A 54,514-nucleotide genomic window follows, 5' to 3' on the forward strand; every position below is an offset into this window, starting at 1 on the left:
CTATGTTATCAAATGTGGGGGTGTTGTCGCTTGAAAACTAGCTTTCAAGTAGACCTGATTTATAAATCTAATCATAGATTTAATTTTCCCCTTTTGTGGAGATGTTGTCGCTTAGAATTTATCTAAGCAGACCTGATGAATTATATTATAAATGTCGATTCGACAATATGTGTTATATTATTTATAGTGGATGAGTCATTGTATTAAAATAATACAATGATGTTAATCAGATATAAGAGCCGATGAAAATAAAATCAATAAGTGAATTTATTGTGAGGAACAAGTTTATTGTTATAGACTTGAATAAATATTATATTAGATTAATTGACTTCGAGACGTCTTAGTCAATATTACTTGATGAAAGAAAATTATCTTCATCATTTGTGTATAAAGTAGCTACTAAACAAAGCCCCTAGGAAGAAATAATTTTGTGACACATCGAGGGGAATTGGACTTTAGCACTACAACATTTTCATTCTACAAGAACGCCAAAAAACCGTTTTGTAATGTAAAAAAACCGTTGCCATAGGCTACGAGAACGGTTTTTTGGGGTTCTATACCGAGGGGTTCTCTTAGCCTTTCGAAACGGTTTTTTCTTTCAACGGCAACCCCTTCAAGGAAACCGTTTTCTTAGAGTCCCTAACAGAACGGTTCTTAAAGTTCCCAACCACAACGGTTTCTCTCTGTTCTCAACTAAAACCGTTGCCAATGGTCTAATAAGAGAACGGTTTTCTTTTATCTACCGCAACGGTTTTCGACCGTTGTTCATCATAAAACCGTTCTTGTTTTTCTGATACAGCAACGTTTTCGCGACGTTGCCAAATCGTTAACCGTTCTGGTTGTTTGGATACAGCAACGCTTTCTCGCAGTTGCCAATTTGAAAACCGTTCTGGTTGTTTGGATACAGCAACGCTTTCTCGCAGTTGCCAATTTGAAAACCGTTCTGGTTTGTATTTACAGCAACGCTTTCTCGCAGTTGCCAAATCAAAAAGCGTTCTTGTTTTTCTAACACAGCAACGCTTTCTCACAGTTGCCAAATCAAAAATCTAACACACAAGAACGCTTTCGCACATTGCACAAAAACTAACATTTTATTACTAACATTTTATTTTAATGAAGTAATATTTTCAATTTAATTTTATCACTCTTATAATAATAATAATAATTATTATTATTATATTAGTAGACCTAAAGAACAATAATTTCAATATAATCCAATAATAAAAGACATACAAATTAAACTAAAATGATTATCATTCATATATATCAAAATAATAACATCGATCAACATAACGTTGTCCTAATATTGTCAATCATTCACAATCAAACTAACATCTTCAAAATGAAATAGACCATGCATCTTCAAAATGAAACTAACATCTTAAATGTATATCCAAATGTGCATTCACCATATATCAAACTAACATGAATTGTATATCACAATTATGTGCATTCACCATCAAACTAACATCATCAAAATGTATATCCTATTAAAAAAACATAAACATCTAGCTCTCTTCTTCTTCTTCTTCATGATCTTTCATTTCTTCTTCGATATCATCATTATTTATCTTCTGCAAAATAAAAGTAATATAATTAAAATTCTATGTAAAAAGAAAAGAAACAATGAGCAGATCAACTATCTAGAAGTCAATACATTTTTTTTTTTTTGTAAAATATCCAATGAATTAGACATTCAAACGTGTGACTAACAGAGTCGGTCCTAAACAAGCAACTTTTCAATACAAAAATATTCTGAATATTATCATTACAGTCCTAAATTATCAGTTCAGTTCAAGGTTTTGAATGAACAGTCCTAAGCATCACAGTCTCACAACTCACATAATTATATTAACCGGAGCTTCCTTGACTATTGCCTAATCACCCCATACAAGCTAATGGATTTTTTAGTCACAGTTAAAGAGGATAACTAAATCCTTTATATCGATTTTTCAAAATTCTCGAAGACAAAGACACTTCAAACACTAACCAATGTCTATGAAGACAACTATAATATATTGTATATCAAGCACAAAGTATAGTTCAATCTTACTTCATTATCATTAGGAGCATCAGTTGTAGGAGCTGATATCAAAGCTTGCAGAGCCTCCACATCCAAGTTTGCGGTGTTTTGGTTCACAATGGCTTTAAGAAGAATCTGAAGTTTTCTTTCCGTTGCTTCCTTTTCCTGTTGAATTTTTGTTTCCATTGCTTCCTTATCCTGACGACGTTTCTCCTCCATCTCTTGTTTTAACTGTTCAACCTCATCAGCATGCTCTCTTTTAAGTTTTTCAATTTCTTCATTTCTTTTCAAGAGCGTGAGGGTTGTGGTTCTTCCGTGGCAACGCATTCTCCCAGGTTTTTCTTTGCCAACTATACTTTGAAAGGCTTCTGAAGAAGGCTGCCCATTGTTTTCAATCATGTCTTGAAGCTTTATCTAGCATACATAATATAGTAGTAGTTAGGACTGTTTATGGTTCAAAATGCAATCATAAAAGGCTAAGCAATTATAGCAAAATGAACATCATCACTTCAAGCTAAGGAATTCTGCTAATATTTATAACTAAAAGCATTGTACTCGATCACATGTGTGTGTGTAAAGTTAAGTCAACTTTTTCTTCTTACTAAACTAGGTAATATGATCTGTTAAGTATTGTTTATATATAATTACTTAGTTGCATCCTAGCTATAATTATGTAGTGTAACTTAAGTACTTGCACAATAACAGAACACACAACATTTACTTACAATTGCACTGTTTGTTTCTTTATCCAACTCCTTTCCTTTCCTACTTTGTCGAGTAGCAATGAAAACTTGAGCTTGAGTTGGAGGCTCTTTATCTTCACTACTTACACGCTAAATCGAGTAAAACAAGAGTAACAGAAAATATTAATGAAGTGGCAGAATATTTAACGTTCATTTAGAATAATTTAAAAAAGAATACCATTTTTTCTCTTATAACAGCAAAGGCTTTATTCCCCGTACGATGTCTATATTTCAGTTGAGCTATATTTTGGGCATTTTGATGACTTACTTCCTATATTCAATGAAACAATTTTTTTTTGTTACATTCCAAATTTGTGACAAAAAGTATGTAAGCAATAGTAACTATAGCTTACTTGAGTTTTTTCATCTTCCCAAAACTCCAATAAATTCCTAAACTGTCCTTCTGGTATGTCTTGTGGACGATTTTTTAGCCGCTCACACTTGGTTTTGTACGAACTAAAATGCATCCTTTTAATCCAGCATTTGTATCGTTTCCAAGCATCATTTACAATAGCAAGCACAGCCTTCCTTCCTTCCTTTGGGATAATGTATTTTTCCTACAATAAAAAAAGAAAAATTTAGAAAGTTATATTCATTGAAATATGCTAACAAACACACAAAATCAACTAAAAAAGTAAGTACATTGACATAATCCCACACGGGATCTATCACTTGTTCCTCCCAAGACTTGACCAAACCAATCCAACTAGTGAAGGTGAGCGGACATATATCTGAACTTCTTGCAATTGTCCCCAAAAAGCTACTGAATTCAGACACCGTCTTTTCATCTGGCCCAATTGGCTGTCCTTCTCCATTCAAGGTGATCTCGTCTCTATCTTTAAATTGTCGTGTATGAATTTTCCGACATATAGTCTTTCCTCGTTTTCTTATTAAACCTAAGGATAAAGCACATATTATTAATTAAAAAAGTTAAACAAATATGCAAATATGTATATACAATTTGAACTCTACAAAAGCAAACAACCAATCAAAACTATTAAGAGATTACCTTTAGTTGTATTTACATCCGCTCCCTCAAATTCCTCACCTCCGTAGTTCATATCAGTCTCCATATATTCTTCCATTTCACTTTCTTCGATATCTTCGTCGTCTGATTCATCTACTCCATCTTGTTCCTTATTCTTATTGAGATATTCGGCAATTGGCATGGCTGGACAATTTGGAATAGTTTTTTTCTTCTTTGAGGGTTGTTGATCTACCGTTGATCCTTGAACTTGATTTTCCATGGTAGATCTTACTTGCCTCTTAAGATTATTGTTCTGCCTTACCTCTTTGTTTTGCTCACCTTTGTTCTTTGAGACTTGTGATTCAATCAAACCTTTAACTTGATGATCCACCGTAGACTTTAAATTCTTCTTAGTATTATTGTTCTGGACAAACACTTTGCTCGGAGCAGCAATCTCCTTAGAGGCTGCTACTTCCAATTGCCTCTTAATGTTATTATTCTTAACAAACCCTTTGTTTTGCTCAACATTTTTTTTACATGCTTCAACATCCAATTGCTTCTCAATTATTTTTTTAGAGGCTTCTACTTCTGGTTGCCTCCTAAAGTTAGTGTTCTGAACACCTTTGTTTGCCTCGCCCTTTTTCATTTGTTGGGATGCAATTATATTATTCAATGATCCCTTCTGACGGCCCAACCTTTGAATATTTCCAACATTAGTGTTATCTTGATTTGTTGGATTGCCTCTTAAATATTTTTGATTTTCAAGCTTGACATTACGCATCTGCTGCAACGAATCTGCGTTGGACTTAGCATGGATATCAAACCCAAAACCATTCTTGTTTTTCATTTTCCTGAAATTACCATACAAAATAAGAATGGTTGTCCTATCTCAACAAGCTACATTAAACAAACAAACAAACAGATGCAGCAGCAGAACAACAACAAAACAGATGCATCAGACCAACAAAGTAGACTTGACAACAAAAATACAATCACAACAGTGGACAGACAAACTAATGAATAAAAAATGTAGAAAGCAGAATTTTACAAACCACATTTCATAAAAAGAAATACATTAGTAGACTCTGCAGTAAAAATACAATCACAACAGTGGACAGACAAACTAGTCAATCATAAATGTATAAAGCAGAATTTTACAAAACACATTTCATAAACAAGAAATGCATTAGAATCGATCATCATCAGTAATTAGAATCGTCATCAGATTCTATTACATTTGGCTCAGGTACTAAATTATCTACAATTGATGGTGGAATGTCATTCCTAACAAATTCATCATCACAAAATTCATCGCTTGAAGCTAGATTTATTGCATGATCTGACATATCACAATTATATGGTTGATGGTGATTTGAGTCAGATTGTTCATTCATGTTAAAAAAATCTCTCGGAACAGACTTCATAACATAGTGTTTATTTGCATCAGAAGGATCTTGAATGTAGAAGCATTGGTGCACTTGAGAAGCCAATACAAAAGGATCGTCCACGTAACATCTCTTGTTGAAGTAAACACAAATCATCCCATATTTTTCCTCTTCGGCTTGAAACCAATCACATCTAAATAATACAAACTTCAACTTACCATAATAGTCTACCTCAACTATTTGTGTAATCAATCCATAGTAAGTTATTGACTGTGTTATTGGATTTGCATCTTTGGTACTTGAAAAACTTTCGGTTACTGCCGCTAGTGTCACACCACTATTTTGTGTTGTACGTCTAGCATCACGTTGTTTTGTATGAAACCTATATCCATTAATTACATAGCCAGAAAAACCTCGTGCAATTTTATTTGGTCCTCTAGATAGCGTCCTAAGGTTGGCAGACACGTCGCTTAACAAAGCACGCTTTTTAAACCATTCGACAAAATCTGACCCTTGACTCTTCGCTTTGCTCCACGCCTTTCTCTTTTTAGGAATTTCATTTTCATGTTCACTGGAAATAAAATTAAACTGTTCACGTAATTGTATAACAATTCTTTTATGCAATTGAAACATTCAAACATATTCATTACCTTAAAAATTTTTGGACATCGTCGTGATTGAATAAGATGTAACGATGGGCTAGACTCCTTGACTTGCAATCCATAAGAATTGCTTCACCCTTTCTCTTTCCTCCGATAGGATGACCAATGCTAGAACAAGAACTTGGACTTTCATGTTCATTAGGATCAGATATATCGCTATTCCTTGTCATTCTAGTAAACCTTGTATCAACACCACTATGCAAATACCGCGAGCAAAATGTCAAGCATTCTTCAACCAAATAACCCTCAGCAATAGAACCCTCAGGACGACTTTTATTACGAACATAACTCTTCAATTTTCCTAGATACCTTTCTGGAAAGTACATCCACCGAAACTGAACAGGCCCTCCTAATCTTACCTCATTCGCTAGATGTATTGGCAAATGAACCATTATATCAAAGAAACACGGGGGGAAAATCATCTCGAATTGGCAAAGTGTTTCTGCAATCTCAGATTGCAAGATATCCAAATCTGCCACCTCAATCACCTTTTGACATAAACAACGAAAAAATGAACAAAGACGGATTAATGGGTGTGCAACCTGGTTTGACAATGTACTTCTCACAGCTACTTGAAGCAAGTAATGCAAAATGAAATGTGCATCGTGGCTCTTGTATCCGCTAACTTTTCTGTCAGCAAGTTGAACACATCTTGAGATGTTTGAAGCACAACCATCTGGTATTTTAGCATTTTTCAATACAGAGCAAAAAGTAGTTTTCTCCTTTGCAGTCATGGAAAAACATGCTTTTGGAAGCAATGACTTTTTTCCTTGATCTACATCTTCGGGGTGAAGTTTCTTTCTAATACCCATATCCTTCAAGTCTAAACGTGCGTTTTTATGATCTCTTGTCTTTCCCGGGATATCCAACAAAGTCCCAATTATATTATCAAAAATGTTTTTCTCTATGTGCATCACATCAAGGTTGTGGCGTAAAAGATTATGCTTCCAATATGGTAAGTCAAAAAATATAGATATTTTCTTCCATGGACCATTCTTACATTTCTTTTGCATCCTACCAAAGTCATTGTTGACGTCCTTTAGTTTCTCCGAGATTTGTTCCCATTTTAACAACTCTGGCGGTGGCCTATCTTCTATGCTCCCATTGAAATTCGTAACATTTGATCTATATTTATGATCCTTAGGCAAGAAAGCACGATGACCCATAAAACACACCTTTTTACTTTTATCCAACCACATCGAATCAGTGTCATAATTACAGCAAGGACATGCTAGGTACCCTTTTGTACTCCACCCACTCAACATAGCATACCCGGGAAAGTCACTAATAGTCCACAAGAGAGCTGCACGCATTTGGAAAGTTTGATTTAGTGATGCATCATATGTTTCTACACCCGAATCCCATAACACTTTCAACTCTTCAATCAATGGTTGAAGGTACACATCAATGTTATTCCCTGGTGAAAGTGGTCCAGGAATTAATAAAGTCAACATGGAATACTCAGCCTTCATGCACCACCACGGTGGAAAGTTATATGGTATTAATACCACAGGCCAAGTACTATGAGACAAATTCATGGTTCTAAAGGGATTAAATCCATCGCTGGCCAATCCAAGTCTTATATTACGCGTCTCATCAGCAAAGTCAGAGTGACGTTTATCAAATTCTTTCCATGCTTCTCCATCTGCAGGATGCCTTAACTTTCCATCATTTGTACGCTCTTCATCGTGCCACCTTAATGAGCTAGCCGTCTTTGAACACATAAACAGCCGTTGAAGTCTAGGAATCAAGGGAAAGTGTCTCAAAACTTTCAATGGAACTTTATGAGATTTGTGATTTTTTTCAACTTGATCATCTCTTTCTACATCTTCCTTCCACCGTAGAGCACCGCAAACATGGCAAGAAGTATCGTTCTCGTGATCTTTCCAATAGATCATGCAATCATTAGGGCATGCATCAATCTTCTTATAATCCAACCCTAAGTCCTTTATCATGCATTTAGTTTTGTTGAACGTATCCGGGATGTTCAATAAAGGCAGAGCTTCTCTCAACAACTCTAAGAGACCATTGAATGACACATTGCTCCAACCATGAAGGCACTTCAATAAATATAGACAAATGGTGAACGACAATTTAGAGAAGTTTTTACAACCCGGAAACAGATCTTGTTTAGCTTCTTCAACTAGATTATAGAAATTTTTTGCATCTTCGTTGAGTCCTACATTAACTTCGTTTACTTCATGTACAACATCTCTAAAGGTTTCATGCAATAGTCCATCAATATCATCAATTTGATCCTCTTCATGACTCATTTGATTATCATTAAGATCGCCGGGTTTTGGTCTCTTCTCACCGTGTCGAACCCAAGTATCATATCCTTTTTGAAATCCAAATGCTATTAAATGATTTCGTACTACATTCCTTGTAAACCATTGTCTATTGAAACAATGAGCACAAGGACAGGGAATCTCTTTCCCGCAGGGTTTTCCTTTGGTGTATGCATAATCTAGAAAAAAATCAATACCATTTTGGTACTCATCAGTCTCTCTACCCAATTTGGTCCATTCCTTGTCCATCGGGCTTACAAGGAGACTACCATATATGGAAAATGATTTCAAAGGGAAGTTAATACCTATATATACATAGTACTCCTAATTACACGGTTAGTTTCAGTTTCAGATTGGGAGGTTAGGCAAACACATTTAGTTTCAAATAAAAATATTGGGTGTTTAGGCTAACATATGACAATCATATACTTAAATAGATCAATTAGTTTTCTGAAGTACTATTTAAAATTCCTAAAACTAATGAGAGCTTTCGCCTGCTTTATGACACTAAAGGCCGTTTCCGTCTCCACTCACTTAGGGATGATGAGGCAAAGTTCTAGCTCTGCAAGGTTCGATCAGTTCAATTTGGGCAGAAAGGTATCCCATACCTGAACACCTATGATGGTCGCACTATCCGCTACCCAGACCCTGTCATCAGGGCCAATGACACCATCAAGCTGGATCTTGAGGAAAACAAGATTGTTGATTTCATCAAATTTGATGTTGGTAATGTTGTGATGGTTACTGGTGGAAGGAACAGAGGGCGTGTCGGAGTGATCAAGAACAGGGAAAAACATAAGGGAACTTTCGAGACAATCCACGTTCAGGATTCTACTGGTCATGAATTTGCAACTCGTTTGGCCAATGTGTTCACTATTGGTAAGGGAACAAAGCCATAGGTATCTCTTCCTAAGGGTAAGGGTATTAAGCTAACCGTCATCGAGGAAGCTAGAAAGAGGGCTGCTGCAGCCCAACAAGAAATTGCTGCTTAAATCTATTTCGAATAATTTATCAGACTCGAGTGCTTTGTAGTTTATTGACGATTTTGGTTTCTTATGTTTTTAATCAACTGAATTTTGACTTTTGCAATTTGCACTATACAACTTTTATTGTTCCTACTATACTTAAAAAAAAAAAAAATGCATGTCTATGACTATTGAACAATGAAACATACCTTCTTGAAGAATACTCTCTCTTATATATGCAACAACAAATGTCTTGATTAGAAGAAAAGCAGAGTTGGAGTATGGAATAGAAACAGCAGCTGTTAATGCATCAAGAGACTAACGCTAATTATTAAAAATAGAAGTGATTAAGTATAATAAAACGTGTCATGGAATATTTCTATCCAATTCACGTGGTGACAATGTTTAACGTGTGAACATATATATATTAGGCATGTATAGTACTCATCAATATTCACAAGTGTTTGAGAATTTACAGATCAATATTCACTCTCACCTACTAGTTATAGACAAATAAATTAAAAGGAGCAGCGAAGCTCCTGGTTGCTAAAGTGATTCGACTATGCTTATCACCTACTATGAGGCACATAATTATTATCTCTACTTATGATTATCACCGTAACAACCCACTTTAAAATAGTTAAGAGTAATAGTAAGGAGAAGTTTATGAAAAGAAACTAGTGTTAAAATTATGCACACACATCAGTGACTTAAAACAAAAAAGCCTAAAACAGAAATTAAAAGTGACTTAAAACTCAAAATCTAAATAGTTCAAAACAACAAATAACCGGTAGTTCCAATTAGTGATAAAAGATAAAAAGATCTAATTATTCTCCTCGTCCCCAACATAATCACTATCCTTATTTTCAGACAGTGAGGCATATCCTTCAACTTCTTCAATTGAATTTTTATAATTGATGTATTGAAATAGATGAAGTATGAAGTGAAGAGAAAAGATGGAGGGGCAAAGACAGTTTAGTGATGAGAGGTTACCTTGGCCATGGGGTTTAGGGGTTATATAAGACCCCATCTCATCACTGACTCATCACTATTTTATTTTACTATTTTTGAAAATGCAGCTCATATGATATTTGTAATGTTATGATTAGAGTAAAAAGCATAAAAAACAGAAACTTCTGCTATCTGCCATAACCGATATCGCCGATATGCAAAAAGCCACTGATATTACCGTGGTAGCGGAATCGCAATAGCATATCGGCTTTCGTTGTGGGTGCTCTAAATCCCGATATGTAACAGCGGTATAGCGGCGATATACCGATTATTTAACAACACTGAGACAAGTTGAAACTCTCTTGATAATCTTACCATCTTAAGTTACTAAAACAAAGGCCTGATAATAAGCTGAAATCTCTTACTAAACTATGAAGGTAAATGCCCAATGATGCCAATTTATATAACATCACAAACAAACATCAACAAGGCTTTTTAAAACCAAAGTCCTAATCAAACTATAGTTAAAAGAACAAACATAGTATAATAAAATCAAGTACCACAAACACAGTATAATAAAAGTGTTGGTTCTGAACTCAGAATTACATGTTTAGCCACAAACCCATGAATAGCCAAATTATGAACTCAAAATTACAATGCGTAATAAAATCAAAACTGAAATCCGCAAAACCATTCTCATCGTAATTTGGAAAAAAAAAGGAGAGGAAAAAGTGAGTACCTTGCGAGAATAGAATCGGAAAAAGGAAGGAAGAGCGTTTTGTCAAGATGAAGACTAGAATCACGTTTCCTTCAATGAGGCTGAGAAGTAGAATCAATTGGGATTTTGGGGATGAAATCAATTTTGGTGATGAAATTGAAACAGAAACTTTTGCGACAAAAAGAAACGAGATGAGAAGTAGAATCAATTGGGATTTTGGGGATGAAATCAACAAGAACCAATAGTATATATTCATCTTGGGGAAGTTAAAGATGCTGTGTTTGTTTTTTTTTTTTTAACAAGAATACACGTTCTTGTGTGGTGATTTTGGGAAGATAAGATTTTTTTTTTAAATCTTTTCTTTTTTTTGGTAAAATTAAATCTTTTTAAAATTAAAAAACTGTTTTCTTCAAATAATTTATACAGTGATATATTTATTAAAATAATTTAAAATTATGAGCACAGATTTTAACCGTTGTTATAGATTACAAATAGAAAACCGTTTTTGTTGCAATAGGCTATGAAAACGTTTTTCTACAAAATTTCACAAAATAAAAAAAAAATGAAAAACGTATTTTATTAAAATAATTTAAAATTATATGAGTACTGTTCTTAACCGTTGTTGTAGATTATAGAGAGAAAACCGTTCTTGTTGGTATCTATGAGAACGGTTTTTTACTGTTGCATACAATTGACAAAAATCTATATACTATCGCAACGGTTTACAAAAAGTGTTGTCTTTGATATTCTACGAGAACGGTTTTTTTACATCCAAAAATTTAGGCGTTGCGGTAGCCATAAAATGTTGTAGTGTAGCCATTTGAAATCAACAAGTGATAGGAACCCAACCTTTGTGATTGGAGATCCCATGAATAAGGTTCATATGGGTAAGAACAAGTTACTTGTTAGATCTGCTAGCACCAAAAATTAATTAATTAATTTTTGTTTAGTCCTTTTCCTATGGTATGAGTGAGAAAGTGCTAGATACTGCATTACTGAGAGGATAAGCTAACAAAGCTTTTAATGATTTTCATAGCCCTTATGGGTGGTGTATGATTTGCAGCATACACTTGATGAAATCACCTATGTGAGTGTCAAGTGGGGCCGCTTGTATGAGATTTTGGCGAAATCTCTAGAGCACTCATGAAAGAATCCAGGCACGCGCACGGCCTATTCGCGCAACACAGCGGCAACAACAAGAATTGTGGGGTGTAATGCGATTGGTAGACCGCTAACATACGCTAAGTTTCATTGGTTCATATAGCTTGCTACACCAATGTTACTGTGTGTTAAGTACTATTAGTCTAGCACTGGTTCATATAGCTTGCTACACCAGTTTGATGCATTACATCAATGATGTTAATCCATGAAATGATTTTTTGAGTACTCTTTTAAACTTTAAAATAAATTGTGGGGGATTGTTGTCTATTTTGTCAAAATAATTTATTTTAAAGTTATTTTAATATTATTGTATTTATAGTTTTAAAAGAATTAATTAATCCTATTACTATTATGATTAATGATATGTTAAATGTGCTTAGAGGAGTGCTAGCAACACACTCCAATAACAAACACACTTTAACACACTCTTTTTTATTGGTTAAAATTTATATGGGTCCCATAAAAGTTATATGGGTCCACATTTTTTTATGGGACCCATGTAAATTTCAACCAATAAAAGAGAGTGTGTTGGAGTGTGTCTGTTAAAGAGTGTGTTGCTAGCATTATTCATGTGCTTATTACTTGGTCAAGTACGGTTATATTTTGGCATCTATACCCCTTTATTCCTAATTAATAGCTTGAACCGTTTTAATTGGAAGGAGATGAAAATATATGACAATATATATAGACGTGAGATGAAGAAAGGAAAAGGAGACTGCTTATATTTTGAGCACATAGAGTTTTAAAATATAAATCAATATTACCTTCCCTCACAAATTGAGTTATCTTCTTGGATTAAATCACCGGTGTCTAATAATTCTTGTTAGTTCTGATACCTCGGATATAATTTATATCTGAGAAGGACCTGTTGAATCCTGGAGGATTTGCGCTTATGAGGCGGATAAATCCTTAAGGACAGTGCGATCAGCATGCCTCAGGTATTGTACCACGGTTTGATATTTTGTAGGTTGTTCATCATTTGTGATATCGTGGTTGCATACTTCACGGTTGCCGACATCAATTACCGCAATTAGAAGATAAGTTCTTATGAACTCTATTTTAATTTATTCTCGTTAATGTTTATTGGATTATTTAAATTTATATGTGATTTATTATTGTGATTAGGTCCAATTTATACAACACTATCAACCGCAAAAGCAAGTTCATCAACGCCGCAATAACTCAAAAGAGGATCAAACATTACAGTAGCAGCTAACGGTCCAAGTTCCACAGAATTTCTGCATCCAATCCCATAATACTTCTCCAGCTTAGCCAAATTTGTTTTTATGCCAACTCCCACAAAAGTATAATCTGGCATACTAAGGAAGTTAAGCAGTGGTTTGATGAAAGACAAATCACGAGACCAATTATGAAATAAATTTAGCTGAATAATAAGACACGAATGTCCATCACATAGCTGTATGCTTGCACATTGGGACAGGGAAAATTTTCCTTTTTCACGAGTATGACTCAGAAACCACTCGGCATCAAAGCCGATAACTTTAGTTTGATGATTAATAGAAGGGCGAAGGAAAGACGAGATATGGTTATCAATCTTTGCGTCATTACTATATGTTACTGTGGTTTTGATTAGCTCTCCATTCAGTTCAAATGTCTCCTCATAACCCAAGCCAGACATATTTGTTGTAGAAACAAGACGGCAATACTACGATGAGACTCTGTAAATAAATAAAATAACTGTAATTGAGATAAAGAAAAGGATAACTAATATACGTATATATATACAAAGTTGCACTAAATTCAAAAGACACATCTTCGTTGAATTTAATTTAATTCTATGAGTAGAATATAGAAAGGCAGGCATCTTGGAGTATAGTAATTAGTTAGCTCGAGAATCATAGGAAATAGGAGTACAACTTTCGGGAATACGTTAAGTTAAACTCACTGTGGTCAATATTTACTCCAACGGCTACGAAAAGAACTTATGACGTGGGCCCTTTTCTAGGCAATCTCGCACTGTCACCTCATGATATTTTCTACTCTTCTCTTTAGTAGAGTTTTTGTCTTCCATCAGTTAGTAGAGTTTTTGTCTTCCGTCAGTTCCGTGTGAATCATCGAACCATGTATTTCGGGTTCAATGACATGTTCAATTCATTCACACTAATTGAGCTACAAAATTATAATCAAATATTGAAATCTATTATTGTATTGCCTCCAACTTTTTTTTTGTCAAGCAGCATAGTAGGTAGAATTTCACTCTTAAGGTAAATAAGTGAGATGACTGGGGTTCGAACTTTGAACCTCAGCCCTATGCATAAGTAATGCAATGTCTTGCAAAAACAATATGATAGTTAAATAATATATTTAAATTTTTTGCCTTTTAACAAGGCCAATCTTGAGATTTTGGAGGCCGGAGGCAAAAAATAAATATGGACGCCCTATAAAAATACATTTTTTTTTTAAAAAGAACATAATCTATTTAAATTTGTAAATAACATCAAAACAAACATAAATAAATAGAGTAATCTTTTTTTAAAATGTAAATAATACCACTAATATAAAAAACATCTTCTACGGTAATTTAATAAAATACACTTTTAAGTTAATAACATTAAATATTGATAGTATTTTTAATAAAAATTGCAACTTAATTTTAAAAATTAATTCTTTATTTTCAAATAAATAATAAAATGTAATTTTTTTTTTTAAAAAAATAAATAGAGCAGCTTAAATAAAAGATAACAAAATAAAACTAAAGCTGTCCCAAGGGGGAGTAGAACTCACGACCCCAAGGATCTTTAATTTTTGGCAAATGCTAAATAGTGCCCCGGGGGCACTCTTTAAGCCCATAAATAGTAAACTTTTTATAGAATTTTTATCGGAATGCGTAAAGTCAACGCATTGGAAATTGTAGTGTTTAACTTTTTGAATAAAAAGTTTCTTTAAATAGAATGCTTAAAGAGTGCCCCGGGGGCACTCGTTAGCAAGACCCTTAATTTTTTTACTTTTCAAATAAAATTAATGAGAAAGCCACGTGGTCAATTATTTAGCACTAGATTAATCACACGGATTTGTTTCCTCCAAAGATAGCAGTTGGAGCGCAAAAAGAAAGACCTTAGAATAAGAATATCACAATCAGCTGTGCTATTTAGTACGAACCGTGATGTAAACGAAGTGCAAGAATTACACATTAAAGAAAAAATAAAAAAGAACATGCATATAATATTTGGTTGGAGCGGAAATCATGGTGCAGTTGGTATACAAATTCAATGGCCATGATCATTCTCATGTTTCGTTTCGTACTAAGAAGCATTTTTCTATCACAATATGAATTTGACAAGATTTAAACCATACTTCACTTGAAACTTTCGATCAACCTACATCAACCCATTGTTTTAGAAAATTAAAAATCATACTTCAAATACAAAAACCATCAAAATAAAGTACATCACATAAACCTAAATATAGAAACATCGACCAAAATAACTAAAGTACTAAACGAAATACTAATGCATCTTAACATGTTCATAATTTTCTCAATTTTTTGGTTCAATCTTCACATGCTTGGTTTGTTTAGTTTCTGATACAAGAGTCTTCCCAAGGCTTTGCGATGCACATTTTCTTCATCGGTAGAAACATTTGCAGTTTCTGGTTGACACTTACTCTGCAAATGAAAAATTTAAGTAAGATTGAGGAAAGTAAACATATGAACATGGTTAAGAATTAAGAACCAACACAAAAAAATTAGTATCTTGGAATTTATGCAGTCAACATCTTAAAGGTCTAAATTTTGCATTTTTCAATGCATAGTTTTTCTTATCCTTCCATTTTTAGTTATTGGTTGTGGATTGTATTTAAGTTTGTTGTTTGTTATTTTTTATATTATGTTGGAAGTTATTAGGAAGTTATTTGGCCAGAAGAAGTTTTCTTCTGAGAGAGCAAACTGCTCTGATACATTGTTGATTGAATTTTTCTCTGTAAATTAATGAAAATCGCAAATTTACTTGCAAAAGCCTTCTCTCTGGTTGTTATCAATATATATCTCCTCACTACCCTCCATATTTAAACATGGATTCCATTTGAAATATATAATACCTAAAAGAGCCTCTTCACGAGCCTAGGAGTACTTTGGATTATTAATACATAAGAGTAGCTCTAGCGCTTGGTATTTCAACTTGTCCCCCAAGCTGGAGTACATTACTTTCAACAAACTAAGCAAGTTTACTATTGGAGTACTACAAGGCAGTCTCATTCTTTCATGTGGCATGCCTGATGCTTGGTATCGTAAGGGTACTTTGTGGGACCCAAAATGGATTTTTTAAAGTTGTATCATTGAAGTAAAAAATGAATAAATTATTTTAAGATGATGCGATTTTATTGAGACCCATAAATTTCTATGTTCTGGACTGGGCCTAAAAGTTGACCCAAATCCTTTCTACTAGGACGTCGAGGACAGTCCAACATGACTTGGCCTTGCCCATCCACGTCAGCACGCACATTTCCCACATGCTCCTTGACACGAGGATGCGTGTCATCCAAGATTATCCCTTATCCCTAATAAGCGGAGCAGCTTGACCAAGGAGAAGTCTTGACAATCATCCTTAATGGGTTGCTCAACATGACCCATTAAGAAGACCTTTGTTTCAGCGTTGGGTGCTCTATAAAAACCCTCCTCTGCAGGAGGGTTATGTATTCAATTCTCACTCTAAACAAGTTAGGATCCTCTCCATTTTTACTCTCCATTACTATATATTAAATCATTGGGTCCACCAAATGTCACGTCATTGCATTTATATATTCTCAAAACTTTAGTAATGGCAAAAATGGAGAAAGCAAAAAATGGAGAGGATTCTAACTCCATTTTAAACTAACACTTAAACTTGTGCCTCATTCTTTGAAATGACTTAAGCATCAGAGTGTCTGCAGGTAAAACCTCCGTTGGACGATCAACTACGGACGTTTTCCGGCAACAACTTTTCTAATCATCAAGTAAGATCATTCTATTTGTTGAGTTCACCATTAAAGGTGCTCTACTAATTTGTGTCAAAGTGTTGTAACCAAAATTTCTTAGGGTGTAACTAGAAAAACTAATAATTGATGAAAAGTTGGGCTCCTTTACACCTATGACCCAATTGTTAAAGGGAAATGTCTCATAGACACACTTTTGAAACACTTGATAGTGATGGATAGTGGATAAGGATACAACGAGGAAATAACCGTTGTCGTCTTCTTGTGGAATTGAGAGGATAGAGTGATTTTGTTGACTCTTTCCCAAATAAAAACACCTTTCAAGTTTCAAACCATTAATAACGTTAGGCTGCTTTTAAAAACATTAATTAAAATACAATAAAATACATTAAATAAAAGACTGAAAAACCATTGATCATTAATAAAACTTAAAAACCTTAAATTCTTGTCTTTTTAAATTATTTTTATTTTGTTTTTAAAAATGTTTGTCTTTGTCTGAGTGTGCCTGCGTGCATCAATATATTCCTATTTAGGAATGTTTCAACATTACCATCGTTCCCAGGGTTCTACCCTTTGACTTAAGGTACATCTATCACCCTCTATTTTTTCATCTTCTTTTCAATTTTTATTTGCTATCTTGTTTTCAATTCATTGCTTTTGAGTAATTTGTTAAGCTTTTTATTATTGAAAAATGGTATCTTTGTGATGGTTCTGAGATGGGTTTTTTTAAAATTATTGATTTAGATTAGATGGGTCGTGCTATTCTAAGAGAGAAAGATGTTGAATTTGATATTGAAAGTGGTGAGAACACAAGTGAAGAAGATACAAGCAATGATGAGAGAGATTCAATGAATGGTTTTCCTTGGTCATTGAATGGTGTTTTGAATTTAGATGGATCAGAAAAGGGTAAAAATGGAATTGAATCATGTAGTAGTTCTTCAAATTCTTGTGATGTTTTGGTTGTTGGTGATTGTAGTTTAGAATTGTTGGTGGATAAAGGTTTAGAACATGTTAATGGAAAACAGAAGATTAAGTTTACTAACCCAAGAAAGCCTCAAAAACCACCTTTGCCTCCTAAAGGTCCATCTTTGGATGCTGGTGATCACAAGTATATGAAGGAATTAGCGGAACTTGCGTTGAGGAAGCGTGCGAGGATTAAGAAAATGAAAGAAGTTCAAAAGATGAAAGCAAGCAAATCATCGTCGTCTTCAATATATACAAATCTTTCTGCTATGGTCATCACTATTTTTTTCTTACTTGTCATCATACTCCACGGTAAATTAGCTGTTTATTCCTTTGTTGGTTTTATCTTCCATGTGCGCATTTGATTTTGATTACATTTTAGGATATTTACCTTCACGTATATTTGTTAAGAGTCCCATGTTATGTTGGATTAGATATGACATGAAAATGTGTTTATAAGTAACGAGAAGCCACCACATTACAAACTCGTTTTGTAAGGGTTAAGTTAGTCTAAACCAATTTCTAACTGATCTCAGTCTTAAGAGAAAGATACATTCTTTTTTTTTTGGGTCAGGTAACCTAGTGACTAGAAATTCCACCCTTAAGGTGGATAAGTGGGGTGTCCGGGGTTCGAACCCCAGCTCCTGCATATAAAATGCAATGTCCCTTACCAACTGAGCTAAGGTGATGAGTACGAGAAAGATACATTCTTCGGAGACAAGACAAAAGACAATTTTGAAAAAAAATAAGCCTATGCTTGGTAAAGGTTAAGTTTGGAAATAAGATGAGTAATTTCTTCTATCATGTATTCCCAATAAGGAACTAAACAACATTACAAAACTGGCTCTAATGCGAGGACTTCCCAGTTCCCACTACTCATTTGAGGTCATATTTTATAGAATGTGGGACTCTTAACAATCTCTCTTTAGTACTAACTGTGTTCACATCTCAAACTGGTGTTGTGCCATGTATGTAATCTTTCCTATTTGAACAAAATAATAGTTAAATAGTTTCTCTACAAATAGTATATTATTGATATTTTTAAAAATGAGTCATGGATCCTAACCCTTAGTCTTTTTCTTTTGTGCAAAATTGGAGCATAAAGCAGCGTGTATTGGTAAATTGACTTTGGTTTATTTACATGTCACCTGTGTCTCTTCTAACATTTATATTAAATGCCCAAATGTGTTTTTGTTTAATGCATGTATTTGCCACCCGTGTCTTGTGTTCTTTATCATATTTATTTCTTGTGTTTAATTAAAAGGTGTCTAAAGATTCTATTGTATTTGTAATTATTTGCTATAGGTCTATTACATCTGAAAAAAAAAATGATCATTTTTTCTGACTCCTACAGCTAACAGCTAACAATTAAGGTCGAAAAAACAGGAGCTTCAAATGGTTGATTCAAGTGGGTAATGAACTCCAGTTAAGGTCGAAGTGGTCGGGAGCTCCCGAGTTCGATCTCTAGCTGGAACAATCATTGCCGGATTACTAGGACCGCTTTCCCTAAGAATCGGAGTGTTAAGAAAAAAAATCTTTTTTGAGATAACTTTTTTAAATTGAGTGTACCGTGGAACCTAGTTATCACTTATATATAGGGGATATTTTTAGGGTTTGATTTGCTTTTGCTGTTGCCTCACCAGGCTCTATTTTGAAATTAAATTTGTATACTAAATTGACAAAACTTATGATTACTAATTTATTTAACACATGTATTTGCCACCAAAGTCTCATATCTGATTCAATATATGCATTTGATGCTCTCATTCTTCTTCAATCTGCAAAGGATTTTATATATTGTTTTACAGCTATGAGGGTAGTCCTGATACTAAATTATCATTTCATATTATACATGGTGGATTTTTTGGTAACAAATATACATTAATGTCATAAGTAAAATACTACATCCATACATAAAATACATAATTTCCACATCTATAATTGGGAATTAGACTGATATACCTTCCTGAAACTTGAGTGAAGTATGTAACCGACACTTTAGATAGAAGATGTGTCTGATGTCTGACATGTGTCAATGTCTAATACCGACAAGTTACACTCAATAATTTTTCGTTTTTTCTAATTATTATCGGTGTCGTGTGTCAGGTGTCCATGTCTGTTATTCATAGAGGATAATTGGATGTCTAAGATCGGCATATAGTTGCTTATCAAATTAAACTGAGTTTGCTCTTATGATGACATCTTACTTTGAGCATGAAATTTTTGGTTCATGTTCAAACTCTAAGCGGTATCTGTCTTCTAATAAGCGTCAAACTCTAACGTGTTAGATGCATCTCTTTCAAACTCTTCTAAATGAAATGCTCTTGTAGCTAAGACTCTTTTTGCAGGAATCAGATCTTCGAGTAGTACGGATATTGGGTTAACAGCTTCCCCAGAGACAGCGGTTGTAGCTGGCAAAGGTTTAATTTCAGTTCAGTTTCCTACAAACTTCAACACCAGTGGTGGAGATGAACCCGGTTCTCAATTCCCAAGTGCGTATTCTGTTATATTCTTCCCAATGTTGAGATGAACCCGGTTCTCGCTGTAATCTGATTGTTTTTGACATTTTTCTACATTTTATGCAGGTTTGCAGGAAGGATGATTTGGAAATTTTGACGATTATTTTCATCGCAATGTGAGTTTAGGCTATTTTTCATTAGTTTGATTTGTATGTGCTTTTGTACAGCCATTAGGAACCTCAGTTAGTTGTCAAGTTTGCTTGTATAGTGACTTGTTTGATAATTTTGGCAATGTTTTAGAAAAAGGACTTTTGCTTAGGTTGTTTTGTCTTTGTTGACTTAACATGTTGAGGTCTTTATATTTTTCATCCACCTTGGTGATGATAACATTGTTGAAAAGCCCACATTTGTTATTTTTGTTGAAAAGCCCACATCTTTAGAGCTCTAATACTTAGTTCATTTTCAAGCCCAATCTAAAACTTTGATGCATATTAGTTAGAATTTTTGTATGCCCTCAAACCTACTCTCCACCCCCACATTTTACAAAAATTCTAATTTTATCCTTGGCTAAATTGTTCTTTTTGTCCCTTAACTTATTTATTAGTTTTATTTTGGTCTCCTATTTTGTTTTTGTCCCATTTTGGTCCTTAACTATATTTCCGTTAGCCATTTTGGTCATTTCCGCTAGTTTTGTGCTACAAATGTTAACTTTTATCTTATCCATATGAATCCTTCATCTTCATCTATTTTTGAAAGAAAAAAAAAGAAAGGAAAACTGCTACTAATTCTTCGTCTTCATCCATTTCTAGAAATGTCACATAAAGTAGGGTTTTTTTTTTCTTTCGGAAATAGATGAAGATGAATGTTAACATTTTTAGCTCAAAATTAACAAACGGAAAGAACCAAATTAACTAACGAAAAAATACAGTTAAGACACTAAAATAAAACCAAAAACTGGTTAGGGGACCAAAATAAAAACTAACAAATAAGTTGAGAGATTAAAAGAGCAATTTAGCTTCTACAACTAAGTTGAGAGATTAAAAGAGCAATTTAGCTTTTACAAACTAGTTAGACTAAAAAATTATGATTTTTTCAAGAAAAAAAAATTAAATAAGGATCCAGAGTACTTTGGATTTTTTTCAAATAATTGTGAAGCATGTGGTTTTCCACCAATAAAGCATCTCATTCTCAACTACTACATTTGATGTTGTTCTACTAGTAGCAAAAATAAATAAATTATGGATGAATGTGCATATAAGATCACCGAAAATCTCCAAGAGATTCAAAGGAGAAGTAATAGATTTTTATATTTTGTCTAAGGCATCGACTACAAAATATGACTTGTAAGTAAATGTGAGTTGGTCGTTTTTTATAACTTATTTTCTGATTAGAATCTTTCTTTCTAACACGATGGTTGCACTTCGCCCTTTTAAATTAATCAGAATCCCACAATTTCCTCCATCTACCGGGAGTATCTCCTAGTAGTGTAAATCTTACCGAGAGATATCTTTTGATAGTGTGTTTTCTAGTGTGAACAATTTAGGGTGGGAAAAAGGGTTTTGTCTAACATGCATAAGTGCACCATATGGTGTATGGTGCACAAGTTAGCGATTTCATTATAACGAATATGAATTTTACAAAATTCATCGTTGGATTGAAAATTTATATCATATAGATCATTCATAGAAATTTTTAGAAAAATTAAACATAATTTGATATGTTATTGAGACTCATCAAAGTTAACGGTATTAAATAAAAACTCATAAACCGTTAATTTTGATGGGTTTCAATGGGATGTGCATGCATGAGTGATTTAATTATGGTGGTACATGACCCTTGAACGATTCAAGCAACTCCAACACCAAAGGGAATGGGAAAACCGGAGGCAAAATCTAGGATCTTTCTCCAATATTCTATTGGTTTTGGTTTTTGAACATTATGGTGTGTATGGTCCGTATATGATGGCCATATATCCGTGTTGGGCCATTTCTTTCTCTGACCATTTCCTCCTCTTTGCATTTATAATTCAATCGATGAAGTTATTAATTACATTTTTTATTTTTTGTGTCAATTGAAGTTATTGGTACAATTTATTATAAAAGTCAATGTAGTACACTATATACAGTTCTATGTTCTTTTGGAGGGGAGGAGAGATTTTTTATTTTTTTATTTTTTTATTTTATAGGAAGTTATAAAATGTTTCTATTAATGAAACAAGTGATTGATCGATCCATTTGTTTGAATTAGTATGGCTAAGATCATACAATAATATAGGGTGAGAATAAGTTAGACTTAACCGACATAGTTCTATAATTCTATGGTCTACTATGATGTTTTCTCTTCCCCCTCCCGTGCATCTTTTATACCTCCCAATATTCCAATTTTGTTCTTGCAGAAAAATTCGGTTCGCAGAAACCGAATTTTTTCTAGTGCAAATTTAGAGTAAATTTCGGTTTTTAGAAACCGAAATTTGTTTTCAAGGCAAAAAAAAACTTCGGTTTCTACGAACCGATGTTTTTTCAAGGGCAAAATTAGAAATTCAGGGGATAAAAGATTCATGGGGGTGGGGAGAGAAAATATCGTCTACTATACCTAACTACGTCAGGTCTAATTAAGTTTTTAAATAACTAAAGTTATTAAGTTTTAAATAAATACGTAACTGTGTCACGTCTAATTAAGTTTCATAATCACTAACATATGTGTTTAGGGCATATGTTAGCTTATTTTTCCTTAATTTTTTTACATTATTAAATGTAGAATTTCAATATCATAATATGTGCTCTTAGTATATTATTTCTTTTTTTGTAAAAAAAGAGGTGCTAAGCCCGAAAAAGAAACGATTACAAGTGAATTAGTTTAGGGGTCGCGATCCTTATAACATCCGCTAGAAAAATATGCCTAATGTTGATAGGACACGAATTAAAAAAGACACAACCATTTGTCATGTTGCTTCCAATGTTTGTTAATGCATCCGCGCATTGATTTGCTTCACGGTACGAATGTTTTACTACAACTTCCTAATCTAAGTCGATAAGCCGACGGATCTTTTATGCTAGTAAATATGTCTAGCTAAGAAAATAGTAGTGGGACATTAAATACACACTAATACTATTAAAATCACAAACATGTATAAATGAAGGTACAAAAGTCTGTTAAGAATTCCTTATGAGTTTATGTCAATTGGTAGGGAGATCACATTTATGTGTAACAGTTACGATTTGAATATCAGACTTCTTTTATTTATATTAAGGGTGAAATTCTAACCACTAAACCATTTGACAATATAAGTCTTTTAAGAAATAAATTACACCTTAAAATGGTGACAATTTCTTATAAATAGGACAAAAATACCCTCCAAAAAATAAACTTATAATAAGGACCGAAAAGTAGTATTACTGTTATTATATTAGATTATAAATTTGCTAAAAATTTCAGTAATTTGAGCTTATAAATAGTATGTTTTCCAGAGCTTATAAATAGTATGTTTCCAAAAGGGTAGAAAGGTAACAACAATCTTGGCAAGACTCTAAAGAAGTTATCAAAGAAGTAACCTAAAGAAATATTATTAAAATAAAAAAAAACGACACTAGTTTAAAGGTAAACTAATATTGGCCATTTTATCAGCACAATAATTCTCTTCTTTGAAAATGTGAGTGATTTTAAAATATATTTGGGAAAGAAGATGCATGTAATTTCGCCATATGTTATGAAGAGTCCAAGGAATAATATGCGAGATTGTTTGAAAGTCAATGTAACAAGTTGAAAATCAGTTTCTACTTTCTAGCCAAAATGATGTCAACCCTTGTCAGAAGCAATTTCAATAGTCAAAATAGCTCTCATCAATTAAGCGCGGAGAGCAAAAAAATACCAATATTTAAAGCATACCCACCTAAAAAACTAGCTTGAGAATAGGGGTAGCGATAAGACATGAATTCAAACATAAATAATAAAAATATATTTCTCTATGTAGTATACCTTTTAGGCAAATGCTAACAAATGCCGAGACACTCTTTAAAACCTTAAATAGTAAGTTTTTATGACAATATTTTTCTGTTGTGTGTGATTAAACAAATATTTAATAGTGTAACAAAAAAAAAACAAATATTTAATAGTTTAACTTTCACACTTTTCTATGTTTAATTTATCACAAATAAAATTAGTTCATCTGGTCCTATATATAAGGAACACTTTGGAAAATATTTTTGGTCATTTTTATATAAAACACTTTTTAAATTTATTCTTATTAAATAAATAATCTATTATCTACCCTTATTAAATTGTATAAAATATAACATATTTCACTGTTATGCATTTATTACACAGACATATTTCCAATATTAGTTTCGGAATAACACATAACATTTTATAATTTTTAGTAAAAAAGAAACCTCCTTAACGTGTGTTTTTCCCAATGTGGTCCTTATATATAGGACCAGAGAGTATTCATAATTTTTAGTAACCAATACTAAAATTTGGAAACTCACCCTAATTAAGTTGATGAATATGCGTGATGTGATTGAAATGCGGACTTATGATAATTAATCTAGGCTTTGTTATTTTCTTCCTTATAGACCTCATATTTAGAAGTTGCGTACCGTCATAGAATTTGCGATATACTCGAGTCATTATTCTATTGTTCAAAATCAACATTATTAAATAAGAAAATAAGGAGAAAGATCATGAGGTTGTTCTCAAGCATGGTATCCTATTCGAAAGAGGCCACAAAAGTTACAATCCGGAAGAAAATTTTGTATGTTATTTATTTAGTTTTTTTAAAAAAAATCTTAAATGCATCTAAAATCCTCCATACAAACATATTGAAAAAAATTATAACTTTTCTTGTATCTAATTTGTATTTTATTATCAATCTAAATACATTTTCCATTTTCAATGAATCATAATTACATATTTATATAGAATATTTGATTTCAATTAATAAATATATAAGAATTTATATATTGTGAGTGATTGATAGTATAGCACATCAAAATTAATCTTTTCTTTTTAGAGTTATCGATGTTATTTGTAATTTAAATCGATGACAATTTTTTTATTTTTTTTGTAGTTTTTCTTTTATTATGGTCTATTTTTAATAATCGCACAAGGTCTCCAAAAAATTGGAGACCCCCTGATCTTAAATAACAACAAAGGAACACTCCACACAATTTTTTTTTATTTTAGGTTGAGATTCTTGCACACCATTCTTAAAATTTGGGTTAAATCTAGATGAATTATTGCAAAATCTACATGCACTATAAATGCTCAAGTCAGTATTTGATTAAGGTGACAAAAAGTATTAAATTGGAGTAAAATATGTGTAGTGGCAGAACCAGAAAAAATATTGTGGGTGAGCCGAAAATAGTCAATCTATTTTTAAATTGAATTTTTTTGTCCCTCTATTTTCATATGTTACAATTTTGGTACCAACAATCTATATTTTTACTCTAAAAATTGTGATTTTTGACCATAAAGATGATTTATTGTCTCCAACATTAAATCTAAAGATGAGGCCAAAATTCACATATTTTTGGCATTAAAATTTGCTATTTTTACGGCAAAAAAAGAAAAAAAAAATTGAGATAAAACTAAAATTGCAACAAATGTGAAAATATGGGACTTAAAAAATTAATATTTACACTAACACTTGAACTAATATGTATACCGAGTTACTTATAATCATCGATAATAAACTCTAAATTAATATTTACATTAATATTTGTACAAATATGTATACTGAGTGACTTAAAATTATTAATAATATATTTAAATTTAATACTCTATATATATATATAAAAAAATATTTTTTTGAGGTCGGACTGGGTCGTGGCCCACCTCAGCCCGCCCCTAGATTCGCTAATGAATATGTGTACCTTGAGAGTGAGTGCATATGCATTTAGAAATAGTGGTATTTGAGAAATAACCGTGTGGTGCGGTCCTCAATGTGCAAGGAATGAGTTTCAAATATCTTCTGTGAGTGTCATTTATAGGTGCTTGATAACATGTATTGGAGCAATACACTCACGTCGGTAATCATATCATTTCTCAATCCTTGGTCATAGATAATATATCACATAAGTAATTGAGCCTTTAGTGTATTGGGCTTTCGGCCAGAACAAAACTATCCAAACAAAGTCTTAAAATGAATAAGTAGAGTGTCCAACAATAATTCAAAGAATCTAACTTCAACATATAAAATACGACGTCTCTATTAACGGAGTTATGTTCACGATTAAATGATATATATCTCATGGGTTCTTATAACTAGGATGAACTCATGAAAAAGACAAGGATGTTGAACTCATGAACAATTAATATTCGTTGAATGTTTAAATTAAAAGAAGCATGGGCCATATGGTCTAGTCAGTTATATCCACATGAATGGTATCGTGTATTTTCTTAATTGGCCATCCACATTCATAAGACCATATCGAATTGCCTGAGCAAGCAGCACCCATGCGCATTGTTTTGTTTTGACAGATACTTCAAACCGTGGTCGGCACAAACGTAACCGCTCAATTTTTCATTATTTTGCGTTGACATGCATAGAGATATAAATTCTCTCTTTATTTTTGGGTGTTTTGATATGCATGCATTCACCTGCAGCATGCAGCACAAGTAGAATAATACGAATTCTCTTTTACCATACATTGAATTTGGAGAGAATATTTGAGTCAATTTTTTTTTTTTTTTTGGAGAGAATTGTGTGTATTAAATAAAATCAAAATAAGTTGAAAGAAATTTTTGATGTAATTTAGAGGGTAATTCATTTTTTTTTTTAATTGGATGATAAATTTGTAGAAATTTCAAAATAATCCTACATAAATTTTATGTTTGGATGATAAGGTGATTGAAAATTTTAGAGAATTTAGAATTCTATAATCCAAAGAAGAACATGATAAATAATCATATAATGTTCAATCACACATAGATTATTTCAAAAATATGGTATGTGAGTCCATGTGACAAGATACGCTGAAATGGTATGTGAGTCACTTGTAATTGACTTGATCAAAATAACAGAGAGTCATCCTTTTACAAAAGTGGCTAATTGTGGGGTCGAAGTCACAAGTTTGAGAAAGTTAGAAGGTTGAGTACCCCTTGTACTCTTTATAATTTATTTTTTGCTTATAAAAAAAAAAACAAGTTTGAGAAAGTTAGAGGGTCAAAAGTATAATTTAAACTATATATTTTAAAATAACACTATATGTATACTTGCAATTTGACTACATATCGTATTGAAACTTTGTAATTAGAAACAAAAGTCTATTCTGGCACCACTTTTATATACAATCTATTTTCCAAATCAATTATAAACTGACTTCTGCTTATAAAAAAAAATGGGTAAATGATCATTTACCCCCCTGCAAAATAAGCAAATTTTCGTTTACCCCCCTGCACAGATTTTTTTTCTGTTTACCCCCTTGCAAAAAATAGATTCCCTCATTTCGCCCCCTGGGTGTACAGCAGGACAAGTGACTATGCAAATCTGTTGACGTGGCTTGTACATGTGGAAAAAATCATTTATATTTATTTTTTAAATTCCACGTCAGATAATATTTTTTAAAAAAATAAAAAATATTTTTTTCCTACAAAATAAAAAAAAATTCTGTTTTGTTTCCCCAAAAATTTTTTAAAAAATTCCTACAAAAAAAATTAATTTTTTTTTCATACAAATGATTTTAAAAATTTTTCCAGCAAAAAAAAATTTCCTCCCAAAATAAAAAAAAAAAAGAATTTTCTTATTTTGCTCCCAAAATAAAGATTTACTCCGAAATAAAGTTTATTTCCGAAATAAAAATTTTAAAGATTTATTTTCAAACTTTTTGAATTAAAAAAAACATAATCTTTATTTTTTAAAAACAAAACTTTATTTTTTGTTATTCTCTTTGAATTAAAAAAAATAGAAAAAGATTTTGAAAAAAAATATAAAATAGAAAAACAAGTTTTATTGGTGTTTGCTTCTTCTATCAAAACCATTTGCCCTAAAACTAGAAAAATATAAAGAAGCAGAAGACAATAATGAAGTAGAAGATGATTTCGGCGACTGAAGAAGACGACGACGAATACAATCATGACGGTGGAAGCAAACGATTACGGCGAAGATTCTGTTTTTTTTAATTCAAAAAGATTTGAAAATAAATCTTTATTTTTGGAGTAAAATAAGAAAATTCGTTTTTTATTTTATTTTAGGAAAAAAATACTCAATAATTTTGTATGAAAAAAAAAAGTTATTTCTAGGAAATGTTTTTTAAAATTTTGAAAAAAAAAAATTCATTTTCTAAATTTTGTAGGAAAAATAATTTTAATTTTAATTTTTTTTTAAAAAAATTATTTGACGTGGAATTTAAAAATAAATATAAATGATTTTTTTCCATGTGTACAAGCCACGTCAGCAAATTTGCACAATCACTTGTCCTGCTGTACACCCAGGGGGCGAAATGAGAGAATCTATTTTTTGCAGGGGGGTAAACAGAAAAAAAATCTGTGCAGGGGGGTAAACGAAAATTTCCTTATTTTGCAGGGGGGTAAATGATCATTTACCCAAAAAAAATTATAAACTGATTTCACTAATTCTTCCAAACAGCCTTACAAAATTTATATCAATAGATAAGTTCTTCACTCCTAACCTACATAACATATAATTCTTGTGTCTCGTTTGAATTGGGCGTGCTTCTTAAAAAAATGGTTAGTTACGAGTTGATTTTAATGGTAAAATAATTAGTTTTATTTACTAAAATATTCTTATTAGTTGTAATTAGTGGAATAGTTAGATGAATTGAAGTGAATGTTGATCATTTTATAAGTGAAAAAACTCATAAATTTAACGTCTTACATTTTTTTATAAAAATGTGATGTGCAACTCAATTAAGTGATTATTGGAAGAAAAAAAAAACCTTGTGGTAGTGTATTGTGGAACATTTTTAATTTGCTTGTATGTATTTTCAGCTTTTTCCGTTGGTTGGCATTGAGCAAGTCAGCCAGACGTAAACTGTTGTTTTGCCTTGGTACGTACTTGTGCTAAATGGTATGATTAATAGTGTTTTTTCGTTTTGGAAAATGCTAAACAGTGCTCCCGGGGCACTAGTTAAGGATGCAAATATAGAAATTTTATCCCGTAAATTGTGCATTCAATGTTTTAATAAAGTGAAAAGTTATTCTCTCTCATCATTAACTTTATCATTTGTTTGGGGCACTGTTTAGCGTGACCCTTTCGTTTTTGCTTATATAAAAAAACAAATTTTTTCTTCTAAAACCGATAATGTCATGATAATTGATCATAGTTTTTCCATTATGGATAGGTCAATGTTCACATTAGTAGTTGATTAGTAGTAACATACAATTGCTGTACACCGGAACCTTAAAACTCTAACAAAGATTATAGAATGAAATCTTTGACGCGTATATACAAAAGCAAACAATCAACATCAGGAGAAGTACTTGTTGCGTATTTCTTTTGATCTAAGGAAACAATAAATAACTATATAAATTATAAAAATTAAGATAAATTTGCATAAGTATAAGATTTTAAACGTGATTTTTTTTCACCACTATCATCCAGTTCATTGGACCGTGTAATTTGGTTCGAGGATCGGTTCTGGAATCAAGTGGTTTCAGTCCCCTCCGATTGTAGTTGTGGGGATCAAATAGTAGTTAATCTGGTTCGAGGATCAGTTCTGTCATCAAGTGGTTCCAGCCTCCTGCCGATTGTAGTTGCGAGGAATCAAACTATGGTTCTTCCTACCAAATTTAGGACCAATCACCACTGAACCAACTAATAATCCGTGATTTTAAACGTGACTTACTTAATCGAAATTGGTCTTGTAAATACAATAGTGAAAAATACTGTACTACTCCGTCCCAAAATACCAGCAAAAGTGAGTCAATAAAACTTATGTATTTGGTTCAAAATTTGGACCAAATACATTCATTTTTGTTTACCAGTTTTTGCTTATATTTTGGGACGGAGGAATAATGTTTACCGATGATTATTAACATTGAAAACATGATTGATTATTTTTCAAGAATTACAATTAATAATTCCCCATTTAAGATCCACTTGCCAACCTAAGTTAAATTAAAGTGCATGGTTGATTCATTCTCTACGAAACCAGTAGTGTGATTGCACTGATTAGAGTCAACAATGGCTAATTTTTTATTCATAATAAAATTAAATTTGCCAAATGACCAGGAAGAAAAAGGCTGTTCAAGTACCATTATCATATGAACTAGTCAATTAAAGAACGCTCAACACTAAATTGTACATCTTATTTGGATAGATACCAGTTGAAATAGATATATAATTTTTATAGGTAATTCACAAATAGTGTTTAATATAAAAAAAAAAAATTAATAAACACTATTTTTTAATCTATCAAAATTGTCCATCAAAACAGATGTATCGATACATATCAAAATAAGACGTCTAAAAAAAAATCACATTAAAAAATAGTAAACTTTGGAATTTGGTCAACAAATAAAAAAATAGACGAGTACTAGCTAGTGGCCAAATCATGTCAAGCTGGCTGTTGAGAGTCAAGTTGCTACTCGTTGTATTAATGACATGAAAAATTATGGGTCCATAGTTTAGTTCTATAAATACATGCTATTTCCCATTTCATCAAATAACAACATACAACAAATAACAGTACCTAAAATAACTACTCAAAATCTCATATCAAAATATGGCAAAATTGTTTAGTTCATTTTTCTTCAAATCTCTTTTCATCTTTTGGTACCGTTTTCTCCTTATACAACTCAAAAACCACCTCATAGTTTTTCATAGAACTATTAGCAACACTTTTGCTAATACAACATCATCACAAATTAAATACCAAAAATTCACCTCTCTTGTTCATAGATCAGACCTCAATGATCACACATTAATCTTCGATGTCGAAAACACTCTGCTTAAATCTTCTTCTCTGTTTCCATATTTCATGCTTGTAGCATTTGAAGCAGGAGGATTATTTAGAGCCATTGTTTTAACTCTCTTATACCCTCTTATTTATTTATCAGGAGAAAAAATGGGGTTGAAGATTATGGTCATGACATGTTTTTTCGGTATTAAAGCGGAAAGCTTTAGAATTGGAAGATCAGTTATGCCAAAATTCTTCTTGGAAGATGTTGGTTCAGAAATTTTTGATGTGATTAATAAAGGTGGGAAGAAAATGGGTGTTAGTAATTTACCTCGTGTTATGGTTGAGAGTTTCTTGAAAGAGTATTTGGAAATTGATTTTGTTGCTGGTAAGGAGTTGAAAATATTTAATGGTTACTATATTGGGTTGATGGATGAGACAAAAAATGTGCATGCTTTGAAACAAATTCAAGAGGGAAAAGGCTCATCAGATATGATTGGTATTACAAGATTTAATCACATTCTTGATCATGAAATTTTCTCTTCTTGCAAGGTTTGTTTTCCTTCATCAATTATTCGATAATTATCGCATTCTTTATTCAATTTTTGTAGAAATTAATTTTAATATATGGTTTTTAACACTTACAACCGATCACAATTTTTTTAAAGCAGAAACAATTGAAGTCAAATGTTTTTAATGACTCAAAGACTATGACTTAAGGAAAAGTCTCGACCTCTCATTCATATACAAATAGTGAATCTAATAATTTTGTTGAACAATTTGCGCCCAATTTGTTTATTATTATTTTAAATAAATATTAATCTAATGCTTAGTGTTTAATTTCTTTAATAGTACTAACATATTGGAGACCTTGAATTAAACTAACAATTTGTTTTGTCATAACAGGAAGTCTATGTTGTATCACAAGGTGACAAAAGAAGTTGGAAAAACCTAGCAAAAGAAAAATACCCAAAACCACTTATTTTTCATGATGGAAGATTAGCTCTAAAACCAACTCCATCAGAATCATTAGCAATGTTAATGTGGCTTCCATACGGACTGATCCTATCTGTTATCAGAATCATACTTGCAATTTCACTTCCATTCAAAATCGCAACTCCAATACTAACCTTTTCCGGAATCCGTCTCACATCTTCACTTCCAGAAAACTCTCATAGTAACAAACAAAATCGCGCTGAAGCCCGTGATCACGGCCATCTCTACGTGTGTAACCATAGAACCTTATTAGATCCACTCTACATTTCATTCACATTACAAAAGAATTTAATCGGGGTAACTTATAGTTTAAGTAGAATGTCTGAAATACTATCGCCAATTAAAACGGTGCGTTTAACGCGGAATAGAGATAAAGATTCAAAAATGATGAAGCAGTTATTACAACAAGGGGACCTAGTTGTGTGTCCAGAAGGGACTACATGTAGAGAAAAATATTTATTAAGGTTCAGCCCTTTATTTTCAGAAATGTGTGATGAGATAACACCCGTTGCACTTGATAGCCACGTCAGCATGTTTCATGGTACAACTGCTAGTGGTCTTAAGTGTTTGGACCCGGTTTTTTTTCTTACAAATCCTTTTCCGGTTTACACGGTTCAGTACTTGAACCAAGTTTGTCCTAAAAAATATTTGCAAGGTAGTAGTGAGAATGTTGAGGATTGTAGATTTCATGTGGCAAATCATGTTCAAGAAGAGATTGGTAATACTTTGGGATTTGAATGTACTAAACTTACAAGAAAGGATAAGTACATAATTTTGGCTGGTAATGAAGGGGTTGTTAAGGATGGAAAATCATTCACCAATCAACAATAACCAACTTAGGTTTCATGAAAATGTGGGGGGACCTAGAGAAATTAAATAATGGTCATCTTGGTTTTTTCTTCTTTATTTGATTTAATTGATTGTACTATTGTGTTTATTTTCTTATCTAAATTGTAATGTATATTTTGTACTATTAACTACTACATAATAGAAAGCAATTATTAATTCTTATTAATTATGTATAGTTTATTTGATTTGATATGTAAAAAATATCTATATTTTTTTTTATAAGTAAAAATTGAATTATAAGAAATACAAGTTATACTCGACTTTAACGATTCATGAATCACTTTGGATACTATTGAGACAAGCTAAAATATTATTACACCAATCAGAAAGAAAAAAAAAGAGAATTAATCCATACACGTCTATGAACTAATACAAAAAAAAAATAAACTTTTTTTTTATAATGGCAAAGAGAAAAAAAAAAATATATATATATATATATAAAGCGCAAGAGGAAAAAAAATCAAAGAGGAGTATCGAAAGTACTCACAAAAGAAACAAAACAAAATAAGTAGGAAAAAACCAAAAACACTTAAGGCGCCACCACCCTGACACCGGTCCACCCAAAACCCGAATCAAAACAACTGGTTAAAGAGAAAATAAATTGACAAAGGAAGAAGCAAAAGGAGAAAAGCACCCACCAAGCATAATCATCAACGCCTGATACCAAAAACCCACCAACCTTTATCGGTTCCAGCATATAACGGGTTGCACTTCTCACTCATAAAAAGAGCAAAAATTACCAGGATTTTTGGTCAAAACCCACTTCAAAGATGAAAATTTCACATTTTCAACCAAAGACACAGAAACAGTTCCCCTAACAAATAAACTATATGATTCACTGTTTATGACACATTCGATAAATTTCTCCTAAACATAATACTGTTAAACGTGTGCTTATGTGTCATAATTGTTAGAAGTTGTTTCTATCATGTAGTTAATAATTCCTATGTATTAGGAAGTGTTTGTTGCTTTGATTTAGTCTTTTCCACAATTCACGTTTGGATTAGTTAGTGGAGTCTTTTGTTTTAGTTTCTCTTTGTAAGGCTTTATAAAGTCACTACTTCAGTTGAATAATAGAGTAGTAGCATTCCCTTTTCATATTCAACAATTTTGGTACCAGAGCTTCTCACGGGGCCTGGTGTTTTGGGGAATTTGAGAGTTGAAAAACTGAAGTTTTTCTTTTGGTAAGAGAAATACTCAAGGATTGGTAAAGGAACAACAATGGCAGCAGAGAATAGCAATTTCGTCCAACCTGCCATTCCTAGATTTGATGGTCACTATGATCATTGGTCTATGTTGATGGAAAATCTCTTAAGATCGAAAGAGTATTGGACCTTGGTGGAGAGCGGGATTCCAACGGTAGAGGCAGGAGTTCAACCAACAGAACAACAACTGAAGGGCATTGAGGAAGCAAAGTTGAAGGATCTTAAAGCAAAAAACTATCTTTTTCAAGCTATTGACAGAAACATCATGGAAACAATTCTGAATCGGGACACTTCCAAGGATATTTGGGACTCTATGAAGCAAAAATATAAAGGGTCTACAAAGGTGAAGAGAGCTCAATTGCAAGCCCTTCGAAGGGAGTTTGAGGTGCTCGGGATGAAAGATGGAGAGAAGGTAGATGAATATTTTTCTCGAACGTTATCCATTGCCAATAAAATGAAGGCACATGGAGAACGTATGGAGCAGTTGGTGGTCGTGGAGAAGATATTGAGGTCTATGAATAGACAATTTGACTACGTTGTGGCTGCAATAGAAGAATCTAATGATCTTAACACAATGACTATTGATGAACTTCAAAGTAGTTTGCTTGTTCACGAGCAGAGAATGAATTCCCACATTAGAGAAGAGCAGGTGCTAAAAGTGACGCTTGATGACAATTCTGAAAGAAACAATAATGATAGATTTGGTGGAAGAGGTCGAGGGAGAGGAGGTTTTAGAGGAAGAGGAAGAGGTCGAGGCAGACAACAGTTCAATAGAGAACTAATTGAGTGCTACAAGTGCCACAAATTGGGGCATTTTCAATATGAGTGCCCTGATTGGGAGAGGAATGCACATTATGCTGAGCTAAATGAATCAGAAGAAATACTCTTAATGGCCCATGCTGAACATGAAGAGAAAAGCGTTGAGTTGTGGTTTCTTGACTCAGGATGCAGCAACCACATGACAGGCAACAAAAAGTGGTTCACAGATATTGATGAACAATATCAACAATCTGTAAAGCTTGGAAACAATTTCAAAATGGCAGTAGTTGGGAGAGGTAATGTTAAATTACATGTTAATGGAATTATGCAAGTAATCACTAATGTGTACTATGTTCCTGAGTTAAAGAACAACTTGATTAGCATCGGACAATTAATAGAGAAGGGAGTTTCTGTGTTGATTCAAAATGGAGAATGTCGTTGCTACCATTCAAAGGAAGGCTTGTTTTTACAAACAAAGATGTCAGCAAACAGAATGTTCGTATTTCATGCAACACCAATGTCTCAAGTCTCATCATGCTTCAAGACTGCCTCAGAAGATGAAACACATTTGTGGCATTGTCGTTATGGTCATCTCAACTATAATGGGCTGAAAACTCTTCAATCTAAGAAGATGGTAACAGGGCTGCCTGAAATAAGGACACCAAGCAAGCTATGCAATGATTGTGTCATGGGTAAGCAACAAAGGAAGCCTATACCAAAGAAAAGTTTATGGAGAGCTACACACAAACTCCAATTGATACACTCTGATATTTGTGGGCCGATCACACCTTCAACTAACAGTGGAAAAAGGTACTTGATTACTTTTATAGATGATTACAGTAGAAAGATTTGGGTGTCATTATTATCTGAAAAGTCTCAAGCATTTGTTTCATTTAAAAATTTTAAAAGCATGGTTGAGAAAGAAACAAGGGCTTCCATTCAATGTCTTCGAACAGATAGGGGAGGAGAATTTACCTCACATGAATTCAATTCATTTTGCAGCTCACATGGTATTAAAAGGCAATTGACGGCAGCATTTACCCCTCAACAAAACGGGGTTGCTGAAAGGAAGAATCAGACTATTATGAATATGGTTCGGTGCATGCTGTCAGAGAAACATCTCCCAAAGTTCTTGTGGGGAGAGGCGGTAAATTGGGCAGTTCACATCCTTAATCGAAGCCCCACTTTGGCTGTGAAAGACAAGACTCCGGAAGAAGCATGGAGTAACATCAAACCAGCAGTTCACTATTTAAAAGTTTTTGGTTGTGTTGCACACGTTCACATACCTGAAGCCAAGAGAAAGAAGCTTGATGCCAAGAGCTTTCGATGCGTGATGTTAGGGATAAGTGATGAGTCCAAAGCATACAGACTCTTCGATCCAACTACCAAACGCATAGTGATCAGCAAAGATGTGATTTTTGAAGAAAATGAGTGTTGGGATTGGGAAAGAAGTCCAGAACAAATGAAACCAGATTTGTTAGACTGGGGAGAAAGTGAAGAAGAAAGGAACGAAAATACAGAAGAAGTTAGAGAAGGAATGGGGTCATCCTCAAGTCTATCTTCAGAAGAGGCTCCAATAGAAGGAAGGGTAAGAAGACCACCAGGATGGATGCAAGATTATACGAGTGGAGAAGAATTTTCAGAAGAAGAGATACAAAATCTAGTGATGTTTACTGTAGCATCTGATCCAACAACATTTGAAGAAGCCGTCAAAAGTGAGAAATGGAGGAATGCGATGAATAATGAGATGGAAGCAATAGAAAAAAATAATACTTGGGAATTGACAGACTTACCAACAGGTGCAAAAACTATTGGACTCAAATGGATCTTTAAAACAAAGTTGAATGAGAATGGAGAGGTTGAGAAGTATAAGGCTAGACTTGTGGCCAAAGGGTACTCTCAACAATATGGAGTTGATTACACTGAAGTATTTGCACCAGTGGCTAGATGGGACACTATTCGAATGGTAATCGCTCTTGCAGCCCAAAAAGGATGGAATGTGTACCAACTAGATGTAAAAAGCGCTTTCTTACACGGGGAGCTGAATGAGCAAGTTTTTGTTGACCAACCACAGGGTTATGTGAAGAAGGGTGATGAGTTGAAGGTGTACAAATTAAAAAGAGCACTATATGGTCTTAAACAAGCACCACGAGCATGGTACAGCCGCATCGAAGCCTATTTCACAAAGGAAGGATTCGAGCGATGTCCATATGAGCACACCTTGTTTGTGAAGCAAAGTGAAACAGGTAATATTCTCATTGTTAGTCTTTATGTTGATGATTTAATATTTACTGGTAATGATGAGAATATGTTTAAGGAGTTTAAGAAGTCTATGGAAAAAGAATTTAACATGTCAGACCTTGGTAAAATGCACTATTTTCTTGGAGTTGAAGTCATTCAAAATGAGGAAGGAATTTATATTTGTCAAAGAAAATATGTAACAGATTTGTTAGAAAGGTTTGGCATGGAGAAAAGTAATTTGTCTAGAAATCCTATTGCTCCTGGGTGCAAGTTGATTAAAGATGAAAATGGTGTGAAGGTGGATGCTACAATGTATAAGCAGGTTGTTGGTTGTCTGATGTACTTAGCAGCCACAAGACCTGATCTAATGTATGTGTTAAGTCTAATTAGCAGGTTTATGAATTGTCCAACTGAACTGCATATGCATGCAGTAAAAAGAGTACTCAGGTATCTCAATGGTACAATTAATTTGGGGATTATGTACAAGAGAGGTGGAAATGAGAAGCTTGAGGCATACACAGATAGTGATTATGCAGGTGATTTGGATGATCGAAAAAGTACTTCCGGATATGTTTTTATGCTTAGTGCAGGTGCAGTCTCATGGTCGTCTAAAAAGCAACCGGTGGTTACTTTATCCACTACGGAAGCAGAATTTATTGCAGCTGCCTCTTGTGCTTGTCAAAGTATTTGGATGCAAAGGGTTCTTGAGAAACTTGGTCATATTCAGGTTGGAAGCATCACTGTGTACTGTGACAACAGCTCAACAATAAAACTTTCAAAGAACCCAGTTCTTCATGGTCGAAGCAAACATATTGACGTTCGCTTCCACTTCCTTCGTGATCTTACCAAAGATGGAACACTAGAACTAGTTCACTGTAATTCTCAGTATCAAATAGCTGATATCATGACAAAGCCGTTAAAGTTTGAAGTATTTGAGAAACTGAGAGGTCTGTTGGGAATGTGTTTTATGCCTGATATAAACTAATTGCAACACTGCAAAATAGTTTAAGGGAGGGAATGTTAAACGTGTGCTTATGTGTCATAATTGTTAGAAGTTGTTTCTATCATGTAGTTAATAATTCCTATGTATTAGGAAGTGTTTGTTGCTTTGATTTAGTCTTTTCCACAATTCACGTTTGGATTAGTTAGTGGAGTCTTTTGTTTTAGTTTCTCTTTGTAAGGCTTTATAAAGTCACTACTTCAGTTGAATAATAGAGTAGTAGCATTCCCTTTTCATATTCAACAAATACAGACTAGTATTTTTCAATGGCGATCCAAATTAAATGCTTTAAACTTGTTGTTTTCTTTCGCTATTAATGTGGCTGGGGCATGGCCACCTGATAAACGTACAATGAGTTGAAGTTTATTAACTCAATTTAACATGTGTCGAAAATATACTTAAGGAAATGTAACAAATGAATTAAATTTCTGAATGATGGAAAAGGGCCCTTCTCCTTCTCTTAACTATTCACAGATCATGCTAAGCTAACAAACTCCATTTACTTACCATTATTGGTTCATTCAAATGATAGTAGTGTTTGACCAATTCTCATAACGCGTGATTGTGAGTTACGTGCTCTCTATGTGTTGTGTTTGTAGAAATTAAATTTCACGTGTATATAATTTCTCATGTGTTTTTTTTTCTTCTTTTCTAAATGGTATAAGATATCACATTTTATACTCTTCATGTAAATTACAAGTAAGAGAATTATTTGTTTCAAACAATAAATCGTTCAATCGTTTACACTAGTCTTGTGCACAACATTGCAAGATATAATTGGGAATCCATGAAGCGGAAGTATCAAGGCTATAATATAGTCAAACATGCACAATTAATGGTTTTAGAAGAGAATTTGAGGTTCTTTGGAGGAAGGAGGGTGAATTCTCTTAACATGTGATTGTGAGTTCCGTACTAGTGTTGCATTTGTAGGAATGGAGCATCTTACATATAATTTATATATGAGATAATAAAGTGTAATCTATTATCATTAACAAACAAATTTTTTTATTAATAAATTTGATTAGTTTTGTTTTTGTAAAAAAAAAAAACAACTTTATTTATTTTTCTGAGCTTATCTAAGTTGGTAGAGACCGCATATTATGCAAATCAAATAGAGACTCGTAGTAATACCAAATTTTAAAAATCATTTTTATGAAGAAAGGAAATTAAAAAACTTTTATTGTAAAGGGAAATGTAATATACTTTAATATTAGGAAACAATGTTGAAATTGACTAGCTAGTAATCCACTTCTCTTTTCCAAAAATATAAAAATAACACTATATTAATTAGTTTCTCTTGAACCACTTTACAAAACTTAAACAAATGTATGTAACTTGTACATATTTATTTAGGGAATTTCTCCGGGTGACGAATACAATTATCCGGTAACGTGCCTCTAAAATTATCCAGTAAGGCAGATTTTAAAATTTGATATTAATATATTCTATCAAAAAATAATAATTCAAATTAATTATAGCACATGTATGTTATATTTTTTTTGAAGCAACATGTATGTTATATTATATATATTATATTCCTCAATTGAGTATCACTATCCATACGGCTCTCCGTTACTATGTCCAAAACTACAATTTTGTCGCTACATGCATGTATTCAGAAATTATCTATCATCTATGCAACTAACTAACTCTCTTAAATTTCTGTTCCTGTTGGGCGTTATTATATGGTTAAGAAATAACAATAAAAAATGTCACAAGTGGCAAGAAACTTTCTATTTTGGGGTTGAGTCTTGGATTCAATATAACACAAAACACATAGGGAGGAAACACTTACAATTTTTCTCATTTTGGAACAAAATTCATATAGGCAGCGGCAGAGCCAGAGACTATGGGTCTCTTTGTTTCCGCTTAAAAATATGAATTTTTTCTTTGTATTTTTTAAAATAATACAAGTTTTTTTTTTATATTCGTTCATTCTAAACTGAAACACTAATTTTGAAATTATATAACATAAACATATTATTATTGAAGATCAAAATATAGTCAAAATTGCAATTTTTTCAAAAAGTTGTATTTCAAAAATGATTTTATAAAAATCTCTTTGAAATAGTTTCAAAATTAAATAATTTTTTGAATTTTTTTTATATCAAAAAAAAATTTCAATAAAATGATGAAATGCCTAAAATAACATTTTAAATTGTCAAAAAAAAAAATATTTTAAGAATAATTATTCAAACCAAAATTTCATTTGAAGCTTTTATAAAAAGTTTCTTTGTAAATTTTTTTACACAAAATTATGTAACACTATAAACAGAGGCGGAGGTACATGGGAGACAAGGGGTGGCTGTAGTCCCCCCTAGCCTTTTCATAATATTTTTACTAGTACTAATAGTATTATACATATCTACATTAATTTCAGGGAGAGAATTGCTATCTGCATACGAGTCTTTACAAAAAATACAAAAGAGCAACAAGAGCAGATCCTATTTTCTACCATTTTTTCTAATAAAAAATTGTTTTGAATTGTTCACCAAGAACAATCCCTAATTTCTCTCATTTTCTCTCTTAATCCATCCATGATAATGATTACACAAAGTGTTTAAAATATATTTACCGTTCCGAAAATCTCACTCAAAAGCAATTAACTTCCAGCCTTTTGTTTTATAAAAATTCTCTCTTTTGGGTTATGTTTGGCAAAATATAATAAATAGCTAATAAATTAACTTATAGTAGATAAACTTATGGGAGATTCTATGGTACATTCTCTTTTTAGACTATTTTGGTGCAGTCCTTTTTTTTAACCAATAGAATTCATTTTAATTCTCACATAAGTGCAAGTCTATGGTGAGTCCTTTTTTTTAACAAACTTTTATTTATTGCATATGAGTCCCCCATCAAGTAAATATTCATTTACAAATTACAAACAAAAAAACAAATTTTATTTCAATTAAAAAAAATCATCCCTAAAAAAAAACATCAATATTTCAATTAAAAAAAAAATCATGCGTAAATCCCTAAATAATATATGTGATAAGCCTCAACATCCATTTTCTTTCTAGCATCAATATTTGGCCAAATTAAAAACCCTAAATCTCAAATTGAAAAGAAGCTAACAGAATGTCAACAGAAGCAGCATAAGAGCAGCCTACAGACTCCAAAACCAACCAACAAGCTACATAAAGAGCAGCACAGCAGCCGCCAAACTCCTACAGGCCAGGAACGACAGAAAAATAAATCAGGGGCACCTCACACCAAGCAACACAGAACATGAGCAACAATCACCCCCCCCCCCCCCCCCCCCCCCCCCCCCAAGAAAGAACAATGATGCAACTTCACCTAGGAAACAAAACACCACACAACTTGACCAACCACAAGAGCAGCTATTTAACCATATTCCCGGCTCCTAATTGAAAATCAAATTTATATAAAGAAAACAAATTATATACAGAAAACAAATTAAAGCATAAACCTTAATTCCCAAATTGAAATCAAATTGATTCTTAATAAATAATTACACATAAATATAACAAACATTTCAGTTTCGTATTTACCTTAGCAATTGTTTTTTCGATAGACTACACACAAATTTCTTTTCCAATCTCGCCGTCGAATGGAATTCCGTTCGTGAAAACAATGATGAACGCAGATGATGAACAAAGAAGTTTCAATTTTAGTGATGATGAGCACAGGTGATGAACAGAGAAGTTTCAATTTCAGTGATTTTGAGACTTAGAGATGAAAGCAGGTGATGATGAACAGAGAAGTTGCAATTTCTTTTCCTTTTTTTTATATTTTAGAAAGCCATGAAACTTCAAAAGAAGAAAATGATTTTTTTTTTTTACAATCACAATTAAAATAAAAAACAATTTAAATATTGGGGTAGTTTTATAACTTTTAATATGATAGGGATTTAGTTGAAATATTATTTGATATAAAGATACATGGTAGGTATCATATAAGTGGTTTGTACCATATAATTTAAAGTTAATCAATACTTCATTCTCATTGGTCAGATTAAGACTGCACCAAAACAGTCCAAATAAGGGGCTGCACCATAGAATTTTCCTAAACTTATAGCTTATAACTGATAAAGTAGTTTATAACTTATAATAAATAAGTTAATTGATTGAATTTTTAATGTTCGATCAAATTAACGGTAGGGACAAGAAAAGCAAAAAATTTCCCACCATATTATCATGCCCACGCATTTGACCCTGCCGCCAGAATAATTGGAGGAATGTATGTGATCTGCCAATTCTGCATCACACTATAAATTTTTGCACTCTTAAAATGTGCACCTGCACACAGATATAGCGCTAAGCAGAGAATGGTCTAGCCATATGGGAAGAGAGAGTTAAACCAGTTTTGACCAGGTTAATTGCATGTACAGTCCAACAGCCTGACCGGACCGGTGATGTATCTAGTTCATGGTTGAATCGGTTAGACCTGTCAGTTTGTCCAGTTTTTAAAACTATGATTTTTTATTTCAATCCATCACTCTTTTCCGACCGGTATCTAGGACGTCTTATTTAATAAGGGAGTGTATTTTTGATCTTCTAGCATTGAATTTCAGTTGTGCTGTATTTAATTTTAAAAAAAATTTTGGAACCGGACAAGTTGGGATTTGCGGAACAAAAGACTTAAAAAAAACTAAATTTTTGTTTCTGATCCCTAAATTATATAACAACTTTTCATCTTAAGTACACATGTTGTGTAAAATATCAAAATATCATTTTATACATAAAATATTATATAAGATATAAAGTATTATTCGATATCTTAAAAAATTATATGTCATGTGTTGTCCTTTCTATCATGAGTGATGGGAAAAGGATTATATGTTGTAATCATTCCTAACCGTCAGATAAAAAACGAAGGCCGGGTTGAGATTAAAAAAACTGTGTTCAATCTACATTGATCAATTAGAATCCTCTAATCACTTTTGGACGGCCGAGATTGTTTACTACGTGAAACAGTTACAATAGACAATTCTGATCTCATGTGACGTTCTACTTTTTACAAATCAAATGGACTCTATAATTACTTCATTTACATAGAGGTTTTTATTCTTTTTTGTTTTTCATTTTCCATATTATTATCTCGATCTGGCAACATTGAGTCCATGAGCAACGAATCCATGTTCTTCTTGTGAAACCAAAACCATGTTCCAAAGTCTATAATAGCCACACACCATGTTGCCGCCGATATAGGGAGGGATATATGATTGAGACCAAGTTGCACCGTTAATAATAATTATGCAACGGAGAATTTTATTTATTTACATCAATATCATTGATCTAGTAAGTGAGTCTGTGCCATAGTCATATATAGTATTAATAATCTGTGACGATGGTATTCAATGTGACTGCATGCATTTGCAATAAAGTTTGTTATACATGCATGCATTCAAATTTCAGAGGATACAAAGATCCATAACTTTAGGCTACAACTCATTCAATACTTCTTTACTTTTGTTGTTTTATTTGTATAGTTTAAATACTTGTTTTTCTCATCAATTTATTCGTCACTCTAAATATAAAAAAAAAAAATATTGGAGCAAGGGATTTGACTTCCTGACTTTGATGGAGAATTTAGAAAGGAAAATATTCAATGTCTCGTCAAAAAATATAATAAAATTATGGACACTCATACATGATACACTCATAAATTATCTTTGGTGCATCAAACAACGGATTTAAACAAAATATGATAGTATAATCACATCCTGTTTTTTTATCTTGTGCACCAAACAGACACTTTCAATTGAGTCTAAGTGAATACACTACGCCATATAGTTCGGGATAAGAAAGCGTCTTACCGGCATTAGGAAATTTCCCTTCATTTACACGAGATTCATATTTCTTTTTTGGGATTCCACTACGGAGGTGACCATGATTCTATTTTGGTTGAGAGTGGTGTGACTTGAAGCAGCACGGAGACCATTTCATTTTCTTGCTCTCGTGTTGGATGTCATCTCGGCATATCGGTCGGTTAAAACTTTGAGAGAGGAGCAAGTAATCATATGATAGATGTGAATATTTTGATGATTCTTTTTTAAATATATGAGAACGAATAAATGGATCCAGCACAAAAGGTACTCTATCCACAACAGTAGAAAAGTACAAATACTACTCTACCCAACCAAGTGATATTTAATCACAGACTCAGATAAATATATCACAACTTGTTATTATTTGCAGACAAACTAACTCGATCCATTAGACATTCTTGTTTAGGCGGAGTGGATAAAATGGGGTGGGGTCAGTCTGGATATCCAACTCTATAGAGCAAAACTTATATGATCACGAGATCATATAGACACACTTACATAAATTTTTGAAAATATATGAAATAATTAAAAGAATAAAGAAAAATTAAAATTTTGTAAGTGTGACTAAGAAAATAATATTTAATCACATGACTATTTAAGAATAATTTAACTCTAGGCTGAGGAGCGAAAGGAGGAATTGAATACGCCCAAGTAAATATGAACCTCTAAAAATGTGCAAATGTGGATCTTACTATCTTTAGTTAAAAAAAAAATATAATAAAAAAAGGAGTACAAATATAATATATATTTTATTAAAAGATTAATTTAACAATATATCAAATTTATGAATTTAACTTATATGCACCATTAGTATAAAATTATTTTACACATGCGTCCAATAATATACCAACACATCATGTATGGTATTTAAAAAAACACTAGTTAAAAGACCCGTGCATTCGCACGGGTCTATTGACTTTTATTCGATATTTAAGTTTGTCATTATATTAAGGTAAAAATTTATTTATAATAAAATATTTAAAAATTTATTATATAATATTGTTAAAATATAAATGAAACTATTTTGTTATGTTATTTCTTGTAAAACTTATTAAATGAATAAATTATCAATCACAAATAATGGTCCCGTGTATATTTTTTAATATAAAAATTAGAAATTTGGTTAGGAATATTTAGGGTAATTTAGTAAATTCGATATTAATTAACTTTATTATATTTTTATAGTAACTTTATTATTATATTGCTAAAAAAACTATATTATTATATTTTTTATAATAAATTTATTATATTATTATAAAAAATTAGTATAGTAAATTTGGTGGTAATATTGTTTTTATTATGAGAAATATTATTTATGTTTCTATTTCTACATTCCTATTTTTATGCATATTCATCTTATTTTTTCTATAGTTTTTTTATTCCTATTTTTAAGCATAAATATATTGTCCTATTTTGTTCCTATCTATAATCTGTTTTAATCATATTTTTAAGTATTTTTTATTATATTTATCTAAATCATATTAAGCAATAAGAATTTTTTTTAATCATATTAAGCAAAAAAAAAATTTATTCTTTCTATATTATTTTTTTTGTATTTATCTTATATTGTTTCAATATATTTTTTAATTTTTTCTTTTTGTGAAATTACAATGAAATATATAAAACTTGCAACGTGGTTAAAAACAATAAGGATAAATTAGTAACTTTGATGATAATCGATTTTAATATATTAGTAATAGATGCATGTGTAAAGAATTTTTACACTAACCGTGCACAACAATTAAACTCATTTATTATTATTACTTCAATCAACTTTTGCCGCATTTGGTACATCATTATTTGAATTATAATGGACACTCACAAATGCAGCCAATGCACTGATTGCATGATAGACACAAAAGTTTGACATCAAAAAATACCTATGAATAAATTTCTTTTTGGTTTTTAATCCTCTAATTCGAAAGAAAATGGGTCCGATAATCCAGAGTTCGATCGTGAAATAAGTAAAGTCTAATCTAAAATTATTTCTACCAGAAATCGAACTTGAATTCTCTCGAACAATTCATCCTAAAACAGTTCATTAACCACGTCCACTTGAGCACAATATCTTCATTATCTACAAATAAAATTGTGATGATAAGAAAAGTTATTCTCCGTGCAATAAATGAAACGTAAAGTTGAAACAAACCCTGATTGCGGTATGTCTCGTTTTCTCATAAAATCTTATGCAAGTGATGTTACAGTTATAACGGATCGAACATATAAAATACAGAAACCGCTAAACCCGTTATGGTTGGGTGGTTGAACTTTCAACGATGATGATAAGTCAGTTTTGGAAATGAAACAAGAAACAATTGTTTACACGTCAACCAACCCCCAACTACTAACGGTTCTGGTTCTGGTTCTAGTTTTCAAAGATTTTCACATGCATCCCCACAAATTTCGTTAGGAATGAATTTGGAAACAGGTGTTAAGAACAGAATACTAAAAGTTATTATGCTCAGATTTTATAATGTCTTTTTCATTTCATTTTTACTACTATAAATAAAAGCCTTTTTTTCATCCATTAATTCTTTATTTGCTTTCAACTGGGGCAGTATCTTAACTAACATGTACTATGTCCACGTGTTAATTTTCATATTCGAACATATTTTTCAAATGTTTAAAAAATAAAATATATTCATGTTATTATTTAATATTCTCAAGCAGTTTTTTATTTATTTATGGAGAAGTGCACATGTTAAGGAAACAAAAATAAAAATTATTAAATGTTAATTTGTGTCTTTTAAATTTTGAAGCATTAAATTTCTTGTATCATTAAATGTTGAGTTTTTATTTTTGGATAGAGACCCTTTATTTATTTGTATTTTATCAAAGTCATATTCTTTTCCTTGTTATATCTTTGTAGTTGTAGTTGTAGTTTTTGTACACATGTGATTTTTTATTTTTAAACAAGTCGATGTTGGAACAACAACAATATTTTAATTTAATGATATTTTTTTTTTTTTTGATAAGATTAATTTAATGATATTTGTTTAAAAGTCATACAACCGTGATTTGTTATTGGTTGATAGTAGAGTTTTAAAAACTAAAAAAAAATTGAATTATTTAAATGACCAAAAAATGTAATTTCTCTAGAATTTTTTGTTAATTAATATAAACACACTTAATGGAATTTTTATTTGAAGGAACACTATGAAATTTGAAAATATTGGTAACAAAATATTTTTCATTTCCAAAATATTGGTATCTCGGGTTTGGGATGCTTAATCCGAAACAATGATGGTGTGTGGATTCGAGGATTCGCAGGAAACTAGGCATGGCAATGGGTACCCGCGGGTACGGTTTTTACCTTCCTCGTTCCCCATACTCGAATCATTGATAAATACCCGTTCCCCGCCCATTACCCGACGGGGATGAAAAATTGAACCCAATCCCCGTCCCAAATGGGTTCGGGTATACCCAAATGGGTTCGGGTATCCCCGAACCTTGCTCTGCCCTGTTGAACCTTACCCGAACCCAAAATTTTCCTAAACGCTGACATACATACAATACAAAAAATTTCAAATAATAAAGTACAAACCAAAATTTCAATGCATTAAACATACAAATGAAATGATATTCCAAAATATCAAACCAAAATTATCAAAACCATAAAATAGTACCGGTACAAACCAATATTCCAAAATATAGTAATTTTATATAAACGGGCGGGTTCGGGGTGGGTACCAATATCTCCGTTACCCGCCTCATCCCCATGTTTTGAAATCGGGAAAAACCCAAACCCGAACCCAAACCCAGTCAAATCGGTTTTTTCCCGTCAAACTCGGGGTGGGTTCGGGCGGGTACCCGCAGGTACGGGTTCTGTTGCCATGCCTACCGGAAACATAGGTTTCTCTAACATCCTTCATGCAGAGCTTTTGGCAATCTACTATGGCTAGTTATGGCTTGGGAATTAGGACTCACAAAGTTATTGTGCTATTCATATTCTAAGGGTGCAATCAAATTGATCTCAGAACCTATCAACGCTTAGCATCACTATGCAGCTATCCTTTATAACACCAAGGAGTTTCTAGAGATTGGAGAATTCACATTAATCATACTCTCCGGGAGGGCAATGTTTGCGCTGACTTCCTTGCTAAGTTTGGAGTTACTAATCTTGAGGCTATTCCCCTCTAGCTGATCCCCCATTTGGAATGATCTTCTCCTGCTAGTTGAATGCTATTGGGGCTTTCTTTTCTGCTTTCGATCTGTTTTGTTGTTTTTTCTTCTCCTTGTACCAAAAAAAAATTAGGAATGTGCAAAAGAGAAATTGGGGGGTGCATGGGTTTGTATCAGGGCCGGTTCCGACATTCTGGAGGTCTGGGGCAAATAATTAAAAGGGTCCATAATAATTTTTTATTTTGTTAAATTTTAAATTTTTTTTTTTAAAAGAACATCATCTATTTAAACTGAAAATATCATATGGTCGTTCTAATACATTTCGAGCTCCCAGATAAATTGGATAAAGAAGCCTTTTAAAGGTAAATAATTTTAGTAAAATTAATATGTTTTTTATTTAAAAAAATTGAGGCCCCAATATTTTGGAGGCCCTGGATTGGGGGCCTGGTTGCCCTGACCCAAAACCGGGCCTGATTTGTATAGTAGGTGTATTTGATTAAGATGTTTTCTCTCCCGACCCCCCTCATTTCTTTTCTACCCCCCAAAAATCCAATTTTGCCCCTTGCGGTTTCAAACATTTTTGCCAAAAAACTTCGGTTCGTATTCACCGAAGCCAAATATTAGACCATTTCGGTAACTGCAAACCGAACATTAGCGTTTTCGGTACACAAAAAACGAACGTCAGCTTGTTCGGTATCTGCGAACCGAAATGTCCTAGATTTCGGTAAGTTGGTCGCTGGAATTAGGCCATTTTCGGTAGAAATTTACCGAAATAATTGTTTCGGTACCTGCGAACCGAAATGTCCCAGATTTCGGTAAGTGGTTACCGAAATTTATCAGCATGTCAGCTTATTTCGGTTCGTATAAACCGCAGTACCCCAAGGGCAAAAACGGAAATTCAGGGGGTAGAAAAGAATTGAGGGGGGTTGGGAGAGAAAATATCTTTGATTAAACCATGTTAATAACAATCCCTTTGCTAGGTCAATGACTCAAAAGCATAAGCCTATCATGGCAAGACAAGTGGTTAAATGACAAATAATGGGCCAAACTACTGGACCCAAAATAAGAATTATTTGTGAAATTATTTTCCCGCAACGCCTCTCACCTCCCCCAAAATATTCATAAACCCCTCTCAGATTTTAGAATAATTTAAACGTGTTTTGTATATACGAAATATTATTCATATCATGTATCTTCTTTAAAAAGATACATCCTATGAATATTTCGTATATACAATTGAATGTTCTTAGTCGATGACCTAGTTTGATAGGTGTTTGTCGTGGTTTATAGGATAAAGAGAGGAGTCACTTGAGGACCCGTTTGATTGCTAGGACAGTAACACAGGATAGGAAAAATTAATGATATCCCACTCATATACTAGTATTGAGTTTGATGCACCCATTAGACAAGATACACAAATCCTCTTATTTATCCTATCCCGACAGACACCGCTTTGTATTTTCTATCCCGAGAAAAAGCTGAGATAGAAATAATCTGCTTATTCTAATTTTGCCTTCTACGCTCAAATGCTCAATCTCTGCGAGTGTCCCCAATGGTTCTCCTGTCTGTTGATCTTCTTCCTCCATCTTTGCCCAAAGAAGAGGGGGTTCGGTTAAATCATTCGACTCAAAACATTAAAACGATGGAATGAGGGTTCTAGCATCGTTTGGACAATCACGGAAAGAGGCTAATTAAGCTCTTATTCTAACATTTGAGTCTGGCTACTCACGTGTATTCATTCTGAAGAAAATTGGTTATGGCAGGCACTGATGAGATGATCAAATGGGTTTCTCAGTAGTAATAGATAGTTTGACATCTCAATTCTATAAATTTGTTTATGTAATTATGAATTGGAGGAGGTGTTGTTGGTTCGAAATTGCAGAGTATTTAAATTTTTGTTTATTAAAAAAGCTAAAGAAGAATTAATTATGAAAAGAGGTACCAGGTGCCAACAAAATGCACAATAGTTCAAGGCAAAAGAGTCAAGATACATATTTCTTTTTATGTTCATTCATAAATTCTACCTAACAAAATTTATATATTCATAAGTTGTTTTTTCATAAGTTATCTTCACAAACTTATGAATAATACATAAAAACTTACTCCGTATTCATTTTAATATATTATTTTACATAAGCTCAAAAAAAAGTCAAAAACGAAGCGGACCCTTAGTCTTCTTCTTGCCTCCCAAATTCTAATACAAAGTCTAGTCTTCTTATAACATTGCTGCTAATTCGGGCTTCGGAAGGGAACATTAATGGAAAATTGGGTGTTATTTTCATCCGGAAGAAGTAAGAAGTAGCAACATATAGGGCCTAGACTTAGAAACAATTTTGAACCGATGTTTTTTCTTTAGGCCCCCATGATTCTTTTTTCCCGTGAATTTTATTTTTTTGCCCTTCAATAAAAACTTCGGTTGCTATGAATCAAATTTTTTTTGCCTTGAAAAAAAATTTCGGTTTTTGTTAACCAAATTTTCCTTGAACTTGAACTAGAAAAAACTTCGGTTTCTGCGAACCGAAGTTTTTATCAATGGCAAAATTGGAATATTTTGGGGTATAAAAAATACATAGGAGACCTAGAGATAAAACATCTTTCCAACCGGTCGCTTACTTGACAACTTCATGGACTAATGTAATTTCTCTTAGAAGTAAAGGTTGATGAAATTATAAAAGTTGTTCAATTCTTAAAATTTAAACACGTCATTGTTTAGTCATTTCTTAAGATTAATTTTAGAATTCCATTCCAATTTTTTATTCAATTATTCACTATAGTATGCTTTTAGCACCCATGATGTCAATAGTATGCTTGAGCAAATCTCATCTCATGCATATAAACTTTTCAACAAATTATTTAATCAAACGTAGGCTTTCTTCAAACCACACACATTAGGTACAATACTTTAGCAACTTTGGGTACATCACACCACACAACAAACTATAGCCCTAGCCACTATTACAAAGGACTATTAAACATGCATATCCATTTATAGAAACACTTCAAAATTTAAGCTTATCTCCCGTCAAACTTTGGTATAGCTCATCTATCTCCGCCTGTTACAATGTCAAGCAAATTTGTGAGTACATAGACGCACGCGCGCACACTCGCACGCGCGCACACTCGTAAAAAAAAATTAAGAGTTAGGAAAAAGAAAGAGAATGTGCAAATACTAGTATTATACCTTATAATACTTGGCCATGTTGTTCCTTTTCTTTTTTAATGTTGCAGTCACCAAGTCTCTTTCCATGTCAAATGGAACCGGGTCTAATATAACCCCTTTGATATGTTCAAATCCCTTCAACTAGTTTCATGAAAGGAAATAAATTTGAAAAAAAAAAAGACAATTAGAGATTCATATATCATACTAGCAAGTTTGTAAATAGATTTTATTCAGTTTTAGTCACTATTTTCATTATTTTTTACAAAAATGATTACTTCTAGTCCTACAAAAACAAAATAAGGACTAAAATTGAACAAATTTTTTGTGTATGCCAAAAAAATAAAATAAAAGTTGTGAATTTTATAAAAACTAAAAATATATTTAACTTTATCCTATTATATTACCTTGTTTCTCACGGCCGTAGATTTGAGCTCAGATAACACATATTTCTTCAATTGGTCAAGAGAACAGAGTTTCGAGAAAGAAGATATGTGACCATTTGCATAAGCCCACTTATTAGTAAAATCTTCATTTGGAACTACAACTGCAATCAGCATTGATTTGAAGCTATTTCCATACACCCAAATCTAAAAATTAACAAAAATAAATCAAAAATAAAAAACTTACAAAGACAAAAATGTCTAAAGGACCATAAAGTGTTCACTAAAGTTTGAAAAATAAATATTAATACTTACATCTTCAACTATTGGAGTGATTGTATAAACATTTTCAAGATACTCAAGTGCTATATACTCTCCTTGAGAAAGTTTAATAAGATTCTTTTTCCTATCAATAATCTTAATAATACCATTAGGAAGCATTTCTCCTATGTCTCCTGTGTGAAACCAACCATCTTTTATGGCTTCTTTTGTTAACTCAGGATTTTTATGGTAACCAGTGAAAACAGTTTTCCCTCTTATACATATTTCACCACATGGAGGAGTTCCTAAAGGATTGTAACCCATGTCTGGAACCTCCTCCAACATCAATTCATTGTATAGAGATACAGCTCCAACAGTGCCTAGCATGCACATTTCATCAGGAAATGTAAGAGTAGTAGGTCCACATGTTTCTGTCAAACCTGGATTAACCTTAATGTCAGTGTAAAGTTAATCATAAATTTAGTCTCTATTTTTAATTAAATTTCAGAATATTTCTTAAAATTAAAAATCACATATCTTATTTGTCTTCTAAGACACTTTTAAAGAGAAGTCCAGTGGTATGAGTTAAGAAGTCCAGAAGATCCTTACCATAGCCTTGGCATACAAAGGCACAAGTAGTAACACGCAAGAATTCTTCAATCTCAGAGCTTAAGGCTGCACCTCCAGATATTATCAGTCTAACACGTCCACCTAGCCTTGCTTTCACCTAATTATGGAAAATATGAGGAGGTTGAGAAATTGGTTATTTCTAAAAGATTAATCAATTGAAGATTACCATATTATATATAATATATATGCAAGAAAAGAGAGATATACAACCTTTCTGAATGCTAGTAGATCAGCAAAAGGTGATGCATCTTTCTGTTTGTACCCTTTGTTCATCCAACCAAGTTTACTATATACAAAAAATAAGATCTTAATTACCAAAATTCATAATCTCAATATATATAATAATTGTATTGGTCTTTATTATATCTAGAAACACATCATCTTTAACCAACATTTCATATTCTCAGCATCACAACGACTCACTTTAAAAATCTCTCGTCAAACTACCACGAAAACACATTTTAAAAAATATAAACAAAATATGTATTTTCATAAAATAAATAAACTCTTAGAGATAAATATAGGTAAATGTGTAATTTTATTTATTTATTCGAAATTCGATATTCAGCACAATGATTGACCAATTGATCCGGGGATCAATTCTACCGTTTAGACGTCCAAGGACTAATTGAAGTTGGAGCAAAAATGTGTATATAAAATAGAATTGCAACATGACAACTTACTAGTTGTAGAGCATGCCAAAAACGGTTCTCCTCACTGGATTTAGTTGCGCCACCGCTTTCTTGATACCTGAAATGAAACAAACATCATTAAATTATATAAGTCGTTTTTTACGACGATCTTCATTCATTTAAATTTGTATTCTGTTAAAATTAATTAAAAACAATAAATTTACCTTCATATACTTTTTCAAAAACCCGCGGAACACCAGCAAACAGTGTTGGCTTTAACTCGCCTAAATCCTCCAGCAATGCGTTCAAATCCTTCATGCAAACCATTCCATAAATTTCACGATTTATTTAAAATTCTCAAAGTAAACCAAATGTTTCTAAAAAGAAAGAAATTAATTTCTATACACCGATAATGTAAACCTGTTTTACGCGTTCATTCAATTAAATGATCCCAAATCAAAAGTTTTAGAGAGATTCCAAATCAAACATTTTTTACAATATTGTGACATATGCCACTAATGAGATATGAGTGAAGGAATGTACCCCATGATAGTAGCCAACAGATGCACCATTACGAAAAAAGTATTCTTCGATACATCGATCAAGAATATGAGCTAAAGGGAGGAAGGATAAATACACATCATCCACAGTCATCTACACAAAGTAAAATAAAATACATGTTACATATAAACTACGGTCAATTCTAACATCCACAAGTGATAAATATGATGCATGGTAGAATATCAAATTAATGTTTTTAAATATGATCATATACCTTGTCCTCAAATTGTTCCATGAAAAGATCCATTCCTCTTACTAAAGCCAGTACATTTTCATGCGTTAAAACAACACCTTTAGGATCTCCACTTGTTCCACTTGTATACATTATTGTGCATATATCATGAGTCTTAGGAGGAGAAATACTTGACGGATTTTCTTTACCCTGTAACATAATAAAGTTGCGTATTAACCAAATTTAAAGATGTATTTTTTATTTTTTTTTACAAAAATTTAAAGATGTATTATATGCATGTTTTGATATTTTCTTTTCTTTTGATATATATAGTCAAAAAATTAATTAGAACAATGAGATAACGCTTCGGTACAAAGAAGGTCATAAATCTCCCAAGAGCGCTCGAAAAATATTTACATTTACATTTTGGAGGTTCAATAAAATCACAGTGATGTCTGATGCTGATGTAATTTTATCAAACTCGTTGTTCATTAAATCTTTAAATCCAGAATATGATGCAAATCTGTAATATGCTATGATTCACCATGTTGGATCACGATTCCAAGCAGTTGAAATATCTTTAAATCATTCAATCAATACGTGGGTGGCCGTTGAATTAAAGATCAGACTGTCCAAATATTAAGTTTTGTATGGTATTTTAGATTTTCGAAAGATTTAAAATTTA

General features: G+C 32.4%; 5 protein-coding genes and 1 pseudogene across 8 annotated transcripts in view; 3 read left to right on the forward strand and 3 right to left on the reverse strand.

The window, feature by feature from the left end:
- Positions 1-1,236: 1,236 nt before the first annotated feature.
- Positions 1,237-10,759, reverse strand: LOC123902122. Its single transcript, XM_045951780.1, has 9 exons — positions 10,724-10,759; positions 9,243-9,332; positions 3,776-4,584; positions 3,409-3,662; positions 3,120-3,323; positions 2,945-3,037; positions 2,749-2,856; positions 2,054-2,437; positions 1,237-1,574 (listed from the first exon to the last, which is right to left on the reverse strand). The coding sequence occupies exons 3-9, from the start codon at positions 4,578-4,580 to the stop codon at positions 1,509-1,511; spliced, it is 1,914 nt and encodes a 637-aa protein (XP_045807736.1). The 5' UTR covers positions 4,581-4,584; positions 9,243-9,332; positions 10,724-10,759; the 3' UTR covers positions 1,237-1,508.
- LOC123910497 lies at positions 8,350-9,075 on the forward strand (annotated as a pseudogene).
- A 2,236-nt stretch (positions 10,760-12,995) lies between the features above and the next one.
- On the reverse strand, positions 12,996-13,502 carry LOC123891093. The gene has a single exon (XM_045940902.1). It carries the CDS (start codon positions 13,500-13,502, stop codon positions 12,996-12,998), a length of 507 nt encoding a protein of 168 aa, XP_045796858.1.
- Positions 13,503-17,163: 3,661 nt separating this feature from the next.
- LOC123902127 lies at positions 17,164-20,627 on the forward strand. Of its 4 annotated transcripts, none has more exons than XM_045951784.1 (4): positions 17,164-17,375; positions 17,537-18,067; positions 20,086-20,247; positions 20,341-20,627. In XM_045951784.1, exons 2-4 carry the CDS (start codon positions 17,542-17,544, stop codon positions 20,355-20,357), a joined length of 705 nt encoding a protein of 234 aa, XP_045807740.1. In that variant the 5' UTR covers positions 17,164-17,375; positions 17,537-17,541; the 3' UTR covers positions 20,358-20,627. The 4 variants fall into 4 exon arrangements, with proteins under 4 accessions (XP_045807740.1, XP_045807742.1, XP_045807743.1 ...); XM_045951786.1 differs by having other exon boundaries at positions 20,104-20,247; XM_045951785.1 differs by having other exon boundaries at positions 17,248-17,375; positions 17,542-18,067.
- Positions 20,628-30,834: 10,207 nt separating this feature from the next.
- Positions 30,835-33,084, forward strand: LOC123902129 (probable glycerol-3-phosphate acyltransferase 2). The gene is made up of 2 exons (XM_045951788.1): positions 30,835-31,622; positions 31,977-33,084. The coding sequence occupies exons 1-2, from the start codon at positions 30,897-30,899 to the stop codon at positions 32,895-32,897; spliced, it is 1,647 nt and encodes a 548-aa protein (XP_045807744.1). The 5' UTR covers positions 30,835-30,896; the 3' UTR covers positions 32,898-33,084.
- Positions 33,085-50,838: 17,754 nt separating this feature from the next.
- The window catches only part of LOC123902130 (long chain acyl-CoA synthetase 1-like), a 6,273-nt gene continuing 2,597 nt past the window's right edge, over positions 50,839-54,514 (reverse strand). The window contains exons 10-19 of the mRNA XM_045951790.1: positions 53,872-54,039; positions 53,640-53,750; positions 53,321-53,408; positions 53,148-53,214; positions 52,675-52,750; positions 52,444-52,561; positions 51,889-52,274; positions 51,598-51,780; positions 51,215-51,334; positions 50,839-51,086 (exon numbers count right to left, since the gene is read on the reverse strand). Of these exons, the coding sequence (XP_045807746.1) occupies positions 51,033-51,086; positions 51,215-51,334; positions 51,598-51,780; positions 51,889-52,274; positions 52,444-52,561; positions 52,675-52,750; positions 53,148-53,214; positions 53,321-53,408; positions 53,640-53,750; positions 53,872-54,039 (1,371 nt within the window). The 3' untranslated portion in view covers positions 50,839-51,032. The remainder of the gene's footprint in view (positions 51,087-51,214; positions 51,335-51,597; positions 51,781-51,888; positions 52,275-52,443; positions 52,562-52,674; positions 52,751-53,147; positions 53,215-53,320; positions 53,409-53,639; positions 53,751-53,871; positions 54,040-54,514) is intronic.

The sequence above is a fragment of the Trifolium pratense genome, linkage group LG1 (genome assembly GCF_020283565.1).
Source record: "Trifolium pratense cultivar HEN17-A07 linkage group LG1, ARS_RC_1.1, whole genome shotgun sequence".
Taxonomy (NCBI): domain Eukaryota; kingdom Viridiplantae; phylum Streptophyta; class Magnoliopsida; order Fabales; family Fabaceae; genus Trifolium; species Trifolium pratense.

Coding starts and splice junctions, on each gene's coding strand:
- LOC123902122 (XM_045951780.1), bottom strand. CDS start 4,580: ATGAAAAACAAGAATGGTTTTGGGTTTGATATCCATGCTAAGTCCAAC. Junction 3,324..3,408: donor CCGTGTGGGATTATGTCAAT/GTACTTACTTTT, acceptor TTTTTATTGTAG/GAAAAATACATTATCCCAAA. Junction 2,438..2,748: donor AAGAAACAAACAGTGCAATT/GTAAGTAAATGT, acceptor TATGTATGCTAG/ATAAAGCTTCAAGACATGAT.
- LOC123891093 (XM_045940902.1), bottom strand. CDS start 13,502: ATGTCTGGCTTGGGTTATGAGGAGACATTTGAACTGAATGGAGAGCTA.
- LOC123902127 (XM_045951784.1), top strand. CDS start 17,542: ATGGGTCGTGCTATTCTAAGAGAGAAAGATGTTGAATTTGATATTGAA. Junction 18,068..20,085: donor ACTTGTCATCATACTCCACG/GTAAATTAGCTG, acceptor ATGCTCTTGTAG/CTAAGACTCTTTTTGCAGGA.
- LOC123902129 (XM_045951788.1), top strand. CDS start 30,897: ATGGCAAAATTGTTTAGTTCATTTTTCTTCAAATCTCTTTTCATCTTT. Junction 31,623..31,976: donor AAATTTTCTCTTCTTGCAAG/GTTTGTTTTCCT, acceptor TTGTCATAACAG/GAAGTCTATGTTGTATCACA.